Here is a 72,089-nt window from a genome sequence, read left to right as displayed (position 1 = left end):
TAGAAGATGAACATTAAAAAGATTAAAGCATGTGTTCTTACTTAGCTGCATTATTTGCATCTGTGGAGCTCAAAGGTTCTCTCAAACTTGAACTTATATGTTAAATCATAATCCATTCTATGGATGCTATTTAAATTTGTATTCTATAGTCATGTGCTTCAATAATTATATTGATATTTCAAGAATATCAATAAGTTTATGATTTTGGTGAAGTAGATTTTCTTATAAGATTGACATTCAAACAAACAAATATCAGTATAGATTCATGCTTCCATATGTAATAACAAAATGAGATGACAAATATTATAGATCTAAGACATTGATGTAGCCTCCAACAATGCCACTAAACATAAGCAATTCATGACAAGAGAAACAAAAGAACATAATGGAAAAGGAATCAAGGAAAAGAAAAACTACCAGATATCATAGTGAGATAAACAAGGAGATAATGTTAACTCACATGTTGCGAAGACCATTACTCAGTCAAAGTGAAATATAAGAGTTGAAGATGTCCAACTCTAGAACCAGATGAGCTAATCTAAAAAGTCAAATGTCTATTTATCTGTAGCAATCTTAGTACCCAGTACATAAAATATATGTTAAGCTTTGGTTATATTGTTTAGTTTGATCCAGAACAATGGAACGGGATAGTAATCAAGGAATGTGTCTTTTGATTAAGTATAAGAAAGATCAAAGTTAATTAAAGCTCAAAATAAACAACCTAATATGCTCCTACAGGAATTGAAGAACGACCTAACTGATAGATAGGAAGACACAAAAAAGACACAAATAATGCAACAGTTACAACACATGAAATGCTTTCAATCATATCTAACATGCCATTAAATGAAATAAAAGACCATATTTTGACATTCAATAGTCAAAACTCTTTAAAAAACAGAAGCAAATTAATTTGTTAAAGAGGCAACAACTGATGTAAAGAAGAAACAAGACATTTGGAGGAGTCCTCAATTCTGACAAAGGTATATAAAGAGAAGCTCACTTGGCCAGGAAGATACTGGATCAAGAAATCAGAATTCCAATATCTTGATGAAGATTATAATGAAGTTACTTTTCGTGCAATTCATTAGCTAGAAGAACCAAGTTAATTTATATGAATTTTGAAAGAGCTGAAAACTAGCAACTACGACTTACACATATTTTTTGAGAGTTATTGACATACAAGAAATGGTATGAATCAATAGCTGCCGAGCTTGCTTATGAACAGGTATCAGAACTACTGGCTTGATACTTGTAGAGAAATGAGAAGATTCCTAATCACAATAGAAACAGAGCTCACAATGACTCAAATATGGTCTCGAAAGCAAAAAGGCATGCATTTCTCCACAATCTACAGATCCATAATTCTGTATACAAATTTTATTGGATCAAAACAATGTCACGGGCACTAAATATAGCGCAATAACTCACGCTATTGAATCAGATTAAGCTGTATGAAATTCCTTGAGCAACATTTAAGAAAAATGCAAAGGAAAATCTTTAGGAGGAACACTCTACCTTCAAATTTGACAGGCTAGATTATCAGAGATATTTATGACTTTGATCCTGAAAATTAGCATAAACTGCTAGAGATTTAGCAGTGAATGTTGCATAGTTTGCACGTATATCTCGAGTTTTGGATAAGTTAAGATAAATGTGCATGATATAACCCCAAAAGTGGTATTAATTGCAGGTAGTAATTATAAAGCTGGGAAAAAATCAAAATTCAAACGACAAATTGTAATATCCCCTTTGTAGCATTCATAGCATGATGTTGTCATTAGCCTATTTCTCCATGGTCCTGTAGGCTAACTAGGACATTAAAGGGGCTTAGAGGCCATTTGGCCTATATAGTTTCAGTTGTAGGTCTTTCTGAGGGGTTTTGAGGCAACTTTGGGCGTACTTACTATTTATAGTATGTCATCTTGGACATGGGCAAACATCTAGTGGCAACGGTATGTTGATGGTAATTGTTTAAAATCGACAAGAAGACTTGTTTATCATTGACAAGATTTGTTATGCATTGATAAAGCTATTTTATAAAGTTAAATTTAAATATTTAACTTTATTAATGCATAGACTATAGTTTGTGGGAAATATTTAAATTAAAGCTCCCCTTTATTTTATAACACATTGGAGACATAAGTTACATAAAGGGAGTTATGTTTTATCCCACATTGAGAAAACAAAGGATGGAGCTCTTGTGAGAACACTATAAAAGAAATGGAAGAGCTTCTTTTATGCATGGTTGGAAATATCAAAGAAATTGGGGAATTTGCTAGAGATTATGTCTCAATAGTTTGGAGGACGAAATCCCTTCAAGCTGGAAATCTTGACGCCATTGAAAGATATGGTCTTGAGATTCAACATAGTAGCAATTCGAAAAAGCAGTCAAAAAAGCGGAATCAAAAAAGCAAGCTAAAAAAGTGGATACGAAAAAGCAGTCCGAAAAAGTAGAACAAAAAAAATAGGCTGAAAAAGCAGTCCGAAAAAAGCAAAACCGAAAAAGCAGGCAGAAAAAGCGAGTACAAAAAAGCAGTCTGAAAAAGCAGAACAAAAAAAAAGTAGGCCGAAAAAGAAAAGTAGAAGGGGCAGCATTGAAGGAAATGATTACAACCATCTACAACTAGGTTCTTTTGTTAGTATTGCTTTTTAGGGTGTTATAAGCTTTCAGCTGTAAGTGTGCATTATACCAGCATTGTTATTTTGTAATCCATGTAAATGCCAAAGTCTTGGCCATATTTCATGAGCATTGTATTAGAAATTTTATTGTAAATTAATAAGATAATAGTTGCTAGTGTCATTTAAGCAATACAATATCATTATTTATCAGCTAGTTAGTTTGCATACCAACTATTTGTAAAAATGCCAGTTGGCTGTAGGTGTTCATTTCTCATGCTTAGATCATATATATGCATTGAATATTGTCAAAATTAGTAGCACACTCATGTTAGGCCATTGGTAGTCCATTTGGAGTCGTCTAGCATAATAATCTCATTGATGCAAATTGGCAAAAAAAAGTCATTTAAAGCTAGTTGAAAAACTATATCAGTTATACGTCCCTTGCATGTAAATTGTTTGATGAAATTCCTTGAGCTTTCATCTGCATTTTTTGAGAGCATATTTGAGGAGGTTTGTTACAGTGGTATTAGAGCTTGCTTTCAAAGTCTTTGACGAAATGTCAAACCACTAAAGTATAAAGATTTTTGGGTGTTTGAAGAAGTTATAACCTAGTGGGGTCATTACAGTGGTATTAGAGCTATAAGTCCTGCCATCCTGTGAAGGTCTTATTGGGAATTTGGAATAGCCAGATAGAGAGAAAAATGTTTGACAAAATGAATGCTGGTCCAGATCAGGGAAAAGAAAAATTCTTACAATTATTAGACACCTTAGCACAGGGACAATGATCAGCAGAGCAAAGAGCACAGGAACAGAGTCAAAGATTTGAGCTTATGATGCAGATGATGGCTCGTCAAATGGGGTTGAATGCTAATGTGGTTGGAGGAAATAATTAGAATGGTAATAATCAGGATGGGGCACATAATGGAGGCGACCAAGTTGAGAACAATTTTGGTCATGCACCCCAGTAAACTAGGACAGTGAGTTCAAGGCCCATGGTTCCAACATTTCCTCCTAGAGCTCCAGAGCAGCCTGTACCAGAGCCCCAGATCACTGATATACAGGACCAATTGAGGAGAGATTGGGAAGTCGAAGGTCCAAATTTTATAGCTGCAATTACCTTTAGGGAGTATATGGATGTGCAGATGAAACATATGCCACGTGGACATGACAGGAACCAGAGCTATGAGCTACGGAAGAAAGTAGGGAAACTTCAGTTACCATATTATGATGGCTCGGGGAAGTCTACAACAAGAGCTTGGGTTCAAAAGCTTGACACATATTTTCAAATGAATCCTATGCTTGAGGAAGAAGCTATTAAGTATGCAACAATTCACCTGGATGGGTTAGCACATGAGTGGTGGCATCACGGTATGGTCACTATGGGTCATGTACACATTACCTCCTATGTGGAGTTTAAGGAGAGACTGATTGAACATTTTGATAGGCCTAAGGATCATACCTTCCCTATGACAGGCAGAAACTTGTATGAGGAGTTTAACAGACATGCTGATTCAATACAGGGAGACATTAGCACATCTTCAGGTAATGGTTTATCTGCATCATCTTCATAGGTAGAAGGGGTTACAGACGTTGTGCAAGTTGAGCCAGAAGGTGATATCACAGGCACATCAGATTGTGCGATTAACACAGATAGTGATTCCAGTACAGTTGGGCTGGATGAAGTTACAGCATTTGAGGATACTATCATGTTTGAGGATAGTACAGTTGATGAGAAAGTGAGCATTCAGGACTTTGCAGAAAATGAGTATCAAGCACAGTTGGATGCTTCTTCACATGAGATAGAGGCTAGTAGCTCTTCACTTGGTTTGGCAAGCCAGCTAAAGATAGGGGACGAGAATATTGTCACGGCTTTATCTCATCGTGACAGGATACATGGATTGATTGAGAATCACATTTGGATGATTCAACTGCAGGAGAGACAAAAAGGAGTCACAACAAGTTCTTCTTGTGACGACTTACAACAGATCAAGGAAGATGCATTGAAGAAGGAGGAGAAGGAGGTTGACCAGCTTTTTCATGAGCTGGAGGATACTCAAAATTCCTTGGTGTGTACTCGGTTGGCTCTCCAAGATTCTGAGAGACACGTCGACGAGCTTTGTCTTGAGGTGAGTTCAGTTCGGGAGTTAGCGCATATAGCAGGAACTTAGTTTTCTTTTACAGTCAAGTCACATGATGATGATATGAGTATGTCTAGCATTCACACTTCGGATTCAAAGATTGTAGATAGGTGCGTGAAGTCAGTTGGTATTGTTCACATTACTCAGGTGAGAAGTTTACTTGAATTGCCAGCTGGTTTCCGTTCATGGATTAGATGTTGGGATCCTTATCTTAGTACTTGGGATCATTTTGACCAGAGATATCTATCATTCCTTGGTAGTAGTATCTATTGCACCATCATGGACTTGATTAGTAGTTTGCCAGGTGTAGTTCTCATCCATGCCAGCAACTTGTTTGATGCTAGAATTAGTTTTTACACACCTGTGTTGGGCATTGTTCATATATCTAGTCAACCATTCTTGTTGGAATGGGTTGATGATCTCTTAGATATGACAAAGTTTACAGAAGAGTCCCAGGATCTGAGTATTACAGATGATAGCTATTTCGAGGTTACTCCTTTGGACAGTGTACCAGGGATAGAGTATAGGAGTTCAACCAATCAACACAATCATGTGTCTAGTCAGCTGAGAGTTGGCAAGCGAGACATTGTTATTGCGTGTGAACATTTTGATGTTGCTCGCCAGTTGTTAGTAGTTCATGGATGGGGGTCTCCTGCTAGTGATGAGCAAGGAGGCAGTTATTCTTCCTTGACAGAGATCCACTCTTTATGGGAGGCTATTTGGATTCTGAGACAGAATTATATGCAATTGGTAGCCGACATAGATTATCTTATGGAGTGGGGGAGTACAACATACGAAGCATTATTGGTCAAGGAAGATGAGGTGAGTGAGCTTACTCAGCAGCTCGAGGTGACTTCTGAGATTCTTGAGAGTACACAGTTGGCTTTCGAGGAGTCACAATTTCATTTGGCTAAGGTGACCGTGGAGTTAGAGCGACTGCAATCTTTACCAGATTCTGTACAGTCACAAGCTGTGGTGTTTGGTGATCCGAGGATGTCCATGGTCGAGATTGTCAAAGACAGTGGAGATGGGAATGCATCCATCCTTGATACTAACATTGGCATATCGGGTTCATTCCCACTGGAGTTAGGATCAGTTGAGTTGGGTGCTACAACAAATTGTTGTGGAATGCCTGACATGGTGGTGGCCTCTAGTACTGATGGCACAGAGACTAGAGATGTTGTATCAAAGATCGTGTGTGATATTGGTGAGCCGACAGTTGGCATGGTTCCTGCTAGTAATACTACTCCCTTGGTGATGTCTTCGAAGGTAGTAGTCAGTTCCAACATGGTTAATGATCGATTGTAGTCTGAGCCACTGACTAAGATTGGCGCATTCTATCGGCATTACGCTGTGAGGTATGCTCATCAATTTACCTTTGATGAGATGATAATACAAAGATGTACTTTGGTTCCTAGTGCTTGTCATCAGTTATGGGATGGTTTGACGCCTTGGGATGAGAGTTGTGATGGGCATGACATGGCGATAGGTTTTGCAGTTGACAGCTTGATAATACATGACTTTGAGCAGGAGTTTGGGAGTGATGCTTCAACGGTTGTTGTTATTGATTCTATGCCTTTGGCTATGACATCTCCTGACTTAACTGGTGATCAGTCACAGTGGGTTGTATCACTTGTTCATGGTGAGCTATTGACTGAGGTTGGTTCTTTTTATCAGCATTATACTGCAGGGTATGTACATTAGTTAGCATTTGATCCTTGTGTTGAGAAGTTGATGGCAGGCAAATTTGGTTTGGGGTCCATTTCTTGCTGTTTATCTTGTGACGTCTTTTCACCATCAGTGGTGCATGGGAGTTATGGTTATGAGACAGTGGCTGGTGATCTGCAGAGTTGTGTTGACTGCAGGAGTTGTGCAGTGTATGGATTCTCCATACTTTGTGCAGTTTCATTCGGGAGTGTTCACCATTGTTGCAGAGTTGGATTATACATTCCATATAGGCTAGTGGGATGCGTTGATGGTATTTACTATGTTGGCAGCTTGATTTGTCCACTTTACTTGGGTTCTGATGTTCTAAGAGTTTGTGTCTCATGGGTTTTTGATTGTGGCAGTTGTGATTTTGGAGTTTGGTTAAGCTGTAATTGTCAATTTGGTTATGGATTCCTCTTGGTTAATTTTCAGAGGTTGTTGCAAGAGCCTATGTTGACTGACAACATTATAGTTCATGACTAAATTTGGGATCCAAGTGGATTGATTGGGTTGTTGTTTGACCATTGCTTGGGGATAAGCAATTTTGGGAAGGGCGGACTGTAATGTCCCCTTTTTAGCATTCATAGCATGATGTTGTCGTTAGCCTATTTCCCCACGGTCCTGTAGGCTAACCAGGACATTAAAGGGGCTTAAAGGCCATTTGGCCTATATAGTTTCAGTTGCAGGTCTTTCTGAGGGGTTTTGAGGCAACTTTGGGCGTACTTACTATTTATAGTAAGTCATCTTGGACATGGGTAGACATCTAGTGGCAACGGTATGTCGATGGTAATTGTTTAAAATCGACAAGAAGACTTGTTTATCATTGACAAGATTTTTTATGCATTGATAAAGCTATTTTATAAAGTTAAATTTAAATATTTAACTTTATTAATCCATAGACTATAGTTTGTGAGAAATATTTAAATTAAAAGTCCCCTTTATTTTATAACACATTAAGTTACATAAAGGGAGTTATGTTTTATCCCACATTGAGAAAACAAAGGATGGAGCTCTTGTGAGAACACTATAAAAGAAATGGAAGAGCTTTTTTTATGCATGGTTGGAAATATCAAAGAAATTGGAGAATTTGCTGGAGATTATGTCTCAATAGTTTGGAGGACGAAATCCCTTCAAGCTGAAAATCTTGACGCCATTGAAAGATATGGTCTTGAGATTCAACATAGTAGCAATATGAAAAAGCAGTCCAAAAAAGCAGAATAAAAAAAGCAGGCTAAAAAAGCAAATACAAAAAAGCAGTCCAAAAAAGAAGAATCGAAAAAACAGGCTGAAAAAGCGGGTACGAAAAAGCAGTCCGAAAAAAGCGGAACCGAAAAAGCAAGCCGAAAAAGTGGGTACGAAAAAGCAGTCCGAAAAAGCAGAACCAAAAAAAAGTAGGCCGAAAAAGCAAATCGAAAAAGCAAAGTAGAAGGGGCAGCATTGAAGGAAATGATTACAACCATCTACAACTAGGTTCTTTTGTTAGTATTGCTTTGTAGGGTGTTATAAGCTTTCAGCTGTAAGTGTGCATTATACCAGCATTGTTATTTTGTAATCCATGTAAATGCCAAAGTCTTGGCCATATTTCATGAGCATTATATTAGAAATTTCATTGCAAATTAATAAGATAATAGTTACTGGTGTCATTTAAGCAATACAATATCATTATTTATCAGCTAGTTAGTTTGCATACCAACTGTTTGTAAAAATGCCAGTTGGCTGTAGGTGTTCATTTCTCATGCTTAGATCATATATATGCATTGAATATTGTCAAAATTAGTAGCACACTCATGTTAGGCCATTGGTAGTCCATTTGAAGTCTTCTAGCATAAGAATCTCATTGATGCAAATTGGAAAAAAAAAGTCATTTAAAGCTAGTTGAAAAACTATATCAGTTATACATCCCTTGCATGTAAATTATTTGATGAAATTCCTTGAGCTTTCATCAGCATTTTTTGAGAGCAGATTTGAGGAGGGTTGTTACAGTGGTATCAGAGCTTGCTTGCAAAGTGTTTGACGAAATGTCAAACCACTGAAGTATAAAGATTTTTTGGTGTTTGAAGAAGTTATAACCTAGTGGGGTCATTACACAAATTACTATGCTTTAAAACCAAATGTTACTTTTCAATCAACACAATAGGCTCTAAATTGAAAGGGTTAAATGTTAACATGTAAAAGAAAAAATTAATGGTGGTTAAATTATTCAGCCTCTAAGTTTATAACAGAATGAATTTGACATCTTACATTTAGATTTGGGTATTCAACTCAGCTTTATTTACAGTAGGTGCCAAATTTACTTTGATAATTTAGTTACAACGTTTTAGATAGGGGTAGACATCTAAAATGAAAGAATATAAGAGCATTCCAAAAAACAATTTTACAAATTTTTAAATATTTCATAATTAAAAAATACAAGAGTAGTTAGAATAAATAATGTCATAGTTTTAATTTCAAATCAATATTGTTAATGTCATATTTTCCATTTCAAACTAATATTGTTAAGAATCATATTGTCGACATAATGAAGCCAGAAAATAATATGATTATATTTTTAAAATTAATTAGTTTCATGTTATAAATTTTTCAAATTGTCATATAACAAATAATAAATATTCTTTTAGAAATTGCTTAGAAGAAAATAAATATATCATTTAACATTCAACTAATTATTAAATATCTTAAACCAAGTAAAATGAAACAATAATTCAATTAAAATATTCCTTTTCTAAAAGCGTAGTTGACTACTATTTCCATACTTTGTTTTTATCTGTTGGGATTTATTTTAGTATTTTCTAGAAATGAGAGGTGGGTGGCCTCTTCTGGACAAGAATCAAATAAAATTCCACAATAAAGTTAAGATAATTGTAATTGTGTAGGAGGATTAAAAGCACTTAGTACTATATTATCATTCTCACTGAATGTAATGGAATTTCATGCCGTGTAAAAATAAAGGTTATTATACTATTTTCAGGAAAAAAGGATAACTATCAAGTGGGAGATGATGGGTTTAGCAAATGAAGGTTTATATCATTTGACCTTAGCGATGGATTAATTCGAAGTTTGTACCAACCCTAGTAACAAACCAAAGGAGTAGTTTGCATTGCCTTGAGATGGTAATAAGAGGGATAATTGTGCATTTTGAATTTTGTTTCCCTTATTAAATATTAAGGACTAAGGAGTTATCTAGCCCTAAAACAAACTTGACTTTGGATGTGACAATTAGGGCATATACTCAGTAGAGTGTTGCACCTATATAAATAGAAACAGGAAAAGGTGCACAAAACTAAAAAAGATATGAAGAGATAGACTTTTCCATCTAACTTAACAATTTCATTACAATATACATGGCAGAGAAGAACACTTTATTTTAATAAAAGAAGGAGTCCTCTAGCCCAAAAGTTGATTCAAAAAGGCCAAGATACACCCAAAATCCACAAACATAACCAACTAAACAACACTTGAATTTAAATTTGTAGCTGCCTCAAAGAATGTTCTCTCTGATATTTTTATATCAATCTTAAATGAGCTTGTCTCTATAATTTAATACTTAAATGAGAAAAATGAATAGTTATGAATTGTATAACAGTTGCCATCCATCTTATATTGAATTTAATGACCTTAATCTTCCAAACATCTATGCTTAAAATTTTTAAATCAATTTTAAATATCGAAAAAGCTAGTGAAGGATCTTGCATGAAATGCTAGCACTGTATTCATCGATGGATTGATACTTGCAGGCCTTAGTTTGATCTTCATATCTATATTCTTCTTTGGGTTATAGTTGTTGGCAATCACCTTTGTAATTGGTCTGATAATTTTCTCTGTTCATCTGTCAGTATTCTTCCTTTAATCATTAAATTTATTGGTTATGCAAAATCCCAGAGAAGGGGGAATTCTTGGAACTCAACATAAAAAAACAAGTGACAACGACAAAAGTAGGGGAGAATCCTAACATTTAATATAACAACCACAAATTTTTAGCTTTACATCCACTGCTATTACAACCCAACATTTGGTTCCAAACTCACAGGCTCCTTTCCAAATGGCCCAATTCACTAATGCCCAAAGTTCATTGAACTCAAATTAAACTAGCCATTTCATGAACAACCTAAGAAACTCAAAAAGTTGTCAGAAGTTTGTATAGGACAAGTTGAGGACTGCTTAAGAGCACATCAGAGCTTTAGGGAGTTATTTAATTGTAAAGATGTGGCTCATGGAGATTTTCTTTACAAGCTGTTCCTATACACTCTAAAGAAACTATTTAGTATTAATCTAATCATCTTGATAAGGAAAAGAAATCATAAATTTTATAAATGTCCATAGATGACCAAAAGCAGGTCAATGGGACTTGAGAGCGCACTAGTTTGGAATTGAAGGTCTTAGGAATTGATAGAATTCTACAAAAGACTACAAAGGAGGGAAAAATACAATAGCCACATGGACAACCAAGACATGTGCTCAATAAACTAAAACAATACCCTAAGAGTTGAATAAAAACCCAAAGAGAGTAAGATCAAGTATTGGAGATATTTGAAAGAATCACAGAGTATTACATTTCGACGCTGAAATGGAGGGGGTCACTAATGACATTATTAGTCGCTATGACTCGTTCAGATAACAAATATCAAGTATCAAAGATTAAATAAGCAACAAAATTATAAGAGGGGTTTGAGAAAACAAACAAATAAATTACACATCGTCCTATAAATGGCGAAAATAGTCTTCATTCTTAAATCTAAAATAGCGTGACAAGGGCATTGATGTCTCAAAACCAGATGCAATTTGAATATGAAGATAAAAGAGGGCATTCCTATTTAAAAGAAAATAAACTCAATTTGAAGCAACAAACACTTAGAAAAAATGAAACCTTTATAAATGCTAAACTACCATTCGACTTACCTTCAAAGCAAAAGAGCTGAGGAGAAATTTAATTAGCTAACATGAAATTCTAACCTGCTCTATGAAGACTACGAGAGTCCAAACCCTGACCTCCTCATTGCATCAAATTCACAAAAGCTGCCAAACGGAATGACAGATACCGAAAAAATTTACCTTTCGCTTGCTCTTCACAGATGACAACAAAACCTTGCAAATCACCATTGAATGCTCTAGAACCGGCAACCGGCAATTAAAGGCACATCTAATATTTAACCCCTTGCATCCATGGAAGCCAAGCCAACGATTTAATGGTGCAGTTAACAGTCATTACGATGACAATAATTATTGAAGTATGTAACCTTGTCCTCTGCACAAGCGTGACAACTCTTTTACCCTCAAAATTGTGCACAAGCATGATAGCTATTCTAGCCTCGAAATTTGGCCGCATCTCTTTTCCATGCCTCTTTTTTGTTAATTTTCAATACACAAAAAAAATTAAAGCACTGGGAAAAATCAACCTCCCAATAGGAAAAAAGCAAAAAATCCTCAAAAATTGGAAATAAGACATACGACATAGTATGAACTATATGATATGTTATCTTTTCCTGCCATATCAATCGACGACTAATGTTTTTAAGTGAGCCGAAAACAATAGTCTCTGCCTTTTTAAAGGCAAGGACTAATAATAATAATTACATTTACATACAAAATTAAAATTAACTACTTAACCAATAGTACTTCCTAGTTCTTCAAAAGCCCAAAAAAGGTTGAAAAAGAAGTACAATCAAAAATCAAAATATGGAGAGTGAGACCGATTGAACTCATTCGCGGGGTGATCCTCTATCCAGACTTTTTTTGTGAATTGTAATCTTAGTAATTTTATTAATTGAAAAGGACTATTCATCAAAAAAAATATGGAGAGTGAGACGACAAGAAACTTGATCATTTTTGAGTTCTACTTGTAAAACATCAACACATTTAAAAAAAAAACAAAGGGAAAAAAACCATACACATGATTTATGAAATGACCGGATGTACTTTACCTAGTAGAAAAAACTAATTTAGAGTTGATCAGCATGGTCTGAGTCTCCTGTATAATCCATGGAATCCTTACGGAGGAAGTACGTCTCAATTGCTGCAAAAAACTCTCTGAATTATTTAACCTCGTCTCTGTTGCAGCCATTGAATCAGCCAACTCTGTTAACTAGAGGAGCTGCAACCGCCAAGGGCAAAGTTCAGCCTAAAAAGAAAAGCGTAGTGAGGAGGAAAAATGCAAAACCTGCAAAAGCCTCATCTGGGGCAGGCAGCGAACAGTCCCAACGCATAAAGGCCATGATACAGTCATGCATGAATGCCCCAACTCCTCTCAGGTATGAACAAGATGATCTCATCAGAACTCAATATTTTTGAAAGAAGGGGTTTGGCTGAGTGTTATATTGATTTCCACATTAATAATTTGAAAGTTAGATTTGATTTGGTAGTTACCGTTCACGGTTGGAATATTGAAAGAGAGTAGCCATAGCGCTTGCCAAATGGAGACATGCATCCGCGGGCAGTCCATCGGGTTTGAACTTTGGCATCTTAATTAGACTTGGAATGGAATATTTAGGATGGTATTCTATGAATTCGTCTTGGATTAAAGACGTGCGTGGTACGTGTTGGCTAGACCGATAGCCTCATGTAGTCTAAAGCTTTTAATGCATTGCCCGATTTAGCAGAAATCCTGTAAAGATGACTGCAATTGCACCTAAATTCCACAGCAACTACGGGTAAGGTAATGGTACACCCAAAATTGGTTTTAGTATGTTCCTCTAATTGAAAATCAATCTGTTTTTGATTATTATATCTTGGGTGAGGTTATGGGCCGTATTTGATTAGGTGTCGGGTGTGGATTATGTATGGGCCACATTAAAACGAGTTTTCAACGTGGGTAATGCTTGAATCTTCCCATAAGCAGTACAAAACAATCCCTTGGGCTCCCGTATTTGCTTTCTTTTGTGATTTGGTAAATGGTCTTTATATTGGGAAATTTCAGCTCAGATGCCACTAGAAAGGGGTGTCTTTTCAGTCAAAGTCCCTCGGTACTTGCATCTGGTCTTGTCTGTTTGTCACCCGGGGAGTTGGATATGTTTTCTTCACCAGTTTCAACACTTCATCATTTTCCTTGGGGATTTGAATCTAGGGCTCCTCTTTGGGACTGCTCACTTTTACCACTTGGTAAGGGTATGGGTAAAGTATAATATTTTTACAAAAATAAAATAGAAAGTTCATGCGCGCCATCATTTTTGTACTTCTTTTTGCAATTTCAGTGCCTTCCAATATTCTGGAAGATGCAGGAGTACTTGCTGTATGCCCCTCACAAATCCTAGCACCTTTGTTCCCATCCTTTGATGGTGAAGCGTTTAATGGGTTGCTTTCCTAGTCCATAAATGACATATCTGAAGATGGCATCTGAACCCCATCTCTCTCGTATGGTTTTCGGGGCAACTTCTGTACAAGATACCTTCAATTGCAATTGTGAAAATAACATCTCACGTTTCAGACAAATCACTCAGATTCCTGTCCACATCTGCACAGGTAAATACACTCTATCTGCCACTGTAGCAAAGAAAAACAACCGATATCTCAATAGCTCTTAAGGCTTTCTGAACCTAGAGACAAACGAAAAGCTCTGAAGATGGAAATAATATATTATATTCTGACTCTGTAGATCAATATGTTCTGACTAAATTACTAAGCAAAAAATGGAAATAAACCAATATACTAGTATTATTTCGAAAGAAACTAATATATTATTAGCCCCTTCAGTACATATCTGTGGCAACTAGAATATGGTCGGGCATTGAAGATGTTGCAAATTTGTAATGCTAGCTTTCTCATTTGATTTTTTTAAATATCCTTTTTAATACACCACTGCAGTGTAAGTAAATGATTAGAAAAAATAGAGAACAAAATACAGGTATTACTTGTCTTTCAGGCATTATTATTTGAGACTGTGGTAGTTATGACAATTTTTTGATAAGAAAATGGAGTTAAGGGTCCCTTTGCAAATGATCACATAGAAACATTGCAAGACTTAGGAGAACTTGACGTACAGCCAGATTTATGCAGATTAATCCAACAATCCAAGAATGATAGGGATTGATATACTGGCCGACTGTTTCTGAATAGATTAGGTACAAATAATAACAGGGGCTGATACACTGCTATTTTTCCTCCATTAATTTCAAGATCCCGCCAAAGAGAGTATTGATTGTTCTACCAAGTTAACAGATTAAAAAAGCATCTGGTGAATAGGACGAGTAAAGAGAATGCATGGAAAATTATGAGATTGGATAAACAGACTTGAGATTGAAACATAAACTGAGTCTGAATGATATAACACAACATGATGTAGCTGCCAGCTGCTTCTATGCATGCTCCTAGGATTACCAGCTGGGCCACAAAACCTGTGTGTCTGAATAAATTCGAGTCAATTATTTTGAATGAGTTTTTTCTTTTTTCTTTTTGAATAAAGGGTAAGTAATATACTAGCAATAGGTATTTTGTTAGAAAGGCTAGGGTTGCCGTTGCACCAAAAGATCGACCTGTCAATGCCCAATACAACCGATAGTCTCATAGAACCACAGGAGACACGGTTAAGCCATGTCGCGAACCCCACGAGGGACGCTGACCCACTGCGAACATATTTATCATATTTCTAATACTTAAATTGAAGCTATAGATTTTCTTACTCAAAATCATATTTGAAAAATTTAAACTAAGGGTTTGCACGCTTTTTGTATTTCATGCAAGACTTACTTTGCTTTTCACATTGTATCCGAGTTTTTCTTTACTTTGAGCTTTGCATGGTGTTTAAAAAAGCACTTTTCTGCTATTCCCAGCTTTCTTGTTTTTTACATTGCATCTCATTCTCAAAGCTGTCTCATGATTCGTCATCTTTAGTGCATTCCAGACCTTGCTCTTCATTGTTTTCCTCCCAAGCCATTCCATATCAAGGATTTTTCACATTATAGTTTCTCATAGCATTTTCAAGGCTAAATTGAGAACTTGAGGCAAACCCAGACCAAGGTTTCCCTTTTTATTTATTCTTCAGTGTTGTTTCGTCTTGTATATCTTTGGGAATCTCTTCCCAAGTGTTGACTGTTCTTTTCTTTCCCTAAAGATGAAAATTAGTCTCTGGGTGTCATGCTCTAGTGTCCTCTCAATGACTTACACAGGGTTGGGTTCTTCTTTGTAGATTTATATCCTCTTTTTCTGCTTTTTTTTAGCTTCGATTTGAGTGTACTCTTGTATTGCAGTATTCTCAGAATTTACTTTCTTAATTGACTAATCATGAATTTCTGTGACAAAGTCCTCTTGTAGAATTGCAAATGTATTCCCTCTCTAGCAAACCCACTTTGCTTTCTCATTTTGTGTAATTGAACTTTTGTCCATCTTGTCTGAATAATTTATTTATTTTCCGTTACTTGATTTACTTCACCGTGTCTCTCAAAGTTTATTTCTTTAGTGGCCTTTCCTTTTTCTCAAATTTCATTCCCATTATACTTCATTTTTCGGCTCTTAGCATCCTCCTTTTTTTACCTACATTTTTTTCCTTTTTGGCTTTTGTGTCTCTAGAGGCATCTCTGCTATTCGGGATAGATAGGCATTATGGACCTGCTGGTCAAACTCATGGCAGGATTCACAACTTCAGGGAATACATTTGTTGTCCATCTATTTCACCCTTTCAATGCTGCCAGATTGTAGCTTAATGCTCTTGGAAGGAAGCAATCCAGTTCCAGATTACTCGTATACTTGCATATTTGGACACCCCTCTGCCTCTTGTGAACTTGGATGCTAGAATTGATCTACTGATAAAATTGTCAATATTGATATTCACAAAAGACAGTCTATTCAGAATTCATGTGCCAAAATGTACAATCAGATCCAAATGAGGGCTTTTGGTGGCATTTTCCTGCTTGGTTTAGATCCAAGGTACTAGTGGTCCATGAATAAAACTGCATTCTTAAAGAACCATGGGCCTCTGTAGAAAATCCTTTCACAGTCATTTTCATCAGCCAAAAGATACTTTAAAGTACCTTCGTGGACGTGAGCAGATTTTCAAGTTGCTCTGTGTCCTTCAATAAGCTCTCTAAGGGATAATTTTTGATGTAGCCAAAAATAAGAGGTCAAATGAACTGCAGCCATTTTTTTTAGCAAACACCTACGACACACCTACAGATGTTAAAAATAATTCCAATATTGTTACATGCAACATTTCAGATTCATGCGAACAGCAAGATTTTCTAAAAAAGATAAGATTTAGCTTATCAAAGCCAAGATTCTACCACATGAAAATTACTTCTTTAAGTTTAGAAGGATTTTAACTCCCAAATACAAATTTAGCTTTTCATTTACTCCAGAAATTTGAATTTTCATATATATTACACATTTCTTTAGAATTTTGACAGAGTTTTTGCAAGGAGTAAGGAATTTAATCAATTATTCCCATCACAAGCTACTACATTCATTGTCTCTGTATGTTAACTTAAGCCTTTCCTTGATACCCAAATACTAAGACACGCAGAATGACATGCAGCACCACTATTCAACTTTGGGAAAATTTTCATAGAGATTCCCCTTGCAACTCAACAATTAATTGAGCTTCCTAGCAACCTGCAAATAAAGAACATCATTTCTTCTACTCCTACTGATTCTTTCTGGAAGTTAACCTTTCTTTCAATCTTCAGGAATTGTTTATAGGTTTTCTCCTCCAATAATTGGGATTCCAAAATCAAGAGAGCATTCCCAAGTTTGGCTCTGTAATGTCCCTTAAAGGGATACTTGGAATTTGCTTTCAAATGAATAGATTAAGATATCAATAATAGCATGAAACCAATACTATGATGCCACCTTTGATTTGCTTAATGAAACAGTTCAATCCTAACAATGGTTATGATGATTGATTCCTTATATATATATATATATATATATATATATATAAGTATCTTACCTGAATATTGAATTATTCTCAATGAAATCTGTTATGACAAGTATCTTGAATATGAATGGAATGCAAGCAATCGCTGTTTCAGAGACTATATATTCATGCAATGGATATATGAGAGGCTATGCCTCAATTGAATTGTTGTGCTCGATTAACCTTTATATCCCTGCTATAAACTAAAGTGCTGTGTCTGATAATTGCTCTCTACTTGTGCACACTTCTTGTTGTGGTAGGGCTTCTTGAGGGCTGTGAATATGAAACTAGATTGAAAAAATACTTTGATGCTTTTGGTAGAAATTGTGATACTTAAATATCCCATAATGAGATATGATGTGAGAAGTTGTCTCAACTTTCACAACCATAGTGAGTGAGTTTCCACAATCCATGAGAATTTTTCAATTACTGCTTCTGGAATTGGTTGTGTGAGAATTTTTTCATCAACGTTTAGGATCACACTATGCGATCCATCATCAGGATGAAAGAGAGAAAGCAAAAGGAGAAAATGTCTAATTTGCAACCATTGTCTAATTTGTGCCTCTTCCTTAAACTTAATTTGTCATTAGTTAGTTAGTTATTGCAGATTGTGACACTCCTTGGCAGCGATAAAAGAGAAGATAATTTTTGTCCAGGGGTTGATGTATAATTACTTCCATGACAGCAATTATGTAGAAGACAATGGACAGCGGTCAGGAGTGATCTATGTATTGGACTGGTCTGTTTCTTTCTTCCATTTGCATCAATCTTATGTGGTTAACTAATCAATATGGAAATGGCCTTTTCTGGCCATGCCTTTGGACCATGCAATTACTTATTTTGTGTCAGAAACAGTATGGGGTTATTACAGTCTCCCCTCCTTGGAATTGCATGGGGTTATTACAGTCTCCCCTCCTTGGAATTGTAGATTTGGATGTTGGAGGATTTGTTCATTCTCCCACTTGGTGTCTTCCGTAGGTAAAATCTTCCATTTGATAAGGTATCCTTTGATGATTCTACTCCTCAACTTCTTCTCCCTTATGTCTATAACTTCATTGTGGACCAAAACCAACTTGACTTACTCAGCCAAGGTTGGAAATTTCGTGGAGGCAGTAACTTGTTATTTGAAGGCCCTTTTGAGGCATGATACATGGAATACATTATGTATTTTTCTGTTCTTTAGCAGCTCTGATTTTTATGCCATTACTCCTATTTGTCTGGCTACCTCATAAGGCCCATAGAATTGGGGCTTCAACTCCTCAACGTCGCTCTTCTTTAGGGATGATTGTCTATATCATTGTAAGTAGAGATAAACCAAATCCCCTATCTAAAAAAAAATGCCCAACACAATGTTTGTTTGTATAAATCTTTGTTGATCTTGGCCTGTTGTAAATTATTCTTTAGGGACTTAAGAATATTCTTGACACTCTTGCACCCATTCTTTGGCTTTAGGTGCGTTACTTTCTCCAAAGGCCATGTCTACGAAGGATATCACATCATATCCATAATACATATACTACCTTGAAGGGTGCCATCGAAATAGATTTGTGAGAAGTAGTGCTATTGAAATATTCTCCTTAGTGAAACTATTTAATCCCAATGTCTTTTGCTGTCCTACCACAATTCCATGAGTAGCCTTTGATCCATTTGTTCACAGTTTTTGATTTAATTGTTGGTGTTAACTTGATCCAAAAAATGGTAAGAAATCTGCATTCATAGTCACTCATCATATTTTTTGGAAGTCTGTGATGCCTGGATACTTCCTTTAAGAACAATTCCGCCACTTCTAGTGCTTTGTACCTGAGAGAGATTTCAAAAAGTGTGCACAGTTGGGTATCCTATCAACGACTTCATAGATATAATCTTTTCCATGGAGCTTAGGGAGTCCGGTGACAAAATATATTGAGACGCTTTCCCAATTTTGCTGCAGAATGGGAAGAGATTGAATAGGCTTGATGGGAAGGCATGCCATGCCTTGTTTATTGACAAGTACTACATTTTCTAACAAAGTAAAGGACATCATTTTTGAGGCCCTTTCTAACTTGCTTGTATGTTTTAAAATATCCCAAATGTCTCGCCAATAGTGTCTTATGGACAACTCTCAAGATTTCCTTTAATTTTGATTCTAGCACTAAAAAAATGTTTGGGCCTTCTAATAAATGAATAGCATAACAACCTTAATTGATTGTCTTAAATTCAAACTTTTGGAACCTTAAAATTTTGGCATAATTTTGATTAAAAGATACCATTGGATACCCCATATAACTTTCTCTAGTAAGCTTGTTAATCATCACCAAGCTTTTGTTGAACCCACTGAAGTTTTCTTGTAAAAGTTTCGACTCACACAGTAACCTTGATCCAAAGATAAAATGCCTACTTTTACCCATAAGCACCTATACATCCAAAGGTGTTCAAGAGACAGAGAGTATTTAGTAAATAATGTGAAGCATATTTATTTTAATTATGTTATGTTTTAGTACCAAGTTACAAATTACACAAAATGTTACAAGCATCAAAATTTGTAGAGACATGCAAAGAGCGAGATAAAGCATCTAGTAGCAATTTTAAAGGAATATATGCGGTTATATCGAAAAGATGGCTTTTGATGAGACTGTAATTTCTAGCAAATAGGAAAATGTTATGTCAAAAAGTAGAGTTATATTGAAACCATAGTTACACCGCCTTGGGGGACGGGGGGCAAGATTCCGGGATGGGGGGACAGAGGGGCCTTAATTTGGGGATGTCGGCGGGGGACCAGGGGGCTTGTATATACTATACATATGGTACTTAAAATGCTAGTTATGAAAAGATGTATTGCAATATAAGATATAAAGATGTAAAAGAGTAAATACTTGAACATTGCATTGAACTAGAACATCAAACATTGAACATAAATAGTCAAATCAGCAAATAGTTAACATCGGGACGTCCCCCATCCTCAACGGAGGTGGTGGAATCTAGTGGCACCGTTGGGGATGGAGGAACGAAGTCCCCAAGTCCGTGGTGCATGGGGCAAAAAGGGGGCGGACGCGTCCATGTGTTACTATGATCGAAACCAATTTCATTGTTGAAGTATAAGGGAGTACATTAATAAACAAGCTATGACAAGCATAGGTCCTCATCGACGAAAATTCACATAGGTCTTATCAAAGGAAGCATTTTGATGAAATTAAGAGATCTAACAAGGCTGAGTGTCCTCCATCGAAAAGGAAGTCCCATTGAGAAAATAACGTATTGGAAAGGCATGTCTGCTGTTTTGTCAAAGAGGTAGGTCTATTGAGGAAAGAAATCAAAAAGGATTTGTGTCATTGAAAATGACATTAGTGTTTCATCAAAAAGACTTATTGACCAAACATGGTTTTTGATAAAACATTTTGGGGACTTAGCGAAGAGGAATTCTTATTGATAGACAAATATCGATAAAGGTCTCCATCTCTTTATCAAAATTTTTATCAATGAAATACAAACATCGATAAGGCAAAAGAAAGGGAGTAAGAAATAGGCAATTACAACAAAAAGATATATTTCAAAGAGGTGGTCTTTCCCTTTCATCGAAAATTTTGAATAGTCAGACACTATTTTGATAAGGCAACTATTGGTCTTTACTAAGAAGAAAAGGGCATTAGTAAAGATACATTATATCAATAAACACTTTAGCTAGTCTTGCCAACAATTTTTATTGATGAAGCCTATGATATCAAATAAGATGAAAATTGTTTATACGAAATTGGAAGCCCATTGACAAGATTCATGTCGAGGAAATAGCCTAATTACTCCATCGAAAATGAGCCAATCGAGGGAAAGGAAGCATCAATAAAACATCTTATGTTCTTAGCGGAGGAAGGGTTTATCAATAAGGGAGATAGTGATATATTGCATTCTTATTCTATCGATGAAACATAAGCATAAATGAAGCATTAAAGGGATTGTTTGAGGGTAGATACTGCTTCGAGAGGGGCATTTTAGAGGAAGTTATTGATCATTCTCATCAATGATTCATTGGGAGGAGAGATATCAAAGAAGCTATAGGTTGTGTTTTTTCAAAACTGAGAAAAAGCCTATTTGCCGCGAATCATGACGATGATGGGGGTCACATTAACATAGATATTTGAAAATATGGGCATTTATGACCTTAGCAGTAACTCCTTTGTATGAGATTGTGAAGAAATAAATTGACTTGTTCTAAAGATTGAAGGTGAAATTCAGTGCTGATCATGAAGGGGTCTGATAAAGATTAGTTGACTAGCTCGACACGAACTAGTGAGACCAAGTAGGTTTTCAATTTCCTTCTGGTTGAATTCCATTATTTGTCATGGAAGCTACATGTTCTAAGAAATCTAGGGCCAAGAAGAAAAGAGATCCTCCCAAGCTAGATAATGGGGAAGAAGTAAAGCCAAAACAACATAGAAGGGAGGGAAGGCCATTGAACCAGGACTTGTTAGATCAATTTCTTGCCTTTGGCCAAAGATCAAAATAACTTAAACTTGGGGAAGAGGAGTTAGATGATAAATTCAAAGACCTTAGTGACATTTGGATAGTAGAAAGAGGATACAATTTGTTTATGTTTCATTACAAAAGAAAGGATCGAGCTGAACCCATTAGTAATCCTTGGCAATTGAATTTGGGAAAATTGGTGGTTCCGATTGAATTTGTGAACGTGGAACTCATGCAAGCCCTTGTTGACAAATATGATCTCAAAATTGGAACAACATATGATTACAAGGGGAATCCCATGTTGCCTATAAAAAAGGAGTACATTGAGCGAGTATTCAACTTAGAATGGGATTGTAAGGGTCATATTGATGTACATAAAGAGGATTATTTTTCCCTTGAGAGCACATATATATGTTGGAGGTGGCCAATCTATAGATCGAGAAATAAAAAGGCCTCTATGTGTTTGAAGATAAGGTCAAGCCTCTGTATGTTGCGAACCTATTCTATTCTTATATTAAGTATGCATACTACACAATAGGACAAGTCCTTGGGATAGATGCTCCCCATTGATGAGTATAGCAGCTATGGTTCTAGCTATAGATGTGCAGTCAAAGGATCCTCATGCCTTTGATTATGCCTCTTATCTCACTGATCAAATAAATCACTGCCTTGAATAAATAAAGAGTGACCCTGGAAAAATGAATTTCAAATACTACTTGCTGTTTGTGCACATGTTTCTCTGCATTTGTCAAGAAATAGTGTTATGGGTAGAGAGTTGTTGATATTGTAATATGATAAGGATTGGTTTCCACAAGCCCCTGCAACTGTGGTTGTCCATTTGGGATCAGAGGAATGCCTCTTGCCAATATTTGTGCTTTGAAGACCACCTTGTGAAACCACTGTATAAATTACTGGGCCACCCTCACAATTATTCATTGTCACCCGGTATAAAAAGGCTTCTCAGACGTAAAGAGTTCAAAGAACAGTGTGCTCTGGATCATAATTGGGGTGACTGGTATTGTTTTAAAGATCATACACAGATAAGAGTTTATGGATTCGAAGGATGTCCTTATGTTTTGCCTAGAACTGTTCCTGACAGGGTTGCTTACCTTGAAATCATCAAACAACTCTTTGTTTCTAGTACATTGCATTTAAGATCACACAAGAAATGGTCTACAATTCCTGGATGTTTGGTGAATTTAGTTAAAAACAGGAGTTATGATCTGTTCAATGGAAAGCTGGACTATTAGCATATGTCAACTGATAGCCCAAGGACAAATGTTGACCCTGGAGGATATATTCAGTGGGCTAAAGCATCTCAGAAACTAAAGGTATTTGAACGTAGTCCAAGGCTGATTAATGACCTAATCAGAATATGGAGAGGGAAGCAGGTATAAAAAAGGGGGATCTTTATGACAAAGTCATGGAAGCATACAAGTGGAAGGTTTTCAGGAACGGAATCAACATGCAAGTATTGAAAGGAATTGAAAACCCTGTGATTAAGGCAGAGAAGATGCTAGAACATTGTGAGGAAAGTCTTGACGGAGTTCCCTTTCAGGTCATTGGAGATAAACCGAAGGATAATAGGGCGGTCACACCCTTAGCCCACTGTCACCAGGATCAACTACAAATTTGTGATGCAGTGATGACCTCATGCCACCATTGGGAACAAATGAAGATTTCCCTGATGAAATCATGTTGGTACATGCCCAAACATATAAGATTGCAAATGAAAGAATTCTCGATTTTGAAATCTTTAATATCAGATCATGATTTTATCAATACTCCTGAATTCAAGACCTTTCTATACCAGTACAAAGGAGGATTGTTGAGAGAAAGGCTGGGTAGCACCATGAATAAGGAAGATTTGTTAGGGGAACTTCAAACTGAAATAGAAGCTGAAATGCATGAAATGACCCCACAAAGGGGAGAAAACTTCTACAAGAGGCAGGACTTATTATTTATCAAGGATGGATATGAAGTCAGCAATGAGTTTTGAGATTTTTGCCAAACAATTGGATCCCGAGAAAATAATATTACCAGAGGACGTTGATGCATATATACAGGGTCAGGCTATGACACAGATCAAAAGTTATTATTGCAGTGGGCCATATATCCTAGAGATAGGAGACCTATCTTGGTTAATACCAAAGAGTCTTTTGAACATTAAAATTTAAATGATCCAACAAGCAGGAAAAACTGATCCTAGAGAGACTGCTCTGTTAAATCTGAATGTTGCTCAATTGTATCAAGCACAGGTGGAGTTGCAGGTCAGAGAAATAGGTAATCATAAAGCTTTGTATGAAACTTCTGAGATAGAGAAACAGCGATTGCAGGAAATGGCTTCTCAAAAGGGAAATGTTCCTCAAATCATTGAAAGAGAAGTGTGAGCGGTAGACTTTTGGAGAACTTATTCAGGTACCTTTAAGGCTCAAGAAGAGCATGTCCGATTAAAGGACAGATTGATAGAAAAGTTAGGAAAGAAACACTCTTTATCCTCCGAGGATCTTGCAAAAGGTGATGAATTACTGGGAAAATACTATAATTTCTATGAAGAATTGAAATAAGATATGAGGCAATCAGAAGGTCGAGAGGCATATGTGATTCCACCAATATTGGAAGATGGAGTACCTGTTTCCTTAGAGCAATGGAAGGACAATTTTATTCAGTATTTCTCAAAGATTATGGCAGGATTGCATGATGAAGATGATATGACACTTTATGTTACCAGGGCCACAGATAAGCTCTATAGGCAGGAGTATATGATGGGACACTTCTTCATGAACACTAATGTCTACAAGGCTCAAGAATACACTGATCATTTAGGATTAGTTAATGTTTTCATAAGAGATAATTAGTTGTTTGCTAGGATTATGTTCTCTTTTGTTAAAAGATATGCCTTTTGGCCAAAAGACTCGTACCTTCCATATATAAGGAAGAACATTTTTGTAAAGCATGAACAAAATGTAACAATTAGAACTTTTTATATTTCAGTATGGACAACAGTTTCTTTTGAAGTAATATAATATCAGTACCCTTCTTTCTCAATTGTGTCGTGGATGATTCTTTTGATTTATATCTGATATTTGTGGTTTCATTTCAAGCAAGTGAAGGCTATCTTAAACTTTCTTGTGAAAAAATTATTATTTGTTATAACAGTTTGAATAAACAGGGTTCATTTGAGACTATCATATCCTTACGAGTCTTGTCCAATTGGTCTTTTCTAGTAGAAGTTAAATTCAGTTAGACAAATTATTGTGGCGAGGAAGTGGAGTAATATTGAAGGTTGGATAAACTGATGGATTTGTCCAAGTGGTGAGTATAAAAATCGTTTCATAAAGTTATAGGCACAGCCCAAGGGAAGAGAAAGCACCGGTCCAATTCTTAACGTAATAGATTTATTATATATATTATAAACAATAAAAAATAAAGAATAACAAAGTAATTCAGAGAACAAATTAATTCAAGAAGTGATCGGAGATAGAAAGTCAAGAATTCAATACAATTTAAAAGCAATAAAGTATTCAGTAAATAAATCATTCTATTTCAAATATATGCCACTTTGAAGTAGAAACTGGAAGCAGAAGATAGAAAATACTATCTGCTACAAAAAGCATCAACTAGAAGACTTGGTGAATAGGTTCACTTGCCTAGGTTCTGCAGAGCTTGAAGAGCAGTTGAGTAAGGCATACTCATCGAATTTTCCAATTTGTTGATTTGGGAACCAACACAACCCTTCATTAGTTTGTTTGCAAATGTGTTCTTTGAATATTCCACTAGTAGGCATGCCTTCCAATCCATTGAAATCTTGGATAAGGAACAAATTATTTTCTTATGGGATAGTGCATCAACCACCACATTTCTCTTTCCCTTTTCATATTCAATATCAATATTGTATGCTTGGATCTTCCACACTCACTTTTGCTGCTGTTCATTATGATCTTTTTGCTTCAAGAAATATTTCAAACCATTATGATCCGTTGTCATTACAAACTTTCCACCAACTAGATATTGTCGAGACTTGGTCCATGCGTGCATTACGACAAGCATTTCCTTGTCGCATGCAGATTACAATCTTTCATTGTCTTTCAACTCCCTACCTTCAAAAGCAATAGGATGCCCATTTCACACGAAGACTGTGCCAATTCCTTCTATTGATAATCACATTCAAGGACAAAGGGCTGATTAAAATTTGGTAGGTAAGGAACTAGACAGTAGCTTCTGATCTCCCTCAATTTATCAAACACCTGTTGTGCTTCATTTGTCCATTTAAATGCTCCTTTCTTGGTTAGACTTGTTAAGGGAGCCCCAAGTTGGGAAAATCCTTTAACAAACCTCCTATAATAGCTACACAACCCACAATAACCATGTAATTAAGGGCCTTTGGTGGAGGCCAATGTAGTATGGCTTGAATCTTCTTTGATACACTTGAACCACTTTTTCACTAATGATATGGCTCAAGTATATAATTTCAGCTATACCAAACTCACATTTAAATGCTTTTGCATATAATGATTGTTCTTCCATTATTCCCAAAACTTCATCCAAGTGATTTAAATGCTCTTGCCATGCCTTGTTATATATAAGAATGTTCGGAAGAATTTTATCAGTTGCTTATTGAATATGTGATTTATACAAGATTGAATTATAGCTTTTGCAATGATCAAGCCGAAGGCATAACCAAAAACTCATATTGACAAAATGCCATTGAAAAGCAGTCTTGTGAATGTCTTGCTTCCAAACTCTTATTTGGTGGTAAGCTGAACTTAAGTCTATTTTTGAGAAATAAACTGCCTCGTGCAATTCATCCAATAGCTCATCGTTCCTAGTTATGGAATACCTATTTTTGATTGTCTGTTTGTATAAGGCTCAGTAGTCAATGCACATTCAGAGAGTTCCATCTTTTTCTTTACCAACACTATGGAAGATGGAAATTCACTTGAGTTTGCTCTTATATTTTCCATTTCAAGTAATTCTTTGATAGATTTTTCAATCCCATCCTTAAACTTCTTGGGGTGTCTATATGGTGTAGTAATGACTATTGTTGCACCTTCTTCTAATTTGATGATGTGTCAAAGCCTCAATTCGCTTGCCTTCTAGGTGTTATGCCCCCAAAAACTAGACTATGCCTTTCCAAGATGGTTTACGAGTCATCATGATAATACTTGTGTTTGCTGCTCATTGATTTTGGATGAAACAAGATATTGTGTGGGGCCCAAGCAAAATCTCCATGCCTAAATATACATTCCATCTTCTTGGCTGATACAACTCATGCATCCCCTAAATACCATCTCGCTGTTGTTTACTTTAAATTTGAGTTCCATGGTTTGAAAACTTTGTGAATACTTACCAATGGACATCAACGATCAGATACTAAGTTCAACGATTAGATACTAAGTATAGAATTTTTATCACCCAACTACACATCATAAAAATCATAGGTGGTTGTATAGTCATCAATTGTGAATTTGTGATGTTCAATTGTGGCACTTGTGTCAACTGAGCAAGACATTTGGTAGCCATTGGCCATCATCACACTAAATTCTTGATTCTTAATTGTTTGTAGGCCCTTCTTGGTGACCAAGGCTGAATCACTAAAGTTACGAGTTGCTCCATTGTTAATAAGCAACACTATCTTTTTTCCTTGCAATACACCACAAACCTCAAAAGGGTTGAATCTTGGAATACTAGTAATAGTGGCAATCACCCCACCCTTTTTATCTTTATGTGGAGGATTCTTTTCCAACAATAGTTCTTAGTCCGTTTCATCTTGTTCCCTACCTTGATCAGATTTGTCTTTGTAATCATTATCAGGTAGTACCTCGATAAAATGAACCTTCCCTTTGCCTAGGAATCTATGTGTTGGCTCCCAAGGTTCTTTGCATGTAAAACAAAGTTTCTTCTTTCTTAGTTCTTTCCTAGTTTCTTCATGTGTATTGTTACTTTTTGGCCATTCCTTTTGGAAAGGTTGTTTTGCTTTGCCCTTTTCAAATTATGATCCCTTTGATGCCTTCTTGTTCTTTGATGCACTTGACTTCATATCTCTAGCCTTCTTATTGGCTTCTTGAAGTGTGCTAGGGTTGAGAGCTTTGACCCAAACCCTAAGGCATTCCATTAGCGTATCCATAAATAAGACAAACATCCTCCTTTCAGAAATTTCAGCTATCAACATGGAATGTTTTTGGAAGTTTGCAACATATTCATCAATTGTTCCCCATTACATTAATTGTGCGAATTCCTTGAAATGAAACTCGTGATCCTTGTTCTCACATATTTCTTTTAGTTTCTTCGTGAACGCCATTAGGGTAATTTGTGCATGGCCCATGGCGATCATGCTATGATGCCACTATTCATGAGCCACCCTGTTGAGATTTAGGGCAGCATACTTGATTGCTTCTTCCTTTGGCACTGGAATGAGTTGGGATTATGTATCCACTTTTTGAACCTAAGCACGTGTTGTAGACTTCCTTGAACTATCAAAGTATGGAAAATTAAGCTTACGAATCTTTCTCCTTAGATCTAAGTGATGGTGTTTATTACCCTTCTTGGGTAAGTGCCTCATTCTTAGATCCATGCAGTCTTTGAGGGACATCTCTGTTTGTAATCCTCCATCTATCCGATCTTGGTAAAACTAATCTTGTAACTCCACCAATTTGGTTTCATTGTCTTCTTGATGTTCCAATTTTGGTGGAAAATTAGGTATCGTTGGTCTAGAACTTATTGTAGGGATACAACAATTTGGAGTTCTATTGTTGATTGAGTGGTCTCCATTTCCATCGTTGCCTCCATTATTGCCATCCTATTTGTTATGATTTTTATATGGTTTCGTGCATCCTCCTTATCTTTGGATGTGGGTGCATTCGGGCATGGATGCGGAGGTGGGATGCACCCAAATGCACTCCAGGAGCACATGCACCCCCTATAATGAGAGAATGCTTGAAAGGGTGGATGTTGTTTCCAAGAATGGCAATCCCCAATTGTGCATTGGTGTGCTTAGAGTGGTGGTGGTACGAGTTCATGATTCTTCTCTGCGGACTATTGTTGAATCCCAAAGCAACAACAACTTTGGTGGTAATTTTCATCTAGATGACAACTCTACTTTATATATTTTCATCATTGCTGGGTGTGGAGCTTCAACAAGAGTGGGAAATAAGCTCGGTGCAAATAAACCGAGCAAGGCTCGTATGATGACTGTAGTGGCAATCGCATTGGCTGCTATACTAAGCTTTGTACCGATGGGGTTTACACTAGTTGTGCGTTGCTTGTAGTGTAGAATGTTCACCTAAGGCAAGCACTACCAAGAATGGGTCTTTGTGAGCTGGTGAATTGGACACAAATGATGACATGCAAAGTCCTCCAAGGTAGCACGTGTCCAGCCACTGGAGCTAAAATAAATCTGAGCTCTTTCTAAATAATATATATATCTTGACGACATGTTTGATGTTGTAGACTGATATTTCTTATATATATATAATATACACAGACATGTACCCAAATGTTAGAATGGGGTTGCCGTTGCACCAAAAGACCGATCTATCAATGCTTGATACAACCACTCAACTTATAGTACATAGGAGGCAGTTAAGCCCTTGTCACGAATCCCGAGGGAAGCGCTGAACAAATTTCTAACAATCTCCCCCTCAAAGTTACCCAAGGGTTTGAGAATTCAAACTTGTGACCAAGCTCTGATACCACTTGTTAGAATGGGGTTGCTGTTGCACCAAAAGATCGATTTGTCAATGCCTGATACAACCACTCAACTTATAGTACATAGGAGGTGGTTAAGCCCTTGTCACGAATCTCGAGGGGAGCGCTGAACAAATTTCTAACACCAAATGCATCCAAAATCCCCCCCAAAAAAATTCAAGTATCTACATATTGGGTTCATGCCTGCATCCACGTCTAGATTAGAACCGGTAACTTAGTTATTAGTTTTTATTATGGTTTGAGTCAACATGTCTAATAATTGTGTCATCTGTTGTTGAGTGGTCCACTGCTTTGCCATGAATTGATCCAAATGTTCATTGAAATCTCATTTTTCCACCACGGTTGTCTCTCCTTGTTTGCTATTTCTTGATAAGGATTTGAACATTGTCTATCTTCCAGGGCTTGGGTAGGCTACCAATTTTTCCTTAACCCCATGTAATGGTACCTTATTATCTCTCTCACTCGTAAACCTTCACAGCTTGGCAGGTTTGCTCTCTTTGATATTACTTGTAATGTCCCTTAAAGGAATTCTTAGAATTTGCCTTCACACGGATAGATTTAGATACTGATTATAACATGAAACCTATACTGTGATGATTTACTTGGTGAAATGGATCTATCTTGATGATGATTATGATGATTGATTCCTTATACATATGCAGATATACACAAATATACATACACATACATATAGAAGCAATGAAGTTAAGAATGGTGCCACGTTCTGATCTGAATCTTGAATTAGTTTGTCAATGAAATCTGTTATGATAAATATCTTGAATATGAATGGAATATGAGCTATTGAATATGAATGGAATCCGAGCTATTGAATATGAATGAAATATGAGCTATTGCTGTTTCAGATTAAGACCTTATGTTCATGGAGATATGAGAGGCTATGCGTCAATCAAATAGCTGTATCTGATTAACCTTTATATCCTTGCTATAAACTATGGCACTGTGTCTGATTATTGCACTATATTTGTGCACACTTCTTATAGTAGAGCTCCTTGAGTGCTGTGAATATGAAACAAGATTGCTAAAATACTTTGATGCTTTTGGTAGAACTTTCTATTATCCTTAAATGCCAATTGTGAGATGTTAATTGAGAAGTCGTATCTCAACTTTCACAACCTTTGCAATCATTGTCTAATTTTTGCCTCTTCCTTCAACTTAATTTGTCATTAGCTAGTTAACTAATGCAGATTGTGGTTCTCCTTCTTGGCTGCCATCATAGAGAAGATAATTTCTGTTTGGGGGCTGATCTGAAATTACTTTATTGACAGCGATTATATAAAAGACTATAAGTAACGACAAGGAATGATTTGTCTTGGACTGATCCTTTTCTTCCTTCCACTTGCACCAATCTTATATTGTTAACCAATAAAAACAGAAATGTTCTTGGCTTGCCACGCCTTTGGACCACACAATTACTTATTTTGTGTTAGAAATGGGATGGGGATTTTCAGGCCCATCCAAAGTGGAATCCTACCTGCCAAGAATGAAAATGAGTCAATGTTGTAAACACACCCCCACTAAGGAGATTCTCATCCATTGGCATGGCTAGATGAGGTACCTTCTTCAATACGCAAATGTAGCATTCCATTTTCCAACTTTGATCTGGACCAGTCCAAAATGCCTTTTACATGTAACTTGATATGTATGATGTCTCATAGGTGCTGTGGCACATTTTCTAGGATGTTATTTGTAACCTTCATGTTGAATTACCCGTGATATAATATTTAAATGCTTAAAAGTGAATTCCTAGAGATTTTCTGCAACATAGGCGGCTTGGGTCCTTAGATTCAAGCACAGATAGAAAAATTATTTTTAGTCAATACTGATTACTGAAATCCCCAGATGCTTTTGCATCAATTGTACTTCCAGAAATTTACTGATAAGCTCCCTATTTTCAAGCATCAAAATATTGTCTTCTAATTTGTTTGCTGCCCAGTTCAAGGGCAATGGCTCACCTCCATTGCTTCTGTGCATATGTTGATTTCACTCTTTTTAGCTTTCTATTTGTCAGTATCTTTTTTGATGACTTTCCTCCAAACCCTTTTTTTCATAATCACAAGAAGGGCCTGACACGTTGCCCCTCTGCATCATTCCTCCAATCCTTCCAGAGATCCTCTTGGCAGATTTGAAAAGTAATTCTCAAAATCCCCACCACTTGCATGATTGCTATTCAATGTTCATCTAGAATACAATTTTGAATGAAAAATTCCAAGCTTACTGTTTTTAGTTCTTATTGGTGGTCAAACTCCAGAATTATTTGTCAAATCTGTGCTTATTTCAGGATTTATTTTAATTCAAAATAACAATTTATTCAAAAAGCATGTTGGTTTCTCAATCACTAAATGTAGCTTATGTTTATGGTATTGACATTTTAAAACTTGTTAGTATTGAAAATTGAATATTTTAGTCTTTTTGACTCGTTTACCAGCATTTTAATGGAAGTTATAAATAATCACAGACTACTTTAGCGTTATGTTATATTTTTATTTTGATGTCTACGCACCATACAGAAGGGATTTAAACTGTGTTCTGCACTGATACTGTAATAGCAGAGACTAATGGACTGGTAAAATGTAAAAAGCAAATAGAGGGAGGGACTATTAGAACTGAATTTTTAATAGATGGGCATTCCTTGGGTACATGGGACTATACATAGGATTAGTTTTGCTTTCCTATGTTGTAATTTTTATTAGTGATTATTTTTTACTTTCTCATGTTGTGATTTTTATTAGTGATCATTTTTACTATCCTATGTAAACAAAGTAAAAGGGTAAAATAAACTAAAATTCAAGTTGTTAGGAACTTAGGACTAGGATTTTAGTCTAAGTTAGCTATTTATTGAAACCGTTTTCAATTTGACTTTCAAGTGAGATGTTGGAATATTTTCTCACTTTTGGAACTTTGGTATATCAGTTGACTATATATCTTATTTAATTTTGCCATTCAAGTCAATCAAATCTGTAATGTTTTTGCAGATATTATTGTTGCTCTATTGTTGTGATTTTTTCTTTGACTGTTGCGAAGCTTGATTCCTATCTATTGATATTAGAGAAATCTTCCTATCTAAGGGTTAAGGTTTCCTTTTCATCCTCTAGATTAAGGGTTTTCAAACTCTTCTGTGGAACTTTCTGCTAGTGGCATTGTTGGCGGAATCCCATTGTATGCAGAGCTTCTGAGAAGTTAAAAGTCATTTCTGTTTGTTTAAATTGAATGCATAGAGGCCAAGTTATGAGGTTCTCAAAATTCAATATATATGTGTTGGTAACTAGTTATACGTAGCAGTGAGCATCCATGATTCTTGAGGATGATTATGAATTTTCATACGACTGTATGCTGATGCCTCTGCCACTACATTGCTGTCCAGTCAAATTCTACATCCACCACAATCATTATTTGTTTTACATCTTCTGTAATGTTAATAGCGACTGACAAACTCAACGCAGACAACTCAATGTTGTTACCTGTCGCCACCAGCATAACAACTTTTTGTTTGGAAAACAATAGGCGGCTGATTATTGATTGGTCATAGCTGATTATTGATTGGTCATAAAATCATCCCCACCAGAACATTCTCTCGCTAAGTCAATAGCATGGTGACATCTACCATGTTTGCACTCTTGCCTCTTCATCACCATGGACTCAATGTTAGCTCCTCATCAACAATCCTGTGATACATCATCAAGACATTATAAGGCCTGGCCATCATGATGCATCCGCACCCTGACATCATTAAGCCAAGCAACACTGCCATGCAATTCTGCTGATATTAGCACACATTATTATCGTTTGGGAGGCATGGTATCATGATGGTGTCATCAAATGCCTCAGGAAATATTTGCCTGCAAGATTTTGTGTTTTGATTTCAGCATTCAATTTTGATGGACTTGCTCTCACTCATCTGAAGTCCAATTGGTTTGCATATTTGTTTATGGTCCTTTTTTCTAGATGTAGACGCTCTGATAACTTCTTATTTTGCTTCCTTTTCTAAAAATACAATTTTCTTTATAGCCTGTGATGTCCCCATCTCTGCAACTATTTAGACATTTTTCTCTTTGCATGGAAGCATTTTTCAGTGCCAGTTTTTTGAAATGTATTTTTTTCAGCAAATTACATGTATAAACTCAGAAAAATGTCATCATTTGGGAGATAGCGTATTGTGATGATTTCATCAAATGGCTTAGGAAATATTTGCCTGCAAGATTTTGTGTTCTGATTTCAGCATTCAATTTTGATGGACTTGCTCTCACTCATTTAATGTCCAATTGAGGTACATATTTGTTTATTGTCCTGCTTTTTAGATGTATGGATATTTGTTCCAGATTTTTCCAATTGTACCATAGGAATTTAAATTAACAATTTGCATGCAAAATGATTTTATTCATCCAACACATTATAATAAAGATCATATAATATTAGACTGAAATAGAGATCTGAAATTAAATTAGAATATTGCCATCAAAAAATATAAATCATTACAACCTCGTTTTCCAAATGGATATGAAATACTTTTATTGCTTCAAGTTTTTCTTCAGATGAAGACTTCACAAATTTGCCCATCTATGAACTCTGTCACAAATCCACTAAAGAAATGAATTGGATTTCTGTCCAATTCACCAAGAAATTTTGAAGTTTTTAAATTTCTGTACTCGGATTTCAGAACTGAAAGCTAGAAGCTGCCAAAATCTTCGAGAGAAAAGAATAAACCAAGCATATACAAAAATATCCAGATTGTGCCTCTCAATGTTCTTTTATAGCACATCCCTGTGACTCTTCGTTTTCTCTCTTCCCATTTATATTCCATTTCTTTGTCTCTTTATTTTCTCCTTTAAACTAAAACAACTTTAGTAAGTTTCACTAAGCTCCATTAAAGTCATTTTAATATTGTATTAAAGAATTAAATGGAGTTGTCATTAAATTTGATATAATTTGATAACTTAAAACTTAATCATTTAATTGACTTCTAATGTCCCAATAAGGGGACATTTTAGTCCTCCCTTCCTAGAGATTGCTTGCCCTCAAGCAATCCACTCTTGCATGGTGAAACCAAATGTTTGGATCCCATATTAATCTGAGGGATGTTGCTACACCATGTTGCTTTTTCTGTGTGTATATTCAATAAGTACCAAGAGAGGGAGCTTTCACTCTCCCTATACACTTCTCAGTGGTGCCCCTCCACCAAGGGCCACCACTCTTCAAATGTGGCCCTATTAATTATATTATATTATTATAATAAATATCTCTTATAGTTAATTATATATTAGTTTATATAATAAATATATAATTATATTAGCTCAATGAATATAATTATAATAGTATCAATAAGATAATAATAATATAATCAACTGAGTTAAGATGAAAACGTGCTCCGTAAATTTTGCTGGCTCTGCAATGGGCAACTTTGCAAATTGTCAATGGCAATGGAATCACTAGTTTCAAGCACCCAATCTGTAAAAGGGATTTCGAAATCGGTCAATGTATGTTGGTATTTGGGGGATCAGAGATGGTAGTGGCTTTCCAGAGCAGCGGTAAGACTCGTCAAACCATAGATTCTCAAAGCCAAAATGGGTGCCATTCAAATGGAAACCTAATCAGAGCAGGTTTAAACATTTTTTTTTTTGATATATGTGTAGAAGAGTCTCCCAGGTACAAGCAAAAAGATGAGAGGCGGGTTCAATTCAAAACATACAAAGAGGTGTTAATATCTGAAAGTTCCAAGATTACTTTCCCAAATAGCATTCCGAACTAGCTACTTATCCTTCTCCAAATCATATCACCAATTTAGGATTTCTGTAACGCAAATTCATAATATTTACAACAATAAACTCATACCTTGTTCAATGTGCCATCATTCCTTTATCAACTTCCGTCCTTATTCAGGTTTTCTTCGCAACATTAGCTAGTTAGCTATGTAACATTGAGTGGCATGTATCTCTCAAATAGGACTTTATTTCTGCTCTTAATAGGAAACAAGAAGTGGACTTCTGCCATGCTTGTACAAGTTACAATGAGTAGAGTTGACCTTTTGCAATCTCTTTATTTCATCGATGATGAGGTTGTTGTTGATAAATTAACTGCTATATCTCTTTCTTCAATGCGATCAACCTCTTTGCAGGCAACAAATCTTATTTCCGTTACAAATATCTCTTGTAGTCACTCCACCATAGATTCTTCGTACTTAGGGAATAACACACCAAAAAAATAGCCTATAGATTTTAATGCAAATGTTCCAGCTAGTGCTAGTGACCAACATTGGAGATCAAAACAAGCTCATACTTAGGTTGCTTCTACCTCCCTTTTTTCTTGAAATTTTTCCTTCTTGTATTCACCTCCATTGGGGATGCACATCTTAGACTTCTAGATAGCTTTTGCCGAGGACTGCTGCCTCTGCTTTCTTCTCACGACTTTGACCTTCAAGGAGTACGAAATAGCTCAGATACCACATGAGAAAGTAGAGAGGAAAGAGCCGACCAATGGATATATTATTCATTCAATCAAAGTGCCCGTAAATAGGCATTACAAGAAGATGTGTAAATAACAATGTAGTAATTGTTATATGCAGTTTTTAAAAACTAAAAAACTATCTATCTTTAATGAAATATGCCAACAATTCTTTGTCTATTTTATGTAACACAAAATGATACGATGGTAATTGCTTGATTATCATTGAGAAATGAGAAGCATTATACATGCAATTACATTGATCAAGTTTCCTTAAAGAAACTGAAGAAAACAAACAATGCAAATAGAAATATTCCAACTAAAATGATTTAACAAAATCTGAACTAATAAATTACAATATTGACTATTAATTGAGTAGGTATTTATTCTAACACCCTCCCTTAATTGTTAATCTGTCAACTACCCCAAGTTGCCCTCTAAATTTGACAAACTTAACATGCTTTCTATGCTGCTTACTTCCATCTAGTCTTGAACATAACAACTCTCAAGGAAGTCCTTATTCCAACTTAGCTATTGTTCTTGTTGTGTTGGACATTGGTCCTCTTACAAGTTGTCCGCCTTCTCTACATGCTATTGAGCGAGATTGGGGAGGAGGGCAATGCACTTGAGTGAGTGCTCTAGCATTGTAGCTTTTTGTGTGTTTTCATATTGTGATGTGCTTCCCTCATATGTGCTTGCTATATATATATATATATATATATATATATATATATAGATATTTGTTTATATTTCTTTAGGATGACCCTTGTAGCTCCCTTGGCGCAAGGTAATAAGGGAATCAAAATGTCGTATCATTCTTCTATTTGTATCTCACTTCTTCAATATGTTGTACATTTGCCAGTGTTCGTAACTATATCCTTGTGTTAGTCTACTTGGATTTGCAACAATTCTTTGTTTATTTTATGTAATACAAAATGATACAATCATAATTGCTTGATTATCATTGAGAAATGAGAAGCAACATACATGCAATTACATTGATCAAATTTCTAAAAGAAACTGAAGAAAACAAATGACGCAAATAGAAATATTCTAACTAAAATGATTAAACAAAATCTGAACTAATATATTACAATATTGACCATTAATTAAGTAGATGTTTATTCGAACACCCTCCCTTAATGGTCAATCTGTCAAGTAAACCAAGTTGCCCTCTAAATTTGACAAACTTATCTGGGCTCAGAGACTTGGTGAGAATATTTGCAGTCTGATCCTCTGTCGGAACATACTGCAGCTTAAGGGGCTTTCTAATGAATGGTTCATAAGGCACAAAACTTGGTGAAGATTTTGCAAATGGGGTTACAAGCTTTGGGTTTAACCATGGAGGAAACTCCGTAGTTAACTGCGCTCAGGCTGGAGTAGTAATGGGATGGGTGACCTCACGGGAAGTCCCGGTGCTTCACCCCTGTGAGCATCACCTAGATCCAATGAGTGCTAAGTGTTCCATTTATTCTCATGAGAGATGGATTCATGTTGAATCAGTACTCATGAAACTTGTGTCATTGAGTTTGACTCAAAATTACACAGTTAAATCCTGATAGCTATATCACAATTTGGTTTGCTGTGGAAATTATCTCCTACTTATCGATCAGTAAATAACTCCTTGTAATAATAAAGTCAAATATCATTTAATGAAGTGCACTTTAACATAAAGTGTATATCAATAAACACTTATGTCTCCCTCATATGCACTTTATAATTTGACTTTATGATCAATCAATAACTCCTTGTAATAATAAAGTCAAATATCATTTAATGATGTGCACTTTAATGTGTCAATTGGACCCCACTTAAACAAAAACTTAATATTATAACTTTGACCATTAATTATTAATAAAAGATTATTTATTAATAATTAATACCTTGGGCTTGGCCAATGACTCATTCCAATTAGTCAACTGATGAACTCTGCCAATACTAAGTCCAAGTGCACTGTTAAAAATAGCAACTTGAGTGTAATTGACTTGCTATAATACTAAGTCCCCCAAACTGATCCAACTGACGAATCAGTCAATCACTATGCATACCATGACCCTGGGTGTCCCTGCCAGATACAGCAACTCCTCAATAATGACTTAATATAAATAGTAAGTCTCTGAATAATTGCTCCAGTCAATGATACTGAATCTCAACAGTGTCACCAAGCAGGCACCCTGCTAGGGATAGAAACCTCAACTTTCCCAAAATAGACACTTACTATAATTAGTAAGTGTGCCAAACAGATCCAAACAAAGAGCAGAACTGAACATCGCGGACCACTGGAGTGGGAATTGGTCTCTGGCTTTGCCAATTGGACCCTCTAAACAACTCTATTAGCCTATGAGGCTCAGGAAATAGGCTAATCCTCTAAACGTTGGCACTCACAAAAATGGGGACATTAAACTGACTCAGAGTCTTGAGCGCAGGACTTGGCCTAATTTGAAAACTCTTTACACTTAAAAATGCCTTTTGTTTATGGAGAAATTAGAAAGGATAATTAATTAACCAAATTTATTAAATAATTTAACAATCAAAATAATTTATAATACAACTGTATATTTATAATTAATTAATTAATTAATAAATATAAGCAATGAAGCATTGCAATGAAACATCTTAGCATAATTTTGGAAATAGAAGCTTAATACCTGTCCATTGCCACAATAAATGACAGAAAATAATAGACTCTTCGTTTTGCTTTTCTCTGTCATTGCACATAAATTTATAAAATAACTGCCTTCTTTTTTTCTGTTGCTGTTAATTTCATCCCAGACTATATTCCTAGTGCTTTGAACATCAAATCAGCATGAAAGATGAGAGATAAGTTTTGCTTTCTTTTACATATAGTGTTTAAAGACTCACTAAGATCTTTTGCTTCCATTGGTCTTGATTCCCTTTGGCACTTTCATTACTATCAAGTGAAGCCTCAACACAAATAGCACAATAGGTGCCATTTTAGTGTTGATTTTCTTTATATTTTTCTCTCTCACACCACAAGAGACAAAACTTTTGATTTCACTAAGATACATAAACAAAATAAATGTTTCAAGAAATAAATCAACATACTAGATTTGTTTAATTGAAAATGGAAGGTAATCCATTAACAAGATATATATATATATATATATATATATATATATATATCAACATACTAGATTTGTTTAATTTAAAATGGAAGGTAATCCATTAACAAGATATATATATATATTTATATATATAATTTAAGATTAAAGTAATTTTCTTATAAATTAACTAATAACAAATTAGTTTAGAAATCTTATACCTCAACTGCACATTTGTTGAAATGTCAGATTAAAGTAGCTTCTATTTATCTCAATTGTTGTGTCTTTAAGGTTAATTTATTAAATGATGCACGAAAGATGTTTGAAATCCTTTTAAATCTTTGAATTTCTTGGGTTTCCCAATTTGCCGAGTCCTTGCTAAGCTTTTCCCAAGTCCGGACGTGGAGTCCAAGTACGAGTCAAAAATCAGCTTTCTGAGTCCAAGTCTTGTAACTATGGTCTCATCAACCACAACTTCTCGACTAAATATGAGATAATCTGTCTTCACACCAATCAACTTGTATGTCTTGTGATTGTCACTGTAACAAGTAAACATAAGTTTCTGGCTCTTGGAATCTAGCTTGGCATGCTTGGCTTCTGGAGTCCATACTTGAGCAGTAGATCCAAAAGCTTTCAAATGGCCCACCTTAGGCCTTTCTCTTGACTAGACTTCTTTAGGAGTCATCCTCTTAATGACCTGTGTAGGTGACCAATTCAGAAGGTAGACTAATATAAACTGCTTTAGCCCAGCATTTCTTAGGAACATGTCTATGCTCCAACATAGAACAAGCCATTTTAGGAATGATACGATTTGGATGCTCAACTATACCATTTTGTTAAGGTGTGCATGGTGTGTTAAGTTGGCGATTAATGCGATGAGCAGCACAAAATGTGGAGAAATCAGATGAACAAAATCAACACCCCCGCCCCCCCCATCTGACCTTAGAGCAACAATCTATGAACCCAACTCTTTTTCAACTAAGGCCTTCAACCATTGAAATGTACCGAACACATCTGATTTATGCTTAAGAGAATACACCCAAGTTTTCTATTGGAATCATCAAGAAATAATAAAAATTACACGGGCCCAGTAATAAGAGTGTTCATTGGTCCACAAATATAAGTGCAGACCAACTGAAGCATCTTGTAGGCTCACGAAGAATCGTCATCCAAGGATGGTGTTTGATGTTGCTTCCTAGCTTTACAAGCTCTGCAAACTACATGATTTTGAGTTTGGATCTCAGGTAGACTAGCAACCAAACCCTCCTGGATAATTGATAGTGCACATAATGCTGATGCCAAAGATTGTTGATGTAAGAGCTTCAGGCTGCCATGACGTGCTCCTGAGAATCGCCTGAATTGTCTATAAAGACTATGATACTCAAGTCCCATAGCAATTGCAGTGTGGGTCTCTATGTTGCAAGTGTGGAAACCAAAAACAATATCCAATTAGGGAGAATGTCTCATGATTTGGCTGATTGAGAAAGATTAAATTCCATGCCTGGAACATAGTATATTCCAATCTTCTCTACCTTAAAGTTAGCCAATTCATGCATCATTCCTTCTAAAGAGGTAGAGCAGCCAATTCATGCATCATTCCTTCTAAAGAGGTAGAGCTCAACAGCACAAGTAGCCAGATCCCTTGTATCAAAGTTCACATAATTTGCCATCATCATGAATCAAGGCCTCCTATTTGATTGGATCCACGATCAACTTGTAAAGACCTCCCTCAAAGAATACTTTTGGGCCTTGGCCAATACTTGCCTAGGATCGTGACTGTGATTTCTGTTGATAACTTGTTGATCATCAAATTAAGTCACACACTTCAAACCTGTAATATCTGAATTAGGGTAAATTCTTTCTAAATTCAGGAACATATAGGACATCATGAAGGTCAAGAATATTACAAAAAGGCACCTAGAAAGAAATATTACTAGTTTTATTAATATGATATGTGACATCATCACCAAACTCTACCTATATACCAGTCTTCTACTTTGGAAGTTTTCTGAAAGCCATTTAATTGAATTTCATATATCTTGATGCTCTATGTCCATTTGCCACCCCTCATTGGAATTGGTGTTGGTGCATAAGGATGACATTGTGGAGAAGGTTACCTCAAGTCTGAATTAAATGTCACCATTGGAGTGTTTATGCTCTTTGCGAAGTGCTTGTAATATCCCCGTCATAAAATAGATTATTAATTAAATCTTTGTTAATGGACTGACTGATGTAAAATATCTCGGACCCATTTTAGTTTTGTTTCCGTAGGTAAGTGTAGCCGTTAGCTATCTTTGTATACCCTTGGAAAGTTTTCCTGATGGGTATTTAAGCATGGCTTGCAGGTAGTCGTAGTTATGCAATTTTGGATTATTTTCTTTGTACTATGAATTCCTATTGGAGTTCTCTGTTGTTCGCCATTTCGGAAGCGAAAGACCTTCCCTATTTGGCTTTCCGGTTTTGGTGGGATTCAACCCTCACCCTATTTCGTTCTGCATTACTTGCTTGAATCTGGCAAATCTACGCACCATCTTTGTTATAGATTCATATATATATATATATATATATATATATATATATATATATATATATATATATATATATATATATATATATATATATCTTTGGGTTCCATTGCTCTGGCATTAATTGTTTGGCAAATACATATTTTGGCATATTGTCGTAACTCATTTTGCATTTATCGTGTGGCTCCTGCATACCCTGTGGTGTAACAAAACATACCATATGGCCTCCAGAAGAAACCGTACGACTTCCAGAAGCAATCGTGCGACCTCCAAGAAGCAACTGTATGACCTCCAAGAAGCAACCGTACGAGTACTAGCAGCTACCATTATTCTGGCATACACCCGGAACATAACATTATAGTAGTATCAAAGCTTCAGTCCTGCCAGCCTGTGGACAATGAATGAGAGTTTATAACTGGAAGAGAAGAAGAATCCATTCCATTGATAGAATGGCTACTGAATCAGAACTCACAGCTACCAAACTCGTGGCACTATTGAGAGAATTTGCAAGGAATCAGGCATAGATTAATGATACTCAACGACTCATGGAAGAAACTCTCAAGAAGTTGGCAGACAATAAAATATCCAGTGAACAAAATGGTCACAATGCAGACTTGTGTCGGGTAAACTAAACCCTCATCCAACACGCTCTCGATCTTCCATGCTGTCGGTTCCACCACAGAGTGAGGCACCACATGAAGGGAAACAATTGACCTTTGAAGAAATGCAAGAACAATTGAGGGAAGATTGGAAGAATGCCAATTTGGAGGAAGATATATCCTACAAAGATTATGCAGATCTGAGAATGAGATACTCGGGAGGTGGAAATAGAGGATATTTTAACGATGATCTCAAGAGGAAGTTGAGTAAAGTAAATTTGTCTCCATTTGACGGATCCAGATCCCTATTTGCGCAAGCGTGGGTAAGGAAGGCGGATACTTACTTCCAACTTAATCCCATGCCAGAAGAGGAAGCAATTAAATTTGCGGCATTACACTTGGAGGGAGTAGCGTATGAATGGTGGCATCACGACACCATTACATTGGGGTGTGATCAAATAATTACTTATGCAAAATTCATTGAAAGATTGATAGATCGATTTGATGGTAAAGATCCGGAACTCAATTTCAAAGATTTGGCACAATTGAGGCAAACTCTCTGTTTTGGTCATGGACATTTCTGAAAGACGACGAATAGTGCTCTTCATGGAGAGACTGACAAAACCATTGAAAGGTTGGGTAAAGGGGTTCAATCTCGCCACCCTGTTGGAGGCCATTAAGAAGGCAAGGAGTATAGCATCATCATCGGTGTCATCCTCTCGAAGTTACTCACATTCCAAACTGCCGGTATTTCTGAGGGACAAAGATAATAAACCTCTACCCGGGAAGCTGTTGTTGGACGAAGCTACCAGACAGGAGCTCCGAAGGAAGAAACTATGTTTCAATTGTAAGGGACCTTGGGAACCTGGCCATAGATGCCTCGGAAAAGGAAAGATCCACTACATTGAGGTCGTGTTTGATGATGAGGACGAATAGGAAGAAATACCCTTCGAAGACAACCAACATCACGACGACACCAACACGGTTAGTTTGAACCGTACGGAAAGAATTGCAGCATTGGTACGACGCGGAGGAACTATCACCCTAGTCGGTAGCCCGAGGTGCATGGTATTTCGTGTACGGGGAACCCTTCAAGGAAAAAGGGTTATGGTGATGCTTGATAGCGGAGCCACTCTAAACTTCATAAACTCATCTTTGGTAAAGTGAAGAGGTCTACCTATGGAGACGCAGGCAGGAATCTAGGTCAAGGTTTCCGGAGGGACTCTTCTGCCGTGCACACACCTTGTTCCTCAACTAATTATTACAGTGGCGAATCACACAGTGACCTAGGATTTCTTCATAGTGGACCTTGATGATATGGAGGTTATTCTGGGCATATAGTGGTTGAAGACACTAGATGAATACACTCAGAGCTTCAAACAAATGGATTTCACATTTGTTGTCGATGGAAAGAAGGTTGTTCTCCGCGAAATGGAAAATGAGGGTTTGAAGGAAGTTTCTGCACATTGGATGGAGGCAATTTTTCAGCGTGATGACGTTGCTTGGGCTGTACATTGTTTTGTCTCGGCAGAACCTATAAAAGGGCAACGAACACCTCTCGAGGATGACAATCTCCATAATATTTTGAGTGAACATTATAAAGTTTTTATAGACATTGCTCCTAGTATACTGCCTCATCGAGGGTTTGAACATACTGTCGAGTTGGAAGCTGGAGCCAAGCCGGTCATAACCACACCCTACTGCCATCCCAAGAAATTCAAAGATGAGATCGAAAAGATGATTCAGTGACTGCTAAAAAAAGGATGGATCCGTTCCAGTTCTAGCCCCTTCGCGTCATCAGTGGTATTGGTCAAAAAGAAGGACAAGACGATGCACATGTGTGTGGACTACCACAAGTTGAACAAAAAAACAATAAAGAATAGATATTCCATTCCAAGGATAGATGAGTTGTTGGATGAATTACATGGCACAGACTATTTAAAAAAAATATATCTCCATTCTGGATACCATCAGATCCGCATGAGGGAGGAAGATGTGGAAAAGATGACCTTTCGTTGTCACTATGGGCATTATGAGTTCCTGGTCATGTCGTTCAGATTAACGAATGCACCTGCTACATTCCAATCATGCATGAATCACATCTTCAACAAACAATTTCATAAGTACTTATTGGTATTTTTTGATGATATTCTTGCTTATAGCAGGACATGGGAAGAACACCTGAAGCATCTGGATAAAGTCCAAAGGATCATGAAGGATCAATCTTTGTTTGCCAAGCAATCCAAGTGTGAATTCGGTATGACGAAAATATTGTACTTGGGGCATTTTGTCAGTAAATATGGAGTTCAAGTTCATCTGGAGAAGATTTTGGGTATCCTTGATTGGCCTCCCCCAAAATCGCTCACGGAATTGCGAGGATTTTTCAGATTGTGCAGTTATTACTAGAGGTTACTTAAAGGATTCTCTCAGCTCAGCACACCCTTAACGGATTTGACAAGGAAGGGTTCTTTCCAGTGGAATGCAATGAGCATTTGTCCCATACTTGCATTACCTGATTTCACTCGACTGTTCATTCTGGAGTGTGACACATCTGGAAAAGGCATTGGTGTAGTATTGATGCAAGATAGACACCTCATAGCCTATGTGAAAAGGAAGCTTACGTAAGCAGAACGCTTATAGTCCATTTATGACAAAGAGATGTTGGCCATCGTACATGCACTAACCAAGTTCTGACAGTATCTGGTGGGTGCCAAGTTTTTCGTTTGTACGGATCATAATAGCTTGAGATATTTTTTGGAGCAATGAGACTTGAATAAGAGGCAACAAAAATGGGTAAGCAAGGTTCAGGCTTTTGATTTTGACATTGAATATGTGAAAGGAAAAAACAATGTGGATGCAGATGCTTTGTCCAGGAAATCCACCATCTGCTTACTGACCCAGATTTCAGTTGACTGGAAAGTACATTTGTTGGTAGAATATTCCAAAAACACATTTGCCTATGAGCTAATGGATGGCAACACCCAGGATGATCGGTACAAAGTGGTGGATGACATCATTTACTATAAGAATAAGATATATTTAGTGCCGGAATCCAAATTGAAGTAGAAAATCTTGAAGTAGGTACAAATCACCCTTGGCCGTACACCTGGGCTTCCTCAAAACTTACAGACGTCTCAGGGAGAGGTTTTCATGGAAAGGTCTTAAAGGAGATGTATTGCAGTATGTAAGAGAGTGTACGGTCTGCCAGCAGAACAAATCCGAACATACTCTACTAGCCGGGTTATTGCAACCTCTACCAATTCCAGAACAGAAGTGGGAAAGTATCTCGATGGATTTCATAACTGGACTTCCCAAAGTGAACGGAATGGATTGTATCTTCGTGGTGGTTGACAGACTGACAAAGTACACACATTTCTTCACCATCCCCTCAGATTTTTCAGGCTGCACAAGCTACCAATTTTTTTTTTAAAGAAGTCTTTTGTCTGCATAGGTTACCTTGAAACATTGTAAGTGATCGGGATGGTCGATTTATCAGTATCTTTTGGACAAAATTGTTTCTGTTGGTAGGGACAGAATTGTCACCAAGTACTAGTTACCACCCTTAGACGGACAAACGAAGATTGTGAACAAGTGGCTCGAAGGATACCTTCAGAGCTACGTTTCGGCACAACGGGCGTGGGTCAAATGGATACACCTAGGGGAATATTGTTACAATACCACGTACCACATGTCCATCGGGATGGCACCATTCAAAGCTCTATATGGGTATGAACCTCTTTCCTTTTTACTCATAGTTCTGAGAGATAGTCACGCACCAAGGGTGAGGGATTGGCTTTAGGAGGGACAAGACATCCTAAGATACTTGAAGGAAAACTTACAACAGGCATAGAATTAACAAAAGATGTACGCCGACAGACACCGAATAGAGAGGAGATTCAAAGTAGGTTACTTGGTCTACCGTAGGCTCCAGACATACCGACAATCCTCATTGAAGGAAAAGGGAAAAGAAAAATTAAAGCCACGATTTTATGGCCCTTATCGTGTAGTTCGCCGCATCGGTGAAGTTGCCTACGAGCTGGAACTTTCAAAGGGGAGCCGTATTCATAACGTTTTTCATGTTTCCTGCCTGAAGAAAGTAGTGGGACAAAATGTCACAGTAGCTACAGACCTATTGCCACTCAATGAAGAAGGAAAGCTCATATTGGAACCAGCCGAGATTATTGAAGTACGTGAGAAGACCCTGTAGAACCAAATGGTGAAGGAATATTTGGCATTTTGGAAACACTTGCTGTTGGATGACGCAACTTGGGAAGGTGAGCACATTCTACAGCATTCGACATTGCGTTTGCTTGAGGACAAGCAAAATTTGGGTTGGGAGGATTGTAATATCCCTGACATAAAATAGATTATTAATCAAATCTTTGTTAATGGGCTGATTGATGTAAAATATCTTGGACCCATTTTAGTTTTGTTTTTGTAGGTAAGTGTAGCCGTCGGCTATCTTTGTACACCTTCGGAAAGTTTTCCCGATAGGTATTTAAGCATGGCTTGTAGGTAGTCGTAGGTATGCAATTTTGGATTATTTTCTCTGTACTGTGAATTCCTATTGGAGTTCTCTATTGTTCGCCATTTCGGAAGTGAAAGACCTTCCCTATTTGGCTTTTCGGTGTCGGTGGGATTCAACCCTCACCCTATTCCGTTCTGCATTACTTGCTCGGATTTAGCAAATCTGCGCACCATCTTTGTTATAGATTCATTTATATATCTTTGGGTTCCATTGCTTTGGCATTAATTGTTTGGCAAATACATATTCTGGCATCTTGTCGTAACTCATTTTGCATTCATTGTGTGGCTCCTGCATACCCTGTGGCGTAACAAAACATATCGTACGGCCTCCAGAAGCAACTGTATAGCCTCCAAGAAGCAACCGTATGGCCTCCCAGAAACAACCGTACAACTATTAGCAGCTACCGTTATTCTGGCATACACTTGGAATGGAACATTATAGTGCTTTTGTCGTTGCTTGTTTTTCCTTTATTCTTAACACATTGAGAAGCATAGTGGCCATCTCTTGGCATTTGAAACACTTAAATATTTTTCAAATCTTTCTTCCTTTCTTGAGAAGAATTTGGTTCCTCCTTCCCTTTTTGACCCTCCTAAATCCTTAGTTGCCATCTTTGCTCATTTTTTGATGACGGCTTGGTTCTGATTCTATTCTATTTTGACTAAAGTAGATCTAGGTTTGGTTTTTTCTTGGATGGAATTATCCTAAAGGTTCTTGAAGGTGGGAATATTTTCAGTCACAAAAACTCAAACAAATGTATTGTAAGATGGAGATATTCCATTCAAGGCTATGAATGCCACCCATTTGAGGCTACAAACACCAACTCTTTAACCTCCACCTTATGCACTAGGTAGGTTGCTACCATATTTGTGTTATACTTGTGTTTGGCACTTCGCTTGTTCTTTAGCTACATCCTCAAAGTATGCTCACACTTTTATAAAGAGTTACCAAGGCATCATGCATCTCGTTTGTGGACTTTATCTCTAATATGTGAGGAATTTCACTGAGTCTAAGATGAGACACTTTGCTTTGGTCATCTTCCTGCGATGTTTAGCTAATTGAAGGATCAATAGTATGTGCTGTTATGTTGTCCACAAAGACGCAATGATCAACTTCTTCTAGTGGTGTTTGCAACTTGCACTTCCAATTAGTAAAATTGGAGACACGCTCGAGGCGATCCAACTCTCTGAGACTCAGATTAGTCATGTTTGGTGGAGCACACTGAACCTAAATAGATCAACCTAAAGGAAATCAGATCAGCAACCTACCATACAAGTAGATCAACTTTCAAATTATTGGATAATTTAGGGCTTCAAACCCTACAACCTTCCAGAAGTTTAGTTTACTTCAACCATAAGGGTATTGAATTCTTGTGATGATTCATTTGTATAGGTAGCAGCATATTCCAATCATTGAACTGAAAGATGTCAGTTACTATGCTTTGATACCATATCAAAATCAGATCAATGTATGTAGATTCTACATTCAAGGAATTGGTCTAAAATGTTTAAGTGAAACTTCAATCAAACTGCAATCTTCAGTACATTAACCTGCAATTGCAGACTTGCTAAAAGTGCCAAAAACAATTGAAATTAGAGATTTTTATTTTGGCTGTTTGAAAGTTTTTTATTATTTGAATTACACAAAGTTGGTGCGCCAGGCCAATAAAAAGACCCTCAAAACCTGGGCTTACCAAAGTAGTAAAAAATTGCTTTAAATCAATAGACAAATGTTTTTTCTAGCACATAGAATTCCTCAATAAATATCACAAGGCACAACTCCAATATCACCTAGAATTAAATACTTTAAAAACCAGAAGTAAATCACAGTATTGTATAAGTCAATGCCAATTATCATTAAATATATGCACCTAGATAGAGGAAGCCACACAAAACATATATACCTATTGTAGAAGCTTTTTATTCTAAATAAAGGTTTGAAATCAGTGGCCAGCTGAAGGATTTTCAACCCCCAAAAATTAGTCTGATTTTTTGCTAATTTTTGCACCAAGCTCTAGGAGAACAATAGCCAAGCAACCAGTAAAAAACTTATTATTATGCACAATCATTCCACTGTAAGGGTTGTGAAAATTTGCTTGTCAGTTGTGCTCATTTGACATGTGGCATTTCTGTCGATCATATCATCTACAATTGCTCACGAATAATTTGATCACAAGATCTGTTGTTGCAAACTGCGCTTGCTGATGGATCCACATCCTCATCATAAGCACTCGGGTGGAAGGATAGTTGTTCATCCTTATAGTTCACAGGCACACACAAACACGCACACACTGCTTCTTATGTTCTTGGTCTTGAATTTGTTAATAAGGTCACATGTGATGCAATCACACGAATTACTGTGACCTGTTGCTAGAGAAACTAGGGAAATCCAAAATTCACAAAGATGCATACAATAATGTATACACATTGCAAAAAGATAATAAAACGCAGCTAATCAAATTTAGTAACATCCTATTGAATTTAGTACTCAATTGCACACAATAAGTCAAATATATCAATCAAGCAACTAAGCTTCCATTAATTTTTGTATGGCCACAATTTGATGTTTCTCCAGCAAAAGTCACTATTTCTATACCACATGCAAGTCTTGATCTATCATCGTAGTGACTAGTCTTATTCAGTTTTAGGAGCCTACAAGACTTGTCCCAAATAGAGCTATTTTGGACATTATTGACCTTGCTGTTCCACTTCCTAATTCACACATCAATGTCAGCAAGTGATGAAATCAAACAACACATTTAGGATGTGCTTTTCAATAGGTGTCATTAATCTAAGAATTTCATGCTGTGCTTGTCCAATTCTGCTCTTCTCAAGAATGATGGGATTTGGCATCTCCATATTCATTTTTTGGGCATTGAAACAAGACAGCAATAAAAAATTGATACCCACTCTGTTACATTGACGATGTACTAGTTTAACTTCCAGGTGCAATGTGTTTTCCTATAAATTTGATTTGAAGTTGAACACTGTCTATCATCAAGTTCTGAGTTCAATTAGAGTGACACATGGAAGACAATTTTCAAGACCAAAATGGGTCTTTTTGATTGGCACGCAATGCCTTTGGGGTTCAGCAGTGTTCCTACCACTTTCTTGCAATTGGTAAATTATGTCTCTGGAGATTGCCTTGCCAAATCTATTACCATCTATTTAGATGATATAGTAGTCTGTTTTCACCCTAGTAAGGCACATCTGTAACATTTGGAACTTGTTCTTCAAATGCATAAGAAAAATCAACTGTATGCCAATCTCTTCAAGTCTTGGTTTCTCAGAGTTCAATCATCATTCTCCTATCGTGGATTCATCAAAGATGTTGATGAATCTGGGTGGATCTTGCCAAGTAGAAGTTCTTTTTGAATGTTCAAAATCTACTATCATACAGTTTGCTGCCTTTCTCATTTTTGCAAACTTGTACCACAAGTTCGTCCTTGGCTACTCGGAAATTGCTGTAGTTTTGCATCAATCGATGAAGACATGTCATGTTTCAGCAGATTGAGGACCATAGGACCATTCCTATGGTTTCAACACCTGGAAGAAAAGATTGTGTTTTGCACTTGTAATTGTATTTCTTGATCTCTCATAACCTTTTGAGAATGAGACGGATGCTTCATAGTTAGCACTTGGACCTGTTTTGTTATAGACTGACCATTCCTTTGTTTATCATTCAAAGACCTTCATTGTAGCTAAATGAATGACTCCACATGAGAAGTAATTGCATGCATTGGTCCAAGCCATCAAATATTGAATGCATTGTCTTCTGGGCACAAATTGCTTATACTGGTCACATGCCCCTACAGTTTTTTACTCCCAAAACAAAATTGGAAAAGATAGGCATGTGAAGTGGGTTTTCTATTTACAAATAATTTCAGTTGGTCATCACATACGAAAAGAGGACCACCAGCATTTTGCAGATTGTTTGATTTGTCCTCATACGAGTCACACTTCAAATGTTGTAATGACTTTACATCTTGGACTTTCAGACTTGGGCTTCTTTCTATGTTGACAATCTTTGATTTTGGGTAAGCCTACAAACATTTTTAGAATCTTGCATCTTCTAGTTTGGCAGCTTTTCGGGCTTTTCACATCAAGGAAGTGTTGCTTGCCAAATAAATTATCTATACTCAACTGTCTATGACTCTATAGTGTTCATTTTGGTTATCATCAAAACACTTCATTAGTTGTAGGTTTTCTTCTATTAGCCTTGCATGCAACATGATGTCCTTCACTTCTTGAGGAATGCAATTTGTTGCTTCTGTGAACTAGCAAACAGAAAGCTGGGTTTGAGTGTTCCTTTGGCCAGGTGTAGCCATCCTTGGGAAATACCTCCTTAGACCTGGTTAGTCGCTTTCTGATGATTGTTCATCTTCATAATATTGTTTTTGTGGTTATCAATCATTTTAGTAAAATGGGTAAGTTCATTCCATGCCTGAAGACCAGTTTTATGAGTGGCTTAACCAAATAACTCTTTTACTTCGATTGGAAATCCTTTTCCTTACTACTAGGAATCTTTCGGACCGTGACTCCCATTTTGTGGGCCATTTTTTGCGTTCCTTGTGAGAATTTTGGATTTTCTCTTAACTTTTCCATAGCCTTCATCCATTTATACCCCAAGTCGTGAATTGCACTCTTGTACAGAGTTTGAGGATATAACACCATACTTCACTTGCCAAGTTGAATTTTGAGGTTTGTCTTGGTTTAATATTTTAGCTCCCTACAAGTTGCTTTTATCCTTCTCTAGCCACTGCACATATTCACAAAGAACACAGTAAGGCCTACTTGTTTGTCCAACATTTGTAGTCCCTTTAGTCTAAAGTCATTCAAATTTGTTAGCAAACTTAAGAGAAACAAAGACCACTCATGAATTATTGCCAAATCCCTAATCATTTTCAGGTACATGACACAGTATGGTTGTACTTGGATTTATGTCATTTCTAGAATAAAGTACAAAGGAGTGTCAAAACTCTTTGCTATGCATCTTATGCTATTTTTCAACAGGGATTTGAGTGTGCTTTCCATCTTCATCTTCTAACATAGTTGGGCATTTATGATGATGTCAATGTTGATCTCCTCAAACACTACCCTGAGTTGACACTGGAGTTTGAGCTTTCCATTATTAGAATATTGTAATGTTTTTTTAAATGGTCATTGAAGTTTGTCTTCAATTTATCAGGTAGTTTCTATTTTTGTCTTCAATTAACAATTGTTTCATAATAGAAACATCGTCTTTATAAATCTATACAAGGAGCTTTCCTCTCTCCTACTTAATACAACATCGATTTAACATAACATGGTATTAGAGCGGGTTGATGAGATTTTATAAGTTTTTTGAGCTTTTTAAAGAAAAATTTGAGCCTCTTTTGTTTTGGATTTTTTAGAAAGTTGTTTTTGATTTTTTGAAATAAAAATCATTAGAGATATTTTATGAAAATCTTGTGGTTCATCTTCAAAGATTTTTGCTTGAAATTGTGACCCTGGTTGAGAGTTTTGATTGCATGATTTCTTGGTTTGAGCAAAAGTCTTTAAATTTCGAAGGTTGCATGTGCTTTTTATGAGTTGATTGATCTTGCATGTACTGTATATTTTTTTGATCGGTAAGAGGTTGAAGCCAAGATTAGTTATTATTATTATATGTTGTCATTGGTTATTATTATTTATTAACCTCGAGTATGTTTGAACCTATGACCTCCTAGATAAGAGGCCCACAATTTACCGTTGTGTTGTAGGATCTTGCCTTTCTTGCATGTACTGTTTTATCTCGTGAAGTCTCATGTTTTGTTGCATGAAGGTTTCTCAGATGGGTTTAATAATTTTTTCCCTTAAAAAATCATCTGTTTGGTTTACCGATTTTTTCTGAACAACAATGCTTTGTATGCTGATCTGTGTCTTGGATTCTGTTGTCTGGTTTTGATTGATTTTTCACCTCAAAAATCGTGTCCCTTTTTTTCCAATTTTTCTCCTTAAAAAACAAATCGTGGTGTTTTGCACTGTCTTGGGGCGCAATGCTCATCTGCAAAAAGTGTTTGGTGATTTTCTTCAAAATCATGGTTTTAGTTTCATCACGGTGGCTCTAGCTATATGGAGTAATACCTTTGTTACCCAACATCATGGCTTCTTGGTCATTAACATTTGCAGATCTAGGGAGGGTCTCAGCAGTAGCAGAATGTCTTGAAGAATTTGTGACCAAAAGATAGAAGTTAGTCGATGACTATTAAGAGAGTATTGGAATATTGTAATGTTTTTTTAGTGGTCATCGTAGTTAGTCTTCAGTTCATTAGGTAGTTTCTAATTTTGCCTTTAGTTCATGATTGTTTCGTAATAGAAACATTGCCTTTGTAAATCTATGTAAGGAGCTTTCATCTCATTTGTTTAATAAAACATCTATTTGCCACAACATCCATCAGCCATTTGGCATGTGCCATACCAGAATTATTTCAGCTTTTACTGGATGCTGTTGAGTTTTTGATATGAAGCTTTGCTTGACTCGCTTTTGACCATTTCATACCTCGTTGCCAAACAAGGACAACTTCTGCAAAAGGCCAGATGGATCTTTCACCATCAGACGTCGCATCTTTTTCCTTTTTTTCCCAATCATTGGAATCCAATGCTTTTTGTTTGAGAGGAGCGATGAGGATTCCTAGTGCACACATGATTAGACATAAGGTTAGTTTAATTTTACTTTTCTATAGAATAATGTAAGTTATTATTTTAAATTTCATCCTATGTAATTAAGTAAAATTGTAGAAAGATAAAATACAAGTTATTGGGAGGTCAGTTTAAGACAGCTATTTGTTGAAACTGCTTTCAATTTGATTTTATGTGAAGTTTTGGAAGATTCTCACTTTTCTAGTTTTTGCATAGCATATGCCAGTATAATACATCATTCATGTATTTCTGCCATTCAGTTTAATCAAGTTTGTAGTGTTTTTGCCGAGACTATTGTCACCCCATTACTTGTTTTTTAGTCTCTGACTGGTGCATAGCTCGATTCCTTGTCAATGGTCAAAATTAGAGAGTATACAGAAATCCTAAGTTGTTGATGCTGACGCAGATGTGGTTGCGAGAATGCCAATTTTTATTATTTTGATTTTGTATACCTATATATATATATATACTATAAAGATTATATATTATTTATCATACCAGAAATTGTAAGTACTAGCCACTCTTTTTAATACCTGTGATTAGTGTATAAGTCCGGCTTTAATGAAATAATTTCAATATTACAAGGACCAGTTGTAATAAAAGATTTTAGAAGCCCATGTTTTGACGGCATAGTGGATTTACAAATTATAGTTTTTATTTGTCTTTGGCTATTTTTACGATTTGGGTACTTGCCATAAGCTTCTTGAAAGTAACACTGTGGGTTCCAATTGTCTGGAGAAATATTTCTGTGAGAAGTTTATGAAAGGGGACAAATATTATGAGTTTGGTATGTGTGCGGAAAATATAACATTGATGTTAGTTAAACTATTGTTTGATAACTTAATAATCTTCCACCCGAGCATATATCCTGCTGTGTAACGCAAATCCTTTCAACTTCCCCAATACATCTCTACATACTCATCTTGGGCTGAGTGTCTGGTTTGAGTATTGGAATTATCCGCACTGGATTCCTAAACATTCCAAAGGTTTTGTATTGACTGTATTTCTGTGAGTAATATCTTGGTCATCATCCGTGCATGCCATGAGCGGGACCTGGGAGTTTGGGAATCATCAGCTAAGAGTTATGGTATACTGCAACTCACTTGCTATCTCTACGAGAGCTTTGAGACTTCATTCTGGGAAGAGCCAAAGCTTGTTGTCTGCAATTGTGCATCACACGGGTGCTTTGATGTGAAGGAAGAACAAGGCAAATTAAATGTATTGTATCATGTTTGGTATTTGATAACCTTCAAGACAGAGGATGTTTGAGATTCTGAAGCACCTCCACAAGCATTCATAGGCTTGAGATGCGCTTCCTGGGAGAATCCGGGCAGCATCCAAAAGCACTGGAGCGCCAGAACATATCTGCATCAGCGTCTGGATGTTGTGCGAGAGGATTGGTATCTAAGCAAAAATCATTACAAAATTACAGAACTTCCTTATTATGAGAAGAGACCAAAACTTGTTGCTTTAGATGCCTTTCCTTGTGTTGGTTCCCAAAACCACAAATTCGAAATCTAGGAGCTTTGCCAATTCTCCAATACGATCACTCAATCATTTCTGGCCAGTGAATGAGAATAATCCGAATTCCCCTGCATTTTAGGCTTCGCCACACATAGGCGGGTAGACCTTCACTTCAAACCTGATCACTTGGTTCAAAGCTTTTCTATAGTGAATTTAAATCTTTGTCAATTCTTACGCTGACAAGTTCCTCGAACTCAATCAATATGCTGTTATATGATTGCTTCAAATGGTTGAATGTTTATGTAGGGTTATCAATAATTGATTAGATGCTTGCAAGAAGGAAGTATATAGAATACGGACTTCAACCATAAATCCAATGACTATATTTCAATGATTTTAAAAGACCAATGCCTTTGCTTATCCGGGCAACAGAGTCTATTACAATGAAGATTATTATGTTCAACTTTATGAGACAATATATATTTAAAAAATCATCAATTATCCCTATACTCCAAACGCATAAGATAATTCTTGTATGCAATTCAATGTTAGTCTAAAAGGAATCCCTAGCAGAAAGCCCAATTAGACAGAGATGAGGAAACACCTATATATTTCATGCCTATCCTTGATAATTAAACAAAGATTGTGATGAAAAATCCAACGCATAAGCTTTGTCGGAATAATTCAATAATCTTCTTTTTGATCATAAAGAACGAATCTTAATCATAATTTTTATCTCCCTGCCTTGAATAAACATCAACGAAAGGGCTTTTTCTCTATTATTGAAAATATAATATATAAATTTATATTAAAGTCATGCTTTAATATTTAAATTTCTCCTTGCAAATAAATATATCCCTTACAAATGCTTCTCCCATAATGTCTCTTGTTATGTCTCTTTCTTTTGCAAATCATATATCTTCTATTTATATCATTTCAATCCAAATCAGAAGGTGTGACCTTTAGCCAAAAAAACATCTCTTATTTACATTGCATCTTTCCATTAATTGTTCTCTCAATATAATTTGGATTAGTACAACTTTGTTTTAATCTTCAAAGTCCACGATATGACATGAGTGATTTGGATTTTAGAAGCCACGATGTAAGATGACTGTTCGTATGTCTTGGCAGAGATTTGTTTCTATCTTCTTTTGATGATGTCTTTATGCGGTATGCCAAGCTGCTCCTGATGATGTTAAGCCTCAGAAAACTTCATTTTGTCCAGGGCGATACTTCATTTCAAACTCCACATATAATTATCTGCCCATTACTATTCCTGCCCGTGAATCACCGACAGGCCTTCCATCTCTTCGATAGTTTATAGTACCTGAAAAATATTAAAATAAATATTATTATTTCCAAGGTTATCATTGACTGAACCCATGGTGCAATTCGTTCGAGTATTTTCTTTTCTCCAAAACTGATGGCACACTGCTATTCAATGTTAGTCTTCTGTAGACATACCAACTGTATGCTGCTGGAAACTCATATTTTATCCTTGTCATCTTCTGAGGTATATAAAGAATTTCTGCAGATGGCCCATAAACTCCAGAAGTCCTGTGTACCTCATATTCATTGGTGCATATGCTTTCATTGTATTAAATTTCTCACTTTGTGATGCATATCGATGCAAACTCTTAACCGGGCATTAACAACAGGGTCTTCCTTTTGATGATTTATTGATTGTTTAGTTTACAAACTGTATTCTTCTATCCCACAAGTTATCTTCATCGTCAAATTGCACGTTAATATCGCTGTATACATTCATGCTACTGTTTGAATGCTCCCTAATTTCCATTGTCCTTCCTATCACATGCAGATCGATAATACTTCTTGCTTGTTCATATATATTCTTTCTAAACTTGAAGCTTTTTATTAGCAATCACACTGCATACTGTCCTTCTGGTGTTGGCTGTGTATGTTTTAGTGTATACTCTTTTAATTTAAACAATCTTCTCCAACTTTACTATTCAAATGGATGCCCACAATTGCAACAAAATTAGGGCTCCATCACCTTGTATTTCCTATAGTTTGTGCATGAGAAGTGATCATAAAAAAAAATCATAAGTTGGCAAGATCAAGCTTAAATCTAGCGAAAGCATCGCCGGAGGGCCTTTGTTTTGAACAGTCCAACATTGCTGGCAGCTTTACCCCTTATGCTGATCATATGAAATGGTTGCAGGGATGAGCGCAAGACAAAAAGAGATCTTGTAAGCATTTCCTTGATGTTGAATCCAGTAAATATTCATCCCACGCATCCATGTAATGTCCCCTTTCCAGGTCCATCATGATTGATGTTTTAATATGAATTTTAGTATTCATAATAGTCATTTCAGTTATCAAATGATGTTATTATCTAGATTTAGGACTGGTGGATATAGATGTTATCCAAGTTGCCTTGACACCATCTATGGACTCCCTCAAAGTTTATAGGTCCAAGCCTATTTCATGAAGATTTGTGGGACACTGACCCCCACCCTCTATTGGGAAAGATCCACTAGATGGGATTTATACAAGTCCCTCCTTGGTAATGAATAATGCCTTTGATTGAAAAGCATATAATAGTAATATTTGGAGTGATCTAATTTCAATAATTATTCGTTTTAATATTTAGAAATTGATTTTTACTTTCCCCAATATATATAATTGTAATTTGAGATTAATAACTAATAATAATATTAAGATTTTATTTTTGATGCAAGAGCATCATGGGTTTGCTCGGTGACTACTTTGCAGTTCTTGGAGGAATTCTTGGGAGTTGCTTTGGAGAATACTTGAAGTGTTTCTCGGTCAAAGAAGAGGTGCTCGACAATCTTGGAGGTGCTCGGTCGTCGAAGGCACTCGGCATGCATTGGGAGCTTGGTGATGCTTAGTTGCAATATTAACCGAGTATTAACTTGTCGTGTAAACTGAGTTGCAGTGTTAATTGAGTATTAACCTGTCATGTTAACCGAGTTGAAGTGTAACCGAGTTTTCCTTCATGTGCTGAGTGAACTTGATAGTTGTTGATATTCGGAAGTGGTTTTATGATGCTCGGTCATGTCTTGGTTCTAGCTTTGCCCAAGTTGTCTGTGTTTGGTTTCTAGTGTGAGCCGACCTTGGCAATTAATTTAGTTGTATTAAATTTCTGTTGTAAGCTGACTTGTGGCTTAAATGTGCATTTAATGTAAGAGTTTATTTAATTTGTAACATACTAGGCCGACCTGTGGCTTAGTTGGGTATAAGTAGGGGGTCTTGTGGAGTCTTTAGTCATAATCATCAAGCTTGGAGAAGAGGATGAAGGTGAGGAGCAAACTTTTAGAAGAGCTAGTGGCTGAGGTTTGGGAAACCAGGAGATTGCTTGGTGGGCTTGCGAGCACAAGTTTAGATCTTCCTTGGATGTTTCTACTAGAGTGTGGATTTGGACTAGCTAGCGTTTGGATTGGATCTTGAGGCATCTTGTAGAACTATTACTTGCTTTGTATTTGGCCGTAACGGAGAAGATCTTACAGCTAGACACATTGCATGTAATCAATTATTTTATGAATAAAGAGTTGTAATTAGTATTAGATTTTGCATTGTTGTATTCTATGTCACAATGTTCGAGTTCGAATTTGTGTTCGGTAACTATGAAATTTGGATAAAATTCGACACTTAAAAAAAAAGGAAAAAAATTGACAATAAATTCACCTATATAAATTATTTATTAAAAAAAATATAAATAATAAATAAAAAAATAAAAAAATATTATATAGAACAATATTATAATTTAAATAGATAAATCATATCTACTACTATTATCATATAAAATAATATTATCTAAATATAAAAACACTACACAAATAAGAATAATGTTGATAACATTAATTAAAAAAACACACTACAAATCCACCATGTAAATAGAACAAATAATATTAACATATATAATAATATTATCTAAACATATAAAAATACCATATGAATAAATAATATTTACCACTATAAACATGATTCAACGAACAAATAAATCCTAGTTCAAAGTGCGGGCATATAAACACTACAACTTACTAAATTTGATTGCCAGTCGAGCCTAGTCAAGTTCGCGGATTTCTTGGAAGGGTTGCGGTTTTGAAAGGAGCTTTGTGATTATCATAAAATGATCTGCATGATCCTATCTTATTAGAGTTGTCGAGGGCGGCAAAAGAGGCCTTTAGAATTGACCAGGACAGCCTTCTCAAAATCCCGTGCAGCATTGTCTTTTCAAGAAAACAAAAAGGATTCGACCCCATTTAATTTCTTCTATAGAATTTCTACAGAGTGCTGCAGCCTCCATTTAAAATATTATTCGCAAAGTTGAAGAGGCATCTTAGGTGGACGAATTTAGATCGAATCCTTGTGACTAAGGTTGTATTGTTTCCATTGTGTGGTTATTTGTTGGGGGCTAGGACATCTCCTTTGGGGATTCTCCTATCTTGCACTGCATTAGATGGTATCAAAGCACAATTGCTCTTGAGAGTATAGACAGATCGCCAAAGTTGAGGTAGTTTGCACCAAGTGCTTGGGTTGAGAGGAGTTGATCTAAGAAGATCTTGATCTTGTGTTGGATTGCTCTTTCTGGAGTCCTAGATATCTTGGTTGTGAGGTGGTAGATTGTGGTTTAGACTTACTATTGCAGAGGACTTGTAGATGGATCACTAGATGTGAAGATGGAAGGTTGATCTTGTTGGAGCATGATCACAGAGAGTTTGTGTGATTTATGTTGCAAATTTGTGTTCCTAAAATTGTGATTTTCTCTTGGTTGTTCGTGCGAGGTGACAGGTTGCGATTTGACTTGCAAACAACTTGAGTTTGTCACAAGGAGCGTGGGAAGGATTTGTTGCAGAGGGTTTATGAAGATCTTGGAAGATGCTTTTGAGAAGATTGGACCCTAGGATGATTGAGAATATTCGTAATATAATGGAGATGAGGATTAATGAGACGATTACTCGGGTGGACGCTGCTGCGGACACTTCTTTTTCTAAATGAGTTGTGAAACCGAAGAAAAAAATCGTATGCTATTGGAGTTGGAGTCTACCGATCCAGAAGAGAGTTGTCTGGCTGGTTAGGAGACTTGTTCGAGAATGAAAACGACATGGCAAGGTCAAGGTTGAGGTTGGTTTTGTTGATTAGTTTGTGGAGTTTGATGCGAAACCTGTAGAGCAACTTGTGTTTGTTGCTGAAAAGGTTCCTAACCTTGTTGATGCTGAGATGGAGATTGGTTTTCATGATCATTTGGTTCAGTCTGACATGGAAATTGCAGAACACTTGGTTGTGGATGATCCAATTGCTGTGGGTGATCTTATTATGAGCAATGAGATTGCTGGTGTTGGGAGTTTGACATTTGTTGGTGATGTTGCTGATGTGGATCTACATGGTACTGCAGATCTGTATGTTCTTGATTTGTTGATGGTTGACATGGATGAGAATTTACTTGTGAAGCATTATGTTCAGTTTGTTCTTGGGAGTGAGCATGCTGATTGGGTTGTTGAGATTTTAGGAGATTTTGGTGTTTGACAGAATGATGTAGATGTGGGTGATTTACAAATTGGTTTTCTTGTCCTTGATGGAGTGGAAACCTTTGGTGAAGATGAAGATTGGATAAGATCTTTCTTTGGGCATCAAAGTGTGGGACACACTTTTCTATTTACTTGGGGAGTCTGATGCAGGAGCATCATATGTTTGCTCGGTGACTACTTTGGAGTTCTTGGAGGAATTCTTGATAGTTGCTTTGGAGAATACTTGGAGTGTTACTTGGTCAAAGAAGGGGTGCTCGACGATCCTTGAGGTGCTTAGTCGTCGAAGGCACTCGCGATGCACTGGGAGCTTGGTGATGCCCAGTTGCAATGTTAACCAAGTATTAACCTGTCGTGTTAACCGAGTTGCAGTGTTAACTGAGTATTAACTTGTCATGTTAACCAAGTTGCAGTGTTAACTGAGTATTAACCTATCATGTTAACCAAGTGTTCCTTAATGTGCCGAGTGAACCTAATAATTGCTAATACTCGGAAGTGGTTTTTCAATGCTTGGTCATGTCTTGGTTCCAACTTTGCCGAAGTTCTCTGTGTTCGGTTTCTAGTGTGAGCTGACCTTGGCAATTAATTTGGTTTTATTTAATTTCTGTTATAAGCCGACTTGTGGCTTAAATGTACATTTAATGCAAGGTTTTGTTTAATTTGTAACATACTAGGCCTGCTTGTGGCTTAGTTGGGTATAAGTAGGGGTCTTGTGGAGTCTTTAGTCATAATCATCAAGCTTGGAGAAGAAGATGAAGTAGAGGAGCGAACTTTGAGAAGGGCTAGTAGCTAAGGCTTTGGAAACCAAGAGATTGCTTGGTGGGCTTGCGAGCACAAGTTTAGATTTTCCTTGGAGGTTTTAACTAGAGTGTGGATTTGGACTAGCTAGAGTTTGGATTGGATCTTGAGGGATCTTGCAAAACTATTACTTGCTTTGTATTTGGCCGTAACCGAGAAGGCCTTACAACCCGATGCATTGCATGTAATCAGTTATTTTATGAATAGAGTTGTAATTGGTATCAGATCTTGCATTGTTGTATTGTTTCTACTGTGTGGTTATTTGCTGGGGGCTAGGACATCTCCTTTAGGGATTCTCTTGCCTTGCATTGCATGAATTTCCAATCTCAAGTATAAGAAAATTGATTCTATTTATATATTTGTTTGGTTAAAAACACCCATTTAATAATAATCCTAAATGTAAGTTACTTTACATAGCTAGCGGCTGATGCCACCATGTCAATCTGATATGACCCATGTATTTAATATGTGTTAGCAGCCCCTTCAATTACATGTTGCCAATTTTTGGTAGTGATTGGCGGTGATTATTTTGGGAGGGAATATTCCTATTTATTCTCCTTTTAAAATATCTTCCTGCTCCCCGATCGAGGGGATATTCTTTAAAACCATTATTCATTTGCCCTTTTCCATGTTTTTCCTTCCTCATTTCATATGCTTTTCTTATCATATATATATAATTTTTTTTTTTTCTTTTCCGGTGGTTGACTTATAGTTATTCTTTGGGGTTTATTTTATACCCCTGCTCTTTTAAGGGTCGCAGTGTGTGATTAGTCCTATGCGACCCTTTGCACAGGCTGGTACAGCTGTTTCATTTAATAGTTGACGTTATTTGCTTAAGGTGTCTTAGTTTTTATTAATTATATTCGTTTATAATATGGGTATTGTTTATCTAGTTATTCAATAATCAAATACCAATTAATTTATATTTGTTTGTAATATTTTTTCAATCAAAATTATATATATATATATATATATATATATATATAGTAATTATTTAGACATTTTACTTATATTTTCTATAACGAAATGCTTATATGAATCTATTTATTAAATAATTTATTTTAGATAATCAAGATGTCTAATAATCATTTTATTCTTTAATTGATTACATAATTATTTCAAATAGGGATATCAACTACTGTGATTTAATGTCAAGTCTCAAGACTAGAGGGGGATATTACAATCCATATGGTATATTTGTTTCAACCATAGGTTTTTGAGTAACTAAGTTGGCAGATTTTCAATTGCTTTTTTCATTTGCAGAGAATCAACAAACTATTGTTACAAAGAGGATTGCCAGAACTGTTCATTGCACTAGTCAATTCTGGTGTCTGTAATTGTCAAGTGTAAGCAGAACACCACACCGTATTTCTTCCAAATCTAGATTCAAATAGCTAAACTGAGTTTTAATATCCATCCAAACAAGTTTATTTTATTTCTTCAATGGTTTACTGATATCAAAGGAGACAGTATATTCAAGGCAGCTGAAGGAACCTTTTCTTCTGCAAGATAAGGCATATTTTTATACAGGGTACGGCAGCAGGGGTTTTCTATTTTTTGTTGCATTCTAATACATCTCTTATTTTTCTTTCAGCAAACAATTTTTTTTTCTACATAATAAAATGAAAGTCTCCGTTTATACTTCACACCCAATCATTTATTGAAGTTAGGCTAATTATTCTTGTCTGTAGTTGTCTATTGCAGACACATATACCATCAGATTCATGACATTGGGCAGCTGTACAAGTTTGATGTGCGCAATGTTTTTCTTCTCTAAATATTTCCATCCATTCCCACTGTAAACTATCCTTTATAGTTATGAAGAAGCAAAATATAGGGAAGCAAAGCAACAGCATATTATCACATTTGCAGATAACCTCAGTTATGATCCTGTCTAATTTATATATCTAAAATAGATGTTTCATTGCACTGTTACAAATCAAAAGTCTTTAGAGTCTAATGCTCGGGTCAAATTCTGACCACCTTTCAAACAAATCATTCCATTTAAGTGATCCATGCATTGTATTTGGCTTAAAATAACAAATTTGTTGTCTTCTTTTTTTGTGATTATTATCCTTCTTACATTTCTCATGTTTTGATGTGTTTTTTCATTATAAACCTATGTAACTGAAAAAGCCAGCAAAATACACCTTTTGCCATGACATATTGTTGCTCTGTGCATGGAATGCTAGTATGACTAGCACATTGTATTTATACAGTCAGAACACAAATTTATCTTTTCAAGTTGCAAATACTGAAGCGCAATTAATGAAGTGCTGCCATTTAAAAAAACTATTTGTTTTCCTTTCCTTTTTTTTCCCTAATAAATATCTGATCCTAAAGAGTAAAGTGAGATAAAGATCTTAGTATGTAAAATTTTAGTTTTTGGGATTGAAAACTAGATTTTAGTGAACTTATAAAATTTGCCATTTGGCAATAAATAGCTTATAAAGTTTTTTTTTGTGATAGGTACCTTAAAATGAAGGACAGGCTTAGAGAAATGGAAAGGGAAAAATTGGGTCTTATCAGCAAGGAAAGACAGAGGGAACTTGATATGGAAAAGGAGAAAAAAAAACAAGAAAAGAAAGAAAAAGTCATTACAGATGAGAGAGAAGAATTAGATGTTGTTAAATTAGGTATCTTCCACAAAGATGAAATTGAAATGCCATCTTTTGAACTTACTATAGAGGAGGGCAAATGCCTTGCAAAGGAGTATAGCAAGTTGCAAATGAGGAACTTGAGGAAAACACAAGCTGAGGAAACTATGAGGCTCAAATTGAAGAACGAAGCCGTTGCAGCTCTTCCTCTTCAACTAAGAGAGGCAGCTCTTGTTCCCGATTTTACCCCATTTCCTCCGAATAGGCACCGAGCTTATTTGACACCACCAATTGAAGGATATAATCAGAGACTTAAAGACACTGCCAAACAACAAGTAGACAAAAGATACAGGCGATGAAACTTGTTTCTTGGAAGCTCGTGGCAGTTCAGTTCTTAGCTGCAGTTCTTTCAATCAGAAACTCAGTTGGCACAAACCAGATGTTGCTGTGCACTAGTTGGAAATTCTTTTTAATTAATGACCATTTTTACAACAATATTTTAGGTACTCACCAGTGAAAATATTTGTTTTTAGTGGACATTTCAATTAGCTTCTTAGAGAAAAGTAGTGAAAATGCTTGTACTTGCTGTGTAGGAAAAGTTTCAAGCTTCTAAATCAAAACTATTGGCAAATTTTGAAATTACTTTTCTGTTAAATTCTATTTCCACATAGAAAATACTCCAGCTTGCTTCAGAGATGATGACAAATAGCTTTGGCAACTCTACATTTTGATGAAGTGGTGAGTTACATATGATACATTAGTAAAACTTATATACAGCAGCGAACATTTAAATCATGATATTTTTTGGCTGGCCTTACAAGTGGTAGTTTTCTATTGTTTCAAGTTGTAACAAAAAAACTGGCTGTATTGCCTATGATCTTTATCTACACAGTTTTTCTGTTTATCATGCCATACAAAATCAAAGCATGTATTTGTATCATGTACAGTCAAAATATGAATAACTGTGATGCTTAAGATTTGAATATTGAATACTCCTAATGATGTCAGTCTTACTGTACCTTCCTGTTTGCAGCATACGGGGTTACTTCAACAAGAAATGGCTGCCGGGGCAGCCTTCATTTAATCAATTTGTTTGAGAATAGTTATGATTCGGGCATCAAAATGTGGGCTTACGGAGTTATGCAAAACCTCAGTTACATAAGGGTCTGATTTCCTTTGTTGAGCATCAGCATTTGTTTTGATTAATTAATGACACAAATTAACATCCCCCATGGGACTTTGACACAGGATCGCTTGCTCAACAACCAACAAGCTAACTTTTGCTCGACGCCCATATGCACGAGCATTAATGTTCATTAGTGAAATGTACAAATTTGATAGTCCCTGCCTATATATAGGCAGGGAACTAATGTTTACAGTTACTTTTCTTAATTAATTTTTGCAAACAAATCACTGTATTTATAAGGTTCGAAAACAGATTTATTTTAAAATTAATTTTTAGTGAATAATTCTTTTTTGATTGGCTGCTCTGAATTTTCCTAGTGGTATTTTTGTTTTTTTAATTCAAAAAATATCAAAAATAAAATATCTTCAAATTCTGGAAAGTTCTAGTATTTCTACTTGGGGGAAGGAGAAATAGAGACAACTGATAATGGAAACCCACTCCTAGTGGTAGTCTGCATCATCGGCTATGACCCAGTAGTCCCCCAGCACAGCAAAAATGTGCAAAAATGGCGGCACATAGCACAGCAGTCAGCTGCTTTTGCTTAAGATTCATTATAATGACATTGGTCTCGCTGTTCGGAGCTCTTATTTCTGAGTTTCTTGTGATCAGAACCAGGAATTTTCAGAAAGGGGACTTCTATACTAAATACCAGTTCTATTAGTGAAGAGTTAAACCTCAATCAGAGATAATGCCCTTCACAATGCTGCAAACCCCAGCTACACAAAGGTCATGAAGATGTAGAAGAAGACACGGCACTTAAATCTTGTTTTCCATTGTTTCTATTGTTTCTGAAAGACTCGGTGTAAATGACACCATATCTGGGATATAATAAAGGTATATGCGAATTTTCATCATAGTCAACCACAATATTATTGCAAATTTACACAAAAATACCAATCACGAAATCATAAACTAGCTCTTGAGCGACACAAAATTCTTGTGCCTCATTATAAATGCTTCCAAAACCCCAACTGCCAAGCAACTCGTCCTTGCTGAAACCCTTGGTAGCGATATAAAGCCTTACTGTTAGGTCACGTACATTACTTCCCTCATTCTTCACTTAAAAAATATTACAAAATTAGACCTTTCTCAGTGCTGTGATCAGTTGGAAGACACAGATCTACAAATGATCTCTACAACTGTTAAAACCCTAATAACACTGCGTTTGGGGAATTGTGAGCAGCCCGAGGAGCGTATATTGAATGTAGGGTTAGTTAGAAGTTGTACTGTTCTTGAACATGCCCTGTCATCGCTGCCCAATTTGCTGGATCCTGGCATTACGGAGTTGGGTAGGGTTTGTAAGAGGCTTCGAACCCTTACTCTTGAGAAATGCAGGAATTTGTCGGGAAATGCTCTAGTAGCCCTTTCAGAATGCAAGTATCTTTGTCAATATTGAGTTTAAATGGTTATTTAGGGTTTAATCATGCTTGTCTCACTTGGGACAAAACTGCGCAATACTTGTGAAGATCCATCTTGAGATTATATTACTATGGGCTTGAAGTCTTTGGCTCTACATTGCCTCCATCTTCAGGAATTGTATATGGTGACTTGAGAGAACTGTTAAGGTTTTCAAATTTGATTTCGCTGCACATAGATACAGATGGGCGAATGTTTTCTGATGCCCGATAGCAGAAGTTGCTAAATCGAACACGGCCCTCAAAGAATTTATGTACATTAACTGGCATTGCCCTTTGAGTGATGGAGATGCAAGGTTGCTTGTGCATAGGTGCAAGAGTCTTGAGAAACTTTGTCTGCTGGCATCAAGTTTTTCGGAGTCTGCATTGTTGTGAATAATGAAATGTAGGGGTCTAAAATGCCTTGCGCCTCAATGCTACCGCAGTGAAGGGCAAGGCCTAGCTGCAATTGGTCCTTGTGGGATGGAATTAAAGGAGTTCTCTCTTAGATTTGGAAGGGGGATCAGGGATGTGGAACTGGAGTCTTTTATGATGCATTTCAACAAAGAGTTGGAACAAATCAGTCTTTGTCACTGTCTAGGACCTTCTTCAAGGGGGTTCTCTGACGTAGGTCTTTGCTGTAATCTCCAAAGTTTGGATCTGAGTTTTACAAATATAGATGATTTAAGCTTGGCTATTATAGCAAGTGATGCCAAAATGCTTAGTCATTTGAGCCTGGTTAAATGTGAGTTTGTGAGGGATATGAAGGTATTGTCCAATTTCAGGGCATTGGAACGGCTGAATGTTCATCAATGCCCATTTGTTACTGATGAGGGGCTTAATTTTCTTTCTGCTAGGTGCAGTAAGTTGGTTCATCTAAACTTAGCATCAACAAGGATAACAGATACTGGTGTATCCTACCTTGCATCTTGCAGTTTATTGCGATCATTGATAATTGCTTACTGCAGGCATCTTCAAGGTCCTGGTCTGGTTATATTAGCGTCTCTATGCAATTGGATACAGCACCTTGTCATAAGTGATCGCTTCGGGAATTCATCCTTCATAGAAGATTTAAGAAAACATTTTTGCATGGTACACTTTGAAGTTGATGGATGACATGGCTCTGATTCTGTGAGTAGAGTGCAAATGTTGATTCAAGTCTAAAGCTGCAAGGAAGCAACAACATCCAAATATTTTGTCTCCATTGTACTTAATATTAGGAAATTAATCAAATATGCTGTACCCATTGTATTGAATATTGAATTGACCATTGGGGTGTATAATTTACTATATGGGTGCATCCATGCACTGTATGTGAATGGAACAGTGGAGATCCATTCTCATATTGGCATATTTGAGCACGTGTTCTTGTTTAGTTGGGAAACTGCATTAAGATTATACTGCTTTTATAGTTGCCTTTCTCTAAGAAGTGCCCCTTGTATTATTTTGTAGATAAATTGAGAGCATTGCAATGTGCCAATGACAATCAATTATCTTTTCAAGTAGTTTTGCTTGTGTCATCAGTGTTTGATATGATGAACCTTTTATAACTTCTTACCTTGCCTTCTAGATTGATATTGCTGGATCAACTTCTTGAATCATCAAAGAGATAATGGTTTGTTCACCCTATTCCTATTTGCCATCAATCAGAACATCAGAAAATGATGATATTCAGCTTACTCCTAAAAGTATCAGATTGTGCTCAGAGATTGCATATGTCTTAGATATGGGAGACCAAGTCTCGGACAGGGATACCATTTGCAAAAAATGGTATAGGGGGGTACTAGAAGATGCAAATATATACAATGAATAAGTTAAATAAATTTTACAATTTTGAGTTTTAATGTTAACTCTATAGTATGTAGTTTATCAAAAGCTAATATCATGGAGTACCCATCTTCCCTTCCTAAATCAGTCCATTAACTTTTTGTTCGCATAGTTATCTCAAGCCCTGTTAATATTTTTTTTGTTCTAGTTATACTTCTGTATTTTATATGAAATATAATGTTACAAAAAAATCTGGTACAGAAGGGGATTACTAATTATATATTGCTGGCTTAGCTTTATTGAAAAATAATAATAATTGTCATTTCGTTTTAAGTCGTAATTAAGTTATATGATCATTTATACAGTGTTATATGGGTCATTAATTCAGTTTGGACAGCATTCATTTTATAAATATGGTATATGTAAATATAAGAATATTTGTTATTATCATATTGTGAAATGTTTTCTTATTGGAGACAAGCAGAGGATTGCCCTCTTGGTTTATTCAGTATTTATTGTTTATATTTCATTTTTCTTCTCTAGACAATTAAGTTCTGACATTACATCTATACTCACAAGTAAACAAAGAGCCAAGTGTACCTTAACACAACATGGCATTCATAAGTATCATGTGAATAGGTAACACACCATAAACCTTAATAATGACCATCTGTATAGTTATATATACATAGTTGAGTCATTCTAGACACACACATGCATACACATACACACATAGAGGGAGGACACACACAGAAACAAGAACTTTGTTCTTATTAGAGACTGACTATATGGTTATGTCAATTTAGATGCATACCCTATACATAGACATACACGTACACATGCACAAACAAGTAATACACGTGTGCACATGTATTTCATGTTTGTGTAGTTGTGCGTGTTCATCATATTTGTCTCTGTGTATGTATGCTTATGCATCTAGATAAACTATGTAAATAGAATTATATATATGATCATGTAACATAAGAAGGTTTGTGGTATATTATCTACTCACATGAGCTAATCAATGTCGTATTGTGTTTTAGGGTAAACTTCACTCTTATATTTTCAAATTATCAAATACTTGCAACAATATTTTAATTTTTAATCTTAGATGTCCAACTCTCATACTCTTTAAGTAAGTTGTCTCATTGAATTTTGCACCTACCTCATTATGTTTCTAAGAAAATTTGATCTTCATCCATTTTACCATTTTGTTTTTTAAAATGAGCTTTTATTGTAGTCTCAACCATTCTTTGGGCATCAGGGGAACAGTAGGCCATGTCTCATCTATGTATTGGAGGATTATGATGGGCTTGGTAGCTTTTTTATTTTGAATAAGCACTAGAATATTCTTCTGAACTCGGTTGCATTGCAGAAGCAATTGCCTTTGGTTGACTAGACCTTGCTCATGATTGACAGCTTTGAGATCTAGAGCTAGGCTAAGATTTCTTAAACTGTACTAACAAGTATACAACCTTCATAAACTATTGCATTATCTGTCTTTTTCTTAAACAGTAGGCAGGGACTCAAGCTCGACCAGAGCTCTTGTTTTTAGAAACATTTCTAAAATTCATCTTTAACATTTCAAGTCTTTAGAACTTCCATTCTCCTGTCATGTTAGAACAGTGCTGAAGTGCTGAGGCAATCTCACAAACATGCAGTATTTTTCCTCCAGAGGTGTATCATAATAAGAAAGCAAAGAGTGTTATTCCAGTTGTCTCTTGAGATTTAGTTGGTTTGCTAAGTTCCTTAAATCTGAGAATGGGAGATGCATGATTAAATTTTATTTTTGATAGAAATTCCAAAGAATACACTTGCTTCAGATCTTCCCTTAAAAGAACCTCGAGAAGACTCTATGATAATAATCTTGGTTCTTGTATTGTTTGAGGGAAAGACTACCTTCCCTTTCCCCGTTCTTAGGATATTTAACTTATTAAACTTATCCATGAGGGGATGTCACTTTTCTGCCCTATTTAAGCCCACTTGAATTTTTTTGAATGTGATGCTTAATTTATTATTTGTTCCATTTTCACCCTCCACACACTGGATGATTTGGTCACATTGTCATGTTACGGGAAGACCTCTCTTATCACATGCCAATTAGGATCTACCTCAGGAGCCTCGTTCCTTGATTAGAAGCTGTTTTTGTTCCCATTGCATCCTTGGATTCACTAGAAACTGGAATATTTACATTCAGAACTTTGTAACATCTTTGAGTTACGGGAGCAAGTTTGACCCAACTGCTTGTAGTAGTTTTACAGGACCTGTATTGCTGACCTTGGAATAAGAACAAAATTCAGCACTAGCAGAAATATAAAAGTGACCGATCCTTCAGCTTTGAGGGATGACTTCAACTGCTGCAGTCTACTCCCTTACCTTCAAATGCACTCAGCGTGATGTGATTTTTTCGACTTGCCATGATGAGTTGGAATCAGATCGTACAGCTATGACCCTTACGTGTTGTCAAATGTCTTATCCATTTCAGATATTGCTTGCAATTTGATGCATACATAAATGATATACACAATCACAACTCTTGTGACCTTTTGTTAGCATACTCTCACTCTTCATTATAAAATGAGCCTGAAATGGGTCTGTTGATGATCTTTTATGTTTTGGCTTTTTGAGGGAAGAAGGGCCATTAATTTTGTTGCACATCTGGATAACTACTGTAACCACCCATCTGTTGGAACTTTCTTAGAAGACATCATTACCCTATATGGTCTATCTTAGCCCTACTCCATAGCTTTATCAAACCATGTTCAATAGTATCTTAGCCCTACTTGGTAGCTTTATCGAACCATGTTCAATTGTATCTTATACCTACTCCATAGCTTTATCAAACCATGTTCAATTTGATGTTTTGGTCCCTGCTTTGAATCAACATGCTTAATGATTTGGTTAAATTCTTTCTTATACAAACCCCAAACACATGGCATTTTAAATTAGGGTAGAAGGAAGTTATTTTTAAATTGATAGTTTCATGTTAACAACTAGGACTCCAAGGAAGATCATGACATGCTTGAATGAAGGTGCGATTGGGCAGTTATTCCAATCAAGACACAATCTATTAATCAATGGTATAACCAGTCTGTAAATTAAATGTCAATGATGAGTATTAGAATAGTTTTATATTACCTTTATATTACATGTATTGAAAATCTAATACTTTTACATTGAAGCCTCACCAAGCGTTTATCTATCTATATATCAATGGCTACTATTTCTCTCTAAGTACTCTTACCATGTAGTTTGCTATAGAGTCTTACTTTGAAACCCAAGAATACCATTTACACGTGTACATATAATGCTGGTTGTTAGACCTTACTTTGAAACCCAAGAATACCATTTACACGTGTACATATAATGCTGGTTGTTAGACCAAAAGGGTTGTACCATAAATGAGAATTCTCTTTGTAGTCTGGATGATTTTTTTACGAAGATTAAGAGTACTCTTACTTATCCACCAAAATATAAATACTACATATAATCAAGTCATGTTTTCCAATCAGCATATTTATAAGCCAGAATAAACATTGAATATTCCATCAAGTATAACCTTAACTCATTGCCTCATTTTGTTTTGGAAACTGCAAATTGTGTGTCTAATCAAGGTACAATAACTACTTTGCATTATCATGTATCATGTCAATGTCATATTTCTGTTTCTCATATGCAATGAGTTTTGGCTGAGAATAAGCCAAAATGTACCATGTTATAATAGAAATATTGACATTATGAAGCATAATCAACACTCATCTCTCAATGCATGCAACCAATCATCAAGTAGCACATATCTAAATCATCTTGAACTCTTCTTATCCAATCCCACTATAGTCCATCAATGTAATTTGAATTGGATAATGAAAAGAAGTGACCTTTTTCATCCACTCGTCAAATTGAGTGATTATGCAACTTAAAAGCACTTCAAATTTCCATGCTAGTGAATTGTGGTAAGAAATGCATAAGCAAGATTGTAACAGATCTACAAAGGTTACACATGGTCCTACAACTTATCATTAACTTTAGAGAAAATAAGGTCACGTCTTAACCAATTCATTAGCATGGACCTATTCACAAGTTAGCTTAGGTCCTAGATATT

At 36.2% G+C, this 72,089-nt stretch overlaps 1 protein-coding gene and 1 pseudogene across 3 annotated transcripts; both read left to right on the top strand.

Moving 5' to 3' along the window:
• The first annotated feature begins 12,340 nt into the window (after positions 1–12,340).
• On the top strand, positions 12,341–65,118 carry LOC149549650 (uncharacterized). 3 transcript variants are annotated; one of them, XR_016354129.1, is made up of 4 exons: positions 12,341–12,712; positions 63,513–64,143; positions 64,312–64,378; positions 64,674–65,118. XR_016354129.1 is itself a non-coding variant. In XM_089792957.1 (2 exons), exons 1-2 carry the CDS (start codon positions 12,444–12,446, stop codon positions 63,997–63,999), a joined length of 756 nt encoding a protein of 251 aa, XP_089649083.1. In that variant the 5' UTR covers positions 12,341–12,443; the 3' UTR covers positions 64,000–64,438. The 3 variants fall into 3 exon arrangements, 1 of the variants encoding a protein (XP_089649083.1); XR_016354130.1 differs by lacking the exon at positions 64,312–64,378; XM_089792957.1 differs by lacking the exon at positions 64,674–65,118 and having other exon boundaries at positions 63,513–64,438.
• Positions 65,119–65,331: 213 nt separating this feature from the next.
• On the top strand, positions 65,332–67,336 carry LOC149549649 (uncharacterized; annotated as a pseudogene).
• Positions 67,337–72,089: the final 4,753 nt, after the last annotated feature.

This window comes from Cupressus sempervirens, chromosome 7, assembly GCF_028749045.1.
Source record: "Cupressus sempervirens isolate cs-2001-9-10 chromosome 7, ASM2874904v1, whole genome shotgun sequence".
Classification (NCBI taxonomy): domain Eukaryota; kingdom Viridiplantae; phylum Streptophyta; class Pinopsida; order Cupressales; family Cupressaceae; genus Cupressus; species Cupressus sempervirens.
The sequence above is the reverse complement of the archived record's forward strand: the minus strand, read 5'-3'. Positions and strand labels throughout refer to the sequence as shown.

Coding starts and splice junctions, on each gene's coding strand:
- LOC149549650 (XM_089792957.1), top strand. CDS start 12,444: ATGGAATCCTTACGGAGGAAGTACGTCTCAATTGCTGCAAAAAACTCT. Junction 12,713..63,512: donor AATGCCCCAACTCCTCTCAG/GTATGAACAAGA, acceptor TTTTTGTGATAG/GTACCTTAAAATGAAGGACA.